At 41.5% G+C, this 72,089-nt stretch overlaps 1 pseudogene; it reads left to right on the top strand.

Annotated features, from left to right (window-relative positions):
* The first annotated feature begins 38,155 nt into the window (after nucleotides 1-38,155).
* Nucleotides 38,156-51,065, top strand: LOC147725198 (uncharacterized; annotated as a pseudogene).
* Nucleotides 51,066-72,089: the final 21,024 nt, after the last annotated feature.

Raw genomic sequence — 72,089 nt, 5'->3', positions numbered from 1 at the left:
AATCAAATTGATTGAGTTTTCATCATAGTAGATAAAGATATTTGTTTGAAGTACACCCCCAGATATGAAGCAGCCTCTTAGGCCCGTATTTTCACCTTTCAGCACATCTAATGAAGAGAACATACGCTGCAAGTGAGTCTTGGGTTTGAGAATACTCCTCCAAACAATCGGCAAAGCCACCTAATTTAAAATGAAAAGTTGGTAAATATCACTATATAGAGTCCTTACTGAGATGACCTACATGGTGCTAATAGAATAGAACATCTCTCTATAATCGTGCTTTCATTTTACTTTTCCATAAAAAGGTAACTTTGGGGCAGATCAGCAAGGAACGGTGATGAATAACACAAAGCGCGCTTGGTGCTTTGTTATTTATCGCCGTCTATCTCTGGAATTTATCGCCCTGGTAGCGCGATATCAACAACACGTTGCTCCAGGCCAATAAAAATTCCAGAGATAGTTGGGAAAATTGCCGTTTTGCAGGGAACATCGCTGTTTTTCCAGCGATGTTCCCTGCAAAAGGGCGATAACCTTGCTGATACAACCCTGTCGTCGCAGCAGCATAATCCACCCACTATGTTAGGGATGGTCAAGTCAGGATTTTAGCAGACGTTAGTTTTTGGAGAAAACAGCAGTTTTCTCCAAAATCTAACATCTGCTAAAATGCTGGGGCAGCCTTGTAAATATTGTGATGTTCATAACCCTAAACTTACATCGCAACCTTAGTCTGTACACTGCGTGCTGAAGCCTTCAAGGTCATCATAGCAATGTATGCTGTTGCTCAGGTTGATCGGCCCAAGCTCTAGACACAACATGCAAACAGCTGCAACCAACTGAAATTCTAGTGCCTTTAATATTGCACTGCATGCATGATTCTGGCACTTGGAAGACTATCCTTTCCAGAGACAGAGAGCTTTGCTGATCCTGAGATGTATTTCACCTCTACTGATCTTGGAGGTATGGGTGTCTCCAATTAATCCGAAGAGACCTATTATTATAAAACCTAGTTACTGGCAAGGGGAGGGAGGTTCACAAGGCGCTATAGGACATGTTTCCACTATCATTGTAAGATGATTTCCCCATTTGTGATTTTTGGAATTATAATAATGCTGATTGTTTTATTTCAAATCATATGCCTGCTTATGTTAGCCAAAATACTGCATCAGAACCGGTCGCTCCACCCGCTCCAACCCGTTCTGGTATTGACCCTGCCTGCATCCTGCGCTGGTACCGGACTGACACTGCCTGAATCCTGTGCTGGTATCGTATTAACACTGCCTGCACCATGTGGTAGCTCACCTGTATCGTGACCCTGCTTTAATTTAAGTATTTGTGCCAGACTGTAGCGCCTGCATCGTGACCCTGGTTTAATTAGGTAACTGTGCCAGACTGTATCACCAGCATCATGACCCTGCTTTAATTAAGTAACAATGCCCCCGATCTTGCCTTGTTGTTTTTTGGTGCCATTTTGTTGTCCCAGCCCGTCTCTCCACCCTGCTCCCAGGTCCCTGCCGCTGCTCCCCCGCATCCCCACCCCCGTTCCCTACAGCATCGCCAACTGATCCCCTCCCCACTTGCCATCCCGCTCCTTCCTCCCAGCTGCTCCTCCCTCCCACTGGAACTTAAGGATTGACCCGAGGGGTGTAGAGCTGTGACCGTCCTGACCTGGTCAGAACCGGTCGCTCCACCTGCTCCAAGCCGTCCTGGTATTGACCCTGCCTGCATACTGCGCTGGTACCGGACTGACACTGCCTGAATCCTGTGCTGGTATCGAATTGTCACTGCCTGCACTGTGTGATAGCTCGCCTGCATTGTGACCCTGCTTTAATTTAAGTATTTGTGCCAGACTGTAGCGCCTGCATCGTGACCCTGGTTTGATTAAGTAACTGTCCCAGACTGTATCGCCTGCATTGTGACCCTGCTTTAATTAAGTAACTGTGCCCCCGATCTCGCCTTGTTGTTGTTTGGTGCCATTTTGTTGTCCCAGCCATCTCTCCACCCCGCTCCCTGCCGCTGCTCCCCCGCGGCCCCACCCCCGTTCCCTACAGCATCGCCGACCGATCCCCTCCCCATTTGCCAACCCGCTCCCATCTCCCAGCTGCTCCTCCCTCCCACTGGAACTTAAGGACTGACCCGAGGGGTGCAGAGGTGTGACGGTCCTGAGCTGGTCAGAACCGGTCGCTCCACCCGCTCCAAGCCGTCCTGGTATTGACCCTGCCTGCATCCTGCGCTGGTACTGGACTGACACTGCCTGAATCCCGTGCTGGTATCGTATTGACACTGCCTGCACCATGTGGTAGCTCGCCTGCATCGTGACTCTGCTTTAATTTAAGTATTTGTGCCAGACTGTAGTGCCTGTATCGTGACCCTGGTTTGATTAAGTAACTGTGCCAGACTGTATCGTCCGAGGGGTGCAGAGCTGTGACCGTCCTGACCTGGTCAGAACCGGTCGCTCCACCCGCTCCAAGCCTTCCTGGTATTTACCCTGCCTGCATCCTGCTCAGGTTCCGGACTGACACTGCCTGAATCCTGTGCTGGTATTGTATTGACACTGCCTGCACCGTGTGTAGCTCGCCTGCATCGTGACCCTGCTTTAATTTAAGTATTTGCGCCAGACTGTAGCGCCTGCATCGTGACCCTGGTTTAATTAAGTAACTGTCCCAGACTGTATCGCCTGCATCGTGACCCTGCTTTAATTAAGTAACTGTGCCCCCGATCTCGCCTTGTTGTTGTTTGGTGCCATTTTGTTGTTCCAGCCCGTCTCTCCACCCGCTCCCCGCTCCCAGCTCCCTGCCGCTGCTCCCCCGCGGCCCCACCCCCGTTCCCTACAGGATCGCCGACCGATCCCTTCCCCACTCGCCACCCCGCTCCCGCCTCCCAGCTGCTCCTCCCTCGCTCCGCCCCCTCCACTATCCACTTATGACAGAGACTCTTACGCGCAGCATAAACGCGCAACGAACGTGCCCCAAGGGCGCCGAAGGCGCACCAAAGGTAAGCCTGTCTATGCCTGTCCGCGCCTGGACCGTGCCCAGCGCCAGACCCCCCGGATCCCGCAAAGGCCATCCCTCTCGCCGAACTTACGACTTCGCAACCCTCACTGCTCTTAACACCGGCCGCCACCACGATTGCCATCGAGCCGCCCCAGGACGTACCCATGGACCCTTCACCTGCCAATCCTGAAAGTTCTGCTGCATCAAGACCCACTCTACAACCACAAAGGCCAAACTGAGCTCCAATAACAACCACCTGAAGTGCTTCCTGTTCAACACCCGCTCGGTCCACAGACACGCCATTGAACTATGGAACCTACTCGTCACCACTTCGCCGGACGTCACCTTTCTCACGGAAACCTGGATGAATGCCTCATCAGCGCCCAACATCGCTATAGACATCCCAGACAGATACAAGATCATTTGAAGGGACCATATCAACCAGACTGGAGGAGGCATCGCCATCGTCCACAAGAACTCCATCCGCATCACGACCAGCTCCAACGACACCCTCAAATCCGCTGAACACCTTCACTTCCAGATACACACAGACCCCAAGACTACACTCAGAGGCACCCTCATTTACAGACCCCCAGCTTCGAACCACCACCGCAACAAGTTCCCTGCAGAAGCTGGAACAAAATTACCACCGATCAGATCACCAAATCCCTGAACCAAAACCCTCCCACCACATCAAAGGACCCAAATCTAGCAGCCATCAATCTCGCACAGTGGATTACCCACTGCGTTAACAAACTAGCACCCTTGAAAAACCAGCACAACAAGCCAGGAAGATAGAAAGCCTCCTGGTTCAACAACGACCTCAAGAACTCCAAAAAGAACTGCTGCACACTCGAGAAAGCATGGCGAAGAAACCCAACCACAGACAACATGACCGCCCTCAAGAACGCCACCCGCAAACACCACCAGCTGATCCGCACCACCAAGAAATCAGCATTCAAGGATCGACTAAACAACAACGCCCCCAACAGCAAGGAACTCTTCAGCATTGTCAAAGAACTCACCAATCCCAGTGCCGGCAACATCTACATCACTCCCTCTCAAGACCTCTGTGACTCTCTAGCCTCGTTCTTCCACAGCAAGATCGCAGACATACACAACATCTTCGGCGACCATCCCACTCCCCTCTCCATGGAACCGAACCCCCCCCACCACCACCCTACGTGCTTGGACCCCGATCAGCACCGATGACACCATCTGCTTGATGAACTCCATCCTTCAACACCGCTACCTTCCCGGAAAGCTGGAAACATGCCGAGCTCAGCGCCCTCCTGAAGAAACCCACAGCTGACCCCACCGAACTTAGGAACTACCGCCCCATCTCGCTCCTCTCGTTCCCCGCCAAAGTCATAGAGAAAACGGTCAACAGTCAGCTCGCTGCCTTCCTCGAGTCCAATGGTTCCCGCGACCCCTCACAATCTGGCTTCCGAGCCAATCACAGCACCGAGACCGCCCTCATCGCAGCCACAGACGACATCCGGTCACAGCTCGACAATGGGGAAACAGTGGCCCTCATCCTCCTGGACCTCTCCGCAGCGTTCGACACGGTCTGCCACTGCACACTTGTACAACGCCTCAGGAACATCGGGATACAAGACAAAGCACTAGATTGGATCATCTCGTTCCTCGCCGGAAGAACCCAGAGAGTCCGTCTCCCCCCTTTCAGATCAGAGGCCACCGAAGTCATATGCGGCGTCCCACAAGGATCATCGCTCAGCCCCACCATCTTCAACGTCTACATGAGTCCCCTCGCATCCATAGCACGCCAACACAACCTCAACATCATCTTCTATGCAGACGACACCCAGCTCATCCTCTCCCTCACCAAAGACGCCAGCACCGCCAAAACCAATCTACACGAAGGGATGAAGGACGCAGCCGAGTGGATGAAGAACAGCCGCCTGAAACTGAACTCTGACAAGATATAAGTCCTCATCCTAGGATCATCCCCCTCTGCCTGGGACAACTCATGGTGGCCCCTGGCCCTAGGCAACGCACCCAAACCAATAGACCATGCTCGCAACTTGGGATTCATCCTTGACTCCTCCCTCTCAATGACCAGACAAATCAACACCGTCTCATCATCATGTTTTAAGATCCTACGCATGCTCCAAAGGATCTTCCGTTGGATCCCCACCGAAACAAGGAAGACGGTCACCCAAGCACTCGTCACCAGCCGTCTAGACTACGGAAACACCCTCTATGCCGGAACAACTACTAAACTGCAGAAAAGACTTCAACGTATTCAAAACGTCGCCGCTCGACTCATCCCAGACTTACCTCGCCACAACCACATACCTGGTCACCTAAGAGACCTGTACTGGCTCCCCATCAACAAGAGAATCACGTTCCGCCTCTCACCCATGCACACAAAGCCCTCTACAACCTAGGACCCAAATACCTCAACACTCGCCTGACCTTTTACACTCCCTCCCGCCAATTGCGATCGTCCGACCAAGCCCTCGCCGCGATTCCACGCATCCGAAGAGCCACCATGGGAGGAAGATCCTTCTCCTATTTAGCGGCCAAACATGGAACTCCCTCCCCACCTACCTCCGCCTTACACAGAACCACCTCTCCTTCAGAAAACAACTCAAAACCTGGCTGTTCGATCAGTATCTCCCTTAAGCGCCTTGAGACCCTCTGGGTGAGTAGCGCGCTATATAAATTCCTAACTTGACTATAGTTAAAATAAACATGTTACACTTTTCCGTGTCTCTGGTTACACACGTTGTGGAAAAACAAAAGAGTGTTCTTGAGTCCCACCATTACTGAAAGTACCCTAAGTTGCATGTTCTGGGATGTCTAATTACAGGCAGCTTCACTCTAGGATGGAGAGCTAATGAGACACTGATTCTAGTTGGATAAAGTTTCTGGGTCCAGAGGTGAGTTTTTTGGTACACCACAATTTACTGAGGTCCTGGCTTCCTGTGCATAGTTGTGTGCATTATCAGAAGGGCCGCAACAAAAGCTGATAGCTTCTTACAGTGCCCGTATGGGGTGCTTGAAACAGTTGTGCTGATTACAACCGTTAAATGCGATACATTTGAACATGGCTGCCAATTTCTAGGCAGCAAACAATGGGAGACATTTTTGTTTCCTGTTCCTTAGGTGAATTGCCCTCTTTCTATTTCTGAGTCTCTGACATTTGGAACTCTGGGCAGCTCAAGAGGAATGGGAGGAGAAAAATGGCCATTACAACGGTAGGATTCCACTTTCCCCATATTTAACAAAGATAACAAAACACCCATCCAGTCAGTAGACCCCAAGGGGCAGCACCCACCTCAGTAGCCAGTGAAATGCTTCTACCCTTCAGCGGGCATGGGGTAATCATCCTTGTGGAAAACCACATAAATTCTTGTGTCATGGATCTCTCACCACCAAAGAAGGAGGAAGGAGAGCAGCTTCACTGTAATCCTCTGATGGAGGCTCACCACTTCGGAGTTGCAGGCACATCCAGCTGGGTACACCATAGGGGTTCATACCAGCTGTTGGGTCCTCCAGCCGTAGGCCCACAATGGCCATTCCATAGCAGCTCCACCACTGTGCTGTCAGAAATCCTCACACAAGTCCCACCAGCCAGGCTTCGTTGATTCCTTGGGTTTTTGGGCTTAATTACTTAGCGCACTACCGTATGTTCTTCTAAAATAGAGACTGCTGGTGAAACCACAGAATTGATGGATGGATGGTGTTGTGATATGTTTCGGGAGAAGAGGGTCAGTGGGGTTATGGGGCCTCAGCTCTTCAAGCACTGGAACAACCGGACTCGAGGACCAAGCCCAGTTGGTCAGCTCCAGATGGCAAGGCTCTCACCGATCGGCAGTGTTACACATGCTAAAGGTCCCACCCTCACCTTTAATTGCATTCTTTGACACTGATGCGAGCGAAGTAAGTGAGCTGGAGACTAGAGGATCACCTCCGGATCTCTCTCAAGGAGTCCAGATCCTAGGTGGTAAATCTTTGGTTAAAATATATTCCCTTGTAGGGGCCAATGGTCCGAGAATGGCTCGGTGATCAACTATTTGGGATGCAAGGCTAAACAGGGATTTCTGCTTGTTTGAGTAGTCCCCAGCCTCTGGAATTCCTTTCTAGAGCTCCTCACTGTCAGTGGCCATCTTTCCTTCTTACATACCTTTCCTTCTTACTTTCGTAAGCCACGTTATGCCTTCAGGCATTTGGCTGTACACTGTGCTGTGCATGTATGATGCCAAACCTGACAATGCCACCATCAACTACAACCTCTGTATGTAGTTTGGGGTAAATGAAGGCCATTTGGTAGAAAAATAGCAAGTCTTCCTGTAAAAGATGCAACATTGGATTTCAGGAGTATTGAGTTTGTCACTCATAGAGATTTTTGACAGGAGCTCAAGGCTATCAGTGGACTACTGAAAACATGTAACGGGCCACAATGGTAATTTAGTGTATGTTATTGATCATTTTTAAAGTGGTATTATGACCTAATGATCTCATTACTTCAGCCAGATCAGATGTATACTAAACTGAAATCTATGACATTTTCTTCATCATATGGTTTGTTCTGATATTAGGAAAAGCTTTAGAAGACCCCTATATAGCAGGTGGGTTTAGATCAGTGCACTCTCTTGTAATACGTATCTCAGGACATATGGAATTGACTCAAACTAGTACTTCTAAGCTAAACACAAGGACTTAACCCAAATAATTTTTTGAACTGGAAACCAGTGAAATGTGCAGTTTGGCTGATATAGGTCAATTGATTTTAGCAGCTACATGTGAAACTTAGTTTGGAAAGTGTTAAATCAGAGCAATTAGTTGTCAGAGAAGTGTGCAAATGAGAGTGTTTGCTCACATTTGTGTGTGCTAGTGCATGTCTGTGCATGTGATAGTGTGTGCATGCTGGATTTGTTATTCTCTGGTGGCCGCTGTCGTGGATATTGACTTTAACTGCCAGATGCCTGACCTTAGGATTGCCACCTGTGTACCAGTGTACAGCACAGTACCCTGCCTGACCCCAAGATGGCTTCACATAATGTGGGTTGCACATAATGGCCCCCTACACGTTGTTTAACTTCCCCGAGACAACAATTGGACATTGACCAGACCTTAAACCTATCCCCTAACCTGTCTATACATGTGCCAAGGGAGCTACTCACAGGTGAGGTATGGTATGGCACCCCTTGCCACAGAACTCTCTCTCCCCTTTTTGGGGAAGGATCCAGAATGTAGGCCTTGGAGTCTCAGAGACCCCTCTGAGAGAGTCTACTGCGTAAAGGGAGCCTCCCGCAACTGAGATAGGGAAGTGATACCACTACCCCTGGGATCACAGCTTACTGGACTTCGGACATTGCTTTGACTTTTATACCGGTTTGTGTTCCCCTTCGCCCTTCTCCTCCTCTTCCCATGCATGTTTTTTACCATCCCCTCCTGTTTCCCACCTTCATTACCTGTCTACTTCCCCAGCTCCTTCCCCCTCCCCTGAATCTTTCCCCCTGACTGCTTTTCCCCTTACATATTTGTGCTTATTGTTTATCTCAACCATATAAGTAACTATGTTGCCATGTTCTAATAACTGTGTAACCTTTGTAACGATGTAACCTGTAACTATGATCTGATGCTCATGTATAGCGTTTTGATACCTCCCGGTCTAGCCAGCGCTACATAAAACCTTTAAAATAAAATAAATAAAACTAATGGTACAGCACTATTCAACTTCAAATGTGATGTTACTTTTGCGGAGGACCGAACATTAATCGAACATTTTCTATGGGTGCAACACATAGAAAAGGTTAGAAAACCCTGATCTAAACAGTTGGAGCAGACAATGCTAAATCAATTTCACAGAGCGGATGTCATGCTACTCAGTGGTTAATTTATTTTAACACGTCCAAAGGCCTTGTCTGGTGGCTGATGTAACTTGCACCACTCATTGCCCCACCAGCAACTGCTAACCATGCAGTCCTACTAATTTGATAATTTAGGCTATTCCAGGCCCCAAATTAACAAAACAACTCTTGTGCTAATCTCTAAATTAGATGAAGAACTCCAATGATAGAAAGTAGGTTTCTGGTTGGCAGAGGTTTGTACCCTGTCCTAGCAGGAACCAGAATCCTAGTCAGCGTAGTTGTGAGGCAAACCCTAAATTAAACCTTTGCTCACCATCGAGTAGCTTGGCACAGAGCAGTCAGGATCAACCTAGAGGCAATGTGTAGAGTATTTCTGCAACACATCAAACAGTTAAACTGTGAAAACTCCACTCAAAATGGATCTATACCAGATTAGAGCAATTTAACATAATTTAATGAATTAAATAGGACCAAACCAACACAAATACGATAACTAGAACTAGAGAGATTACATTATATAGATTAGACTGTAAAATAGTACTTAGAAACAAGATGGTCTGAAATGGGATAACTGGTCATGCTGGACCAGGACAAAGTCAAAGGTTCAGGCCAACTGCAATGGAACGCAGGCCTGATACAGGGACCTACTTGGGCCCTCTGAGCAAAAGTACCTTTTTTGTAGCAACGTCGAGGATGATGCGGCAATGCACTTGTTCTGAAGGCGATGCATCGGTTCCACTCCATGCAACAAGAGAATTCCCCAGGTGCAAGATACACTGTTTCCAATAAAGATGGGTGGGTTCACTGGAGAAGAAACATAGGCCTTACTTCCAAGTGTCCAGGACTGGTTTGGCACCACTTGGCAAGACAAACTTACATATGGCAGAGTCCTGGTACAGATGCAGGTAAGTTCAGCTCTTTGTGAGGGGACAGAACAAAGCCAATTTAGGTGTAAGCATCAGCTATTCCCTCCTATTCTGCCTAGGATGGTCCATCACGTCACACCCAAGTTCCCTTTGTGTGTGGTTGTCTAGAGGGAAAGTCCCAAGATTAGCTGACACTCACTAAATGAATCCCAATGTTTTCCGATGGGAGAGATAGGGCCTAGCAGTAGAGAAAAATGAATTTGAGAGTTTTTCACTGCCAACACACATACAACTTAAATAGGCATGAGCTGCTTTTTCACAAAATTGCTCCCTGCTTTATGTGTTACCTATCTTAGGCAGTTTGAAGTTAAACACACAGGCGTTGCAGTGGCATTCCTGAGCCATAATTAAAGACTACTTTGTGGGTGGCACAATCAGTGAGACAGGCCCACTTGTAGCATTTAATGTACAGGCTCCAGGGGGTTACGAGTACATTTAATCTCCCAATTGGAGATGAGCCAAAATTACCATTTTCAGGGGAGGGAGTACATGCACTTCAGCAAATGGCTAACATTGGGAAGGGGACAGAGTCATCAAGGCACCAACAACGAGATCAGAATACTGAAGAAGATAGGGGGAGACCAGGTCTAACTGCCACCATGTGTAGTGTGTAGTGCAAGAGTTTACAATTAAGTGTCAAGTACTAGAAACCAGACACTACAATTAAGTACTGCTGGTGCTTCAGCAGACATGCTGCCTTGACCTTCCAATCACCAGTAGAAACACTATCACTCATACGAGTTGTACCTCTATATAAATGTCCTTTTTATTTGACAATACTGCATGAGTAAAAATGCATCAAACACGGACTCTCAGCACATTCACCATATCACACTTCACTACCAAGCACAGGCACTCTACAACTCTACTGACACCCAACTTGTGCAGACAACATCACAAAGGTACTGCACTGCATCATCAAGCACAGGCAAACTAAACCGACACCCAGCTTGTACAAAGTAGCTCAAAGGTCCCCCACTGCATCGCCAATCAAAGACATTTCACCCCGACACATCCACCCAGCTCATGCAAGCAACACATACAAGGACCACAGTATACCATCAAGGATAGACAAATCATACTGACACCCAGCGGGTGCACCCTATCACACTAAGAACCCAATCCAAAGCAGCTCTCAGAGGCACATAACAACACCCTTGGCCATGCAACCTTCTGCAAAAAGCAAATACCTTCTAATTGATGAAAAGTTTATTAAACTTTTACACTTTTCCCTATATTTTCCCATAGAGAGATCCATGGGTGTGAATCCATAGTGAATACTCATTCATAGTTTATTGTACATGATTACTTAAAATCTTTACAAATTCCCCCCCCCCCACAAAATATGTCTTTACATACACAAGTAAAACCAGGTAACATTGATGGGATCCCTTTGATTATTAGCTAAAGTGCAAGTGCTAAACCATCAGCATATAATAATATGAATGCTTTACAGAGATATTTACTGAATACATCTTTTTCATTGCTAATACAGTAATATAGTGTTTTGACCTCACGAATAGTGTTTTAAAAAAACCAAGCTGGATAATTAGAAAGCCCTGATTAACAGTAGTGGGTTCCTAGAAAAAAGTGCAAATATACAGTAAAGTGTAAGGTGTGTTTTAAAAGCAAACTTCTGAGGTCCTGCTAATTAACTCCTCCCATTCTGGTGATGGAACCACTCCGTCACCAGCCACGGATGCGCTGTCCTGATGACGGAGCGGTACCGTCATGGCTCGGTCGGCGCGCTTGTGCGGCACAATTCCGCACCTGCGCTGGACGTTCTGTTGAGCGGGTGGGCTGTGACGGAATCGCTCCGTCATCAGCACAGCGCACCCGAGGCTTGTGACGGAGCAGTTCTGTCACGAGCATGGTAGCGCCCCGTGGCCCCTCTACTCCACTAGTGCTGCAGCAGAATTGCTGCTGCAGCAAACGGGTTAACTTGTCTCTAAATGAACTTTAAATTCAGTCCGTTTGTCACATGAATGAATCTGCTAGGTCCCTGCCGGCAATGATCATCATTCTTTTTTTCCCTCCAGATTAGCTTGCTGTAAAACTTTCCTTACTTCTGCCAGGTATTTTATTCCCCAGCAGGCCAATATTATAGAGGAATCTTCCAACCAACGTATCACGGCTTGACTGCATGTGCGAATATTTAATTAATTGAAAATAGGTTTTAAATGCTATCTCCTCAGATCAATAACTATTACTGGACATGCACATAGCAGATGAGTTAAATATTCCTTTTAAAAATCACATAATCGACAATGTGCTGCTTGGTGGGTGTTTTTCCAAGATGGCTGTAGGTTTTTGAAGCGTGCAAGCCCATCTGATAGTCTGCAAAGCTCTTTTTTAACTGCAAGCTAAAATGAGCTGTTGAATAAGCTTGCGGATTTAGAGATTTGTAAGAATTAAACACAGTCTATCCATACCAACATTTGGAAATTGCTTTTTTATCTTCCAAAAAAGATTTAATTTTTGCCGCGTCATTGACAGCTTTACTAATGCTAGCTCTATCTGCCATGTTACACCATACTGTTCGTATTTCCAGCTCAGCCAGTGATGTTTTCAAGTTACTTCCCCATGAGTTTGGTGTTTCTTGATCCATCTGATTTTTTATTTATTCCCAGCATAGACTGTTCATTGTGTCTTAAACAGAGGAGTGGAAATTATGGCATAGTTTAACAAAGCCAGGTATACCCCAGAATTTCTGATTCTGGAGGCCAAATTCCATCCGGACCTGAGCTGCAGAAACAGACTTTGGCAGATTGAAAGAGCCTTAAAAACCTTTGTCTGCTGTTTGTTTAACAGATCAGCCTCCTTGCCGCACCAGGTGACCAGACTGTATGACATTGTAGGCAGGATTTGTACTGCCATCACTTTTAAGAGGTGGTTATGGTTCAGGCAGTCTCTTCTTTTATACAGTAATATTTATGCAAAAATTAACGATTGCGCTTTGGCTGTTTTGGACAATTTTTGTTCCATGTATTTTGCCTAGCCCTGTTATTATGCCAAGATATCTGTAGGACGATTGCTCTCCCACCACCCCTTTGACAAGCCATTTAACCCCATGCGTGCATCAGATGGCCACCGGCAGTCCGACATCACGGTGTGCGTGTGCGAAGGATGGCCGGGGGCCGTCCGAACCACGCCCACGCCATAAATCACACGCACTGTTGCGAAATTTCTGCCACGGTTAAAGGGTTAAACTACATTTTTTTAGTGTCCACTAGGCAGACAACTTTGGTTTTCTCTTTGTTTAGTTCCAAGTTCTGCTGGTCCAAATAAGTTACTAGGTTGTTTATCGCTCTTTGTAATCTGTAAAAAGTCAATTGGCTCGTTTGACAGATTCAGCGGGTGACAACGGCTGCTTGCTTGTGTTTACTGATCTCTATGAGAAACAGGTTAAATACGCTTGGTGCTAAGAAGCAGCCTTGTTTGAGACCTTGCTGCATATGGATAATCAAGGTCGCACTGAATCCGTCACCAAATTTCACTCTTGCCCAGCTATCACTATATAAGGCAATTATTACATTCAGTAATTTACTCAGCAATCCCCATGCATTTAGTTTTTCCCAGTGATGGTTTTTACTCAATCGTTTGAAAACTAATTTTAAATTAACAAAACATGCTTAAAGACATGTTTTCTTTTTTACTGCTTTTTCCGTTAAAAGCACCAAAATGGTCACATTTGTTATTGTGCCCATCCCTTGCCTAAAACCTGTTTGAAACTTGGGAATTATGTTATATTCATCCATCCAAATTTGAAGCTGGGCTAGGAGATATGAAGCATAAAGCTCGGCTTCTACATCAATCTGGGATATCAATCTGTAGTTTCCAGGCTTACAGTGATCTCCATGTTTGAATATTGGCTGGATTATGTTCCCTATGCAGGAATTGCGGACGTTGTTCTGAATAAAAATCTGATTGAAGAGCAGCGTAATGTAGTCCAACCAGAAATCTGGGTCATTTTTAAAAGCGCATTGGGAAGCCAGTTTGGACCTGCCATCCCCTATGTTTATATTTGCTGTATTATGCCTCTTAATTGTTTAATGTTGGTCAAGTTGTTTAGTTCATAACTACATGTCTTAATTCCTGGTTCTTTACGTTCTGCCCGATCCTGAATTGATATTGTTTGTGTTGTTTCCGGTTCGAGGTAGGGCTCTCGGGACCCTTCTACGGCCTCTGAGGCCGTGCTGCTGTATATGCTTCACACACGTTGAGTCCACATTTCCTCTCCAATTCCTGCTTCTTGTTGCAGTTTTGAGCCTTTAGTTAACTTATTTATAATGCCCCAAAAGTCCCTACTGTTTGGCAATATGATAGCACACAGTAGTTTTGTCCAGATGGTTTCTTTATACGATGCTTTCGCATCCTAAACATCTTCCTATAGTTGTTCCGTATTTCCTTCAATTTACTTTTATCAATTTTTCTGCCCATTCTTGCCACTTGCTTTTTTGGTCTTGTATTTAATATTAAACCATGGTTTTCTCCTGGTAACTGGTCTTTTTTGGATTCCATGAATGGCTGTAAATTTTCGGATGAGGACAAGGGCCAACTGTTGCCAGTTTTGTATGTGCTACTCCTCTATCGGCGTCCCCAGTTTGCTCAAGTGTTCCTTGATTGTGTACTGAGTAATTTTTAAGTCTGCTCCCCACCATTTTAATTTTTTCAGATTAAACTTTTCTGCTTCTCGTGTAAAGGAATTTGTTTTTTGGGCCTGCGCGAGAGTAATGTTAATTCTCATCATATGAGGAAGTTGATCACTTTGTATGCACGCGTTGATTTGGAATGTGTCGATACATTGGACTAAATTACTGCTGGTAATGGTGAAGTCTATTTTTGAAAGAATTTTTCCAGTGTGTTATTGCCGCTGGTTTATCTCCTTTTGTATTGCGGTTCAAAATTGTCTGACCCAGGCTTTCTGATTAATTCATTAATTTTCTCACCAGTACTCCAGCCTCCAACCTCTTTCTTTCATTCCGATTATTGGTTATAAGATTACAGTTGAAATATCCTGAGATTATCATAGGGCATCCTCGTGAGAACTTTGCATCGCTTTTATCAGATTCATTAAAGTTGTGATTTTTTCTTTCTGATTCATTCTCTCTGGGTAAATGTAAACATTAACTAATAGTAATTGCCAATTTGCATTATTAGGTGGGAGCTTACGAGTAATTTTCATCACTTGAACCCAGTTAACCCCAGCATCCAGTTCTTCAGGTAGCCAGTCATGTTTTTGGGAAGCATATATCGATAAACCACCTTGCGGATGACCTAAGTTTCAAAAACGTTCTGCAAGAATGTGGTGTGCTATACATCAAGGAATTGAAACTGGGATCATATTCCAAGTTTCCTGTAGCAGGATTATGTCTTGTTGGGAAAAGAATAGATTTTCATGGTCCTGACCCATGTCTTTAAAGCCATGGACATTCCATGAGCAGAACATAATTGTGCCCGGCCGTGCCTTCTCCCAGTTATGGTACTGCCTCTTGTCTTACGTGATTGACTTAAGCGCTTTGGTCAGTATGTTTGTTACCTAACACCTTTGGCACCCAAGACCAGTCCATGATATCAAATGTACAGCCTTCCGTGTTTAGTGGCCTTGCTGTTGTGTTGGCCCCAATTGCGATGGAAGGCATTACAGGAGTGGTGGATCAGGCGACGCGTACACATGTTTTTTGGCTTTTTCCAGATGTATCTTCCTCTTTTAAGTTTTTGGAATTTTTCAGGAGGGGGTAGGTGTACCTTGGGCATTTGTGTAGCCTCACCGTGATTCCTGAGGTTCCAAACCTTGATCTTGTTGCATGTAATCATGTCCACTAATTCCTTTGTGGAGCACGTTGTCAATGATTCTTCAATGTCTGGAGTTGATGTTGTTTGCTGAAATTCAATGTGGATTAGGTCTTGTGAGGCTATTCCATTTAATTCTGAAATTTCTTTAAACAGCCTTAGCAAGTTCCCTCGATTCAAAATGTCATGCCTTTCATTGGTTGAATAATCAGGTGCAAATGTCAGTTTTGATTCAAATGCCTCCGTCTGGTTTCGGTTGCTACTGGAAGATTAGAAAGGTTCATTTTTCCCTACTGCAGGGTTTCTAGTTGGTGATATGTCATGACCAGGATGGGATTAATTGCTCCATTAGTTCTGAGTTCACCACATCCTTTTTTCCCCCTACTTTTACAGGGATTTTAGATGTCGGTGTCCCTGTTGGACAAACAATGGTTTGGCTTGCGCACTCAAAATAAGTTTCAATTTCTAATGTTTTTTGTGTTTAACCAATCAGTTTGCTGTGTTAGAAATATGCCTGCCCAGCATACTAAACAATATATATAAGGTGGCTAGGTCCCAAAGGCAACCTGGACATAACACACACAACTCTATGTGACATACAATATTATAAACAAAATATGCAAAACTTTAAACCTTTTCAGTATTTGCTTATTTCCTTCAATAATCATGGTTTTCAAGAAACTTTACATTTAATACAATTCAGAAAATAGAATATACATGTTCGATCAAATGATAAACATAAAGAACTATGCCTAATGCATTTCAAGACACTCGGGTCTCTGTCATTGGTCAACCGATAGATAAATTGGAAAATTAATCAATTGATGTGTCTGTTCTAAGAAAGTATTTTCTATGATGTGTGTGTGGTGAAAATAAAGTATTTAGTGTTGATCTAAACACACCCATGGTGCTCCCCTATGCTAACATGCTATCTCATTGCACTTACTTCAGATGAATTGATTTCTCATAACTTTCATCGACCTGATAATAAATAAACGATATCCATATTGTCAATCTATTATTCAATACTCCAAGCCAAATCAGAATCTATTGTTTAACACATGGTCTCTACCTGTAAATCAACCTTACAAATCCTCTGGTGGTATTATATGTTGCGCATGTTGGAACCAGCGTGTCCATGCTGAAAATTAAATGAGAGCCACTGTCACTGAAACCGCTTCTACCATTGTTATTAGATATTTAAGTTCCTTGTATCAGTGCTGGGCATATCTTATCAATCTCAGTGTTACTTTCCAACACCAGGTGCAAAGAAATTTATCTATGTTCCACTGTCGCAACCTTGGATTATTTAGAATTTTGGATTCAGCGTTCTTCAGCCTATGATCATTGATAAACCCTGGTTACTCGACTGCCTACTATCCTGCACAATCATTAGCGAGCAATTCAAACAGACGTTTCACAAGCCACTTACCTCTTTGTGAGACAGCATCACCCATACTCCACGATGCTGCTACCCTGAGTCCTGTCCGTCAGCTGAATATAACAGTAAACAAATGTGCGATGGCTAGCACGGAAGTTCCTCAATGGAAGTGAACTGCTTGTTACAGTGACGTAGCACCTGCCGATGCCAAACCTTACAGCAAACAAATAGACGCTCCTTGTTAAACAATGTGTGACAATAGTGTTCTCCTATTGAACATTCATCGCTGGTGACCTAGAGACCCTTGGTTTTCAAAACACATTAATCTGTGATAAATACACAACTACGATGCCCTACTCTACTTCACCTAATACTGTTGCCTAGACAGTTGTATTGGAGAGGTGTAATCAGTGCTATGTGCAATCCTATGTGCACTTGTTCACATATTAAATCAAATGTAGCTTAGGTCAGAGTGAAATGGCTGTATTACTGGGCCACATCAGACAAATAATTGACCAATCCTTGATATTACAAGTTAGATACAAACATTTGATGTAGCATCATAGAAACAAGCAATAGCATCAGTCATATTTACAATGTGCCATTGTCATACATATTGAAATATTGCTGTGATTACCAACCTAACTTTTTCAATTATGCTGTATTATGTATGTGTATGTCCTGTGTGTTTACTACTAAATGTAAGGAACTCTCCCAAAGAATGTTTGGAAAATCTCCACAAATGAATAACTGAGGGTAGGTATGCTTAAAGAACCATTCCATCTCATATCTATTGTTGAGTCCATAAGGAATTACTGTGTCAAGCCTTTTGATCCAGTACGTCTCTCTCTGAAAAAGTTTCTTTGAGTTATCAATGTCGACGTGTATGGGCACTTGTTCGATGATTTGGAACTTCAACTGGGCTATAGTGTGTTGATGTTGTTCCAAGTGTACCGCAAAACTAGAATTTCGGTTTTTGTGTCTGATCTTGCTCTTATGCTCTGTCAGTTGCACTTTCATTTTCTTTTCTGTCTTTCCGATATAGTTTAACCCACTGGGGAATTTAATGGAATTCACCACATTTTGAGAATTACAATTTGTGATGCCAGTAAGCTTGATTTGTTCCCCTGTTCTAGGGTGTATTAGTACGTCTCCTGATATTACGCTATTGCAGTGTATGTGGTAGACCTGGCACCTAGGTGTGAGTCTCCCTTCCACTTTTTGCTGATGTGCCTTAGATGTTTTTGCTGGTGTTCGCTGCTCAGGGCACTGAGCCACGGCCATTCCATGCCGCAGTGCAAGCGCTCCCAATGTAAAATGTATATGTGATTGATTTCCATGATTAGCTCATTGGATTTATGTCAGTCCCCAGTAAAGTGCACCAGGAGTGCCAGGGCTTGTAAATGCCAATACTGCTAGTGGTCCTGTAGCGCAGTTGCGCCACCCACAGAAGCAGCCTTTTAAAATGTGTCTAGGGTCTGCCATTGTAGAACCTGTGTGCAGTCTGGTACTGACATGCTGGCTGGGCAAGTGCACCCACTTGCCAGCCTCAAAATCTTCCCTTTGCTTCATATTAGTCACCCATATGGTAGGCCCTAGGGCAGGGTGCATTGTAAGTGTAAGGTAGGACAAACCCTCATGTCTGTGGCATGTCCTAATAGTGAATTACAGCCAATTTTGTGTTTCACTATTGTAAGGGTACCTGTTCTCTAGGCCAAGAAGGGCTGCTGGAATTATTACACCCTATAATCCCAGCAGGCTCAGGGAACATGGTAGAAGGTCAAGTTTAGTATCCCTGAACTCAGAATAATAAAATACTTATTTTAGTAAAGTTTATTTTAATATCCTGTGTTTGCAAATGCTACTTTTAGAAAGCTAGCATTTGCTTGCCTAACCATTTCAGCCCGCCTCTGCTAGGATGTGTATCTGCTGTCTGGGTTGTGTGAGTGACAGGGCTGGGGGATGACAGGTGGTGAATGCAAGGATTACACCTTAGTGGGAGGTAGGAGTGTCCCTGGACTCTGAATAGGGCTGTGCTCTGCCACCACAATGCTGGCTCCACCTCCTGGGGAGCAGCTGATGACTCAGCCCAACACCTGGCCCACGAAAAGGGGGGTACTCCTGGCTGCCCCTGTCATCACAATTCTGGCTCCACCTCCTGCGGAGCATCTGATGTGCATGCCCCTCACACTGAAAAGAAAAGCCAGGAACAGCACAACAGAGTGTTTCAAAACTGAAATAGGCTATGCAAAGGCCCCCCCCTGGCTGAAAGAACAAAAGAAACTGAGTATAAGTATAGGAGCCTTGCTCCCAAGGAACTAGATCCTGTTTGCGCTAAGAAGAAACTCTGAAACAAAGAGAAGGACCTGGGAAAGCTACACGGAGGACTATTGTATTTAATCCTGGGAGACTGGCCTGTAGTGGGTGCATTTCTGCAGAAGGAGAGAAGGACAAAGACTACAGAGACTTTGCTTTTATTTCAACTTGTGCCAAACATCTACAAAGATCTCCAAGGGCTTTCTGGTGAACTTGCCCCCTGAACTGCACCCCTGGAACAGTGGGCGCTACCCCCCCTGGAAAGAGAAGCTGCTGTGAGCCTTGCATCTTCCCTGTAACCCTACTGAGGATAAGCTGGGTGTGCCGTGAGGAAATCACTGTGCCCTCTGAGAGGCCCTGGACCCCCCTGTCCCGCCGAACAACGCAACTGCTATCTGGCAGGCCCCAGCTGCCATCGCAAAGACCAGCCTCGCTTGCCCAAGCACCGTGACTGCTGCCTGCCTAACTGCTGTCTCCAGCGCAAGAATGGACCCAGCCTTGTGCCCGCCTGCTCCAAAGGAGAAGTTGCCCTAAAGCCACAGCCGCCGCAGTTCGTGAGCAGCAGTGGCACGGGGAGAGAAGGAGTACACCATGTACTCAGAGAGGCCTTTGTTCGCGCCTCACACTGCTGCCCGGGGCCCCGCCCCCTCTTTCCACGACCTGAGGCACCTTGCATGAAAGACCCGACCCACCCCACAACGTCGACCTCCTGACCTGCCTTGAGCGGTAGCTCACAACCTCGGAGGAAGACACCGCAATGCGGGACCTTGAGTCGACCCCTGCATCGTCCGCCCCGGACCCCCTCAAGAGACTCCAAGAAAGGTACTGATTGCCGCCACGGTGCGAGTCGCCTCTAAGCATACGGCTTGCACCACCCTTTGTGCCCCCTGAAGCCCTGAAGTTTGCGCTGTGCGAGTCTCACCCCATCACGACTCGCACAGCCTCTCTGCCTCGCCTGCACCCTGGGTCACTGAGCATACGCCAGGCGGCGCGGGCACCATAAGCGCCCCCGCCCTACGAGTCGCACCTGCCTGGTACGACTCGTACACTCATCCCCAGTACGCTCCCGAGTAAGCGTCTCACGCAGGATGCGTGAGACTCAGTAGGTTCGTCCCCCGATCGGCGTACGAGGCGCACAAGGATGTTCATCCCTCACGGACAGCACGTCCCAGCCATAGGTCTTGCCTGCAAGCTAGGGAGGGCGTGTTTGAAGCCTCTTGTTACCCCCTAAAAGAAGAAACAGTGCCTGAGGCCCAGTAAAGTGGTTTGAGGGGCATTTAACACTGTTTGAAGATTGAGCATTGCTAATAAGAACTGTGACATCCCAAAAAGTAACTGGAATCGTTTTAAAGTGACTGAAAGCATGCAAAAGTGACTGAAAGCATTCAAACTGTGGCCTATTTGAAACCTAACTGGAACCACCTATAAATCATGCAAAGACTGCAATTGAAGCCTACTTAAGAATTTATATATAAAGATATATTTTTTACAGAAATACAGTCTTGTGTCATTGTTTGGTGGGGTGATGATTCATTGTATGTATTGCTCAAGTTCTTAACCGTGTGTGCTCCGGTGTTTAGCCTTGTCTGCTCGCGCCACGCCGCCTAGAGGGTGAGTAGGGGTTGATTGTAAGACTAATTCCTTCGCCCTGACTTAGAGGAGAGGGTCCATGCTGTGCGCCAAACAGAGACCCCCAATTCTAAGAGTATGCAATTCCAGCATTTTGTTGTGCCTGCTTTACCTGATGGTAGCTTGACTCTCCTCTTTCTGGCCAAAAATTGTTTGAGATTGCATTCTCTTGAGTAAGCAAAAAAAGGTTTCTCCTGAAATAAATCTAAAAAATCTGGTTCTGATTCCAATAATTCCCAGCGTGTCCATATGCTTTTTTGATCTCCTTCGATGCTGTAGAAACATTTTACACAAACATCATCCAACTAGATTTTTTTTGCAACAGTTCTCCTCTTGAAAATTTTAATGCATTTTATATGTGTATTCAACAATTCTTATGGATGTCATCTGGCCATCTAATTAATTTTTTGAGAGGTAAGGGTTTTCATACATGATGTAGTCTCAGAAGATATCCGGCTGGTTCTTATAAATTGGGATTCTGGTAAATTTCTTATGAGCTCAGGCGGATGAAAGCTCTTAAAGAGCAATGACTTGTTTTTGTCTGTTCGCTTTTAAAATACCCTTGTGGTGATCTTGTTCAACTTAAGTTCAATCAAAACGTCTAGAAATGATATTGATTTCTTCTGAATAATGTATGTAAATTATATCCTTGAATCCTTTGTATTCAATGCTTCTATACATTCTTACAGCGATTCCTCTGAGTTTTTCCAGATTAGAAAAATGTCATCTATAAACCCTTTGAAAAATATCAACCCTTCTTGCAATACATGGTTGGTCAAGATGTAATCATGTTCGAATTTGGCCATAAACGTATTCGCGTACTCTGGCGCGCCTGAAAATCCCATTGATGTTCCGCTGAGATGAATGTAATTTCTTTGTGGAGCATGTTGTCAATGATTATTCAATGTCTGGAGTTGATGTTGTTTGTTGAAATTCACGGCTATTAGGTCTTGTGAGGCTATTCCATTTAATTCTGGAATTTCTTTAAACATACTTAGCAAGTTCCCTCGATTCAAGATGTCTTGCCTTCCTTCCGTTGAATATTCAGGTGCAAATGTCAGTTTTGCTTCAAACACCTCTGACCGCTTTTGGTTGCTACTGGTAGATTTGAATGTTTCATGTTTTCCTACTGCAGGGTTTCTAGTTGCTGATATGTCATGATCAGTGTGGGATTCCTGCTCTATTAGTTCTGCCTTCACCTCATCCTTTTTTCCTCTACTTTTCCATGGTTTTAGATGTTGATGTCACTGTTGACTCGGATTCTGGTTCAATGAGACAAAGCCTGCATCTTCGGCCCATTCCAATTATTGTGACTTTTATCAGTTTATTATTTCTTTGAGCTTTGATGTTTGTTATCTCATGCAACCTCTTGCCTGTAGAATCTTCCAAACTTCCTAGTTTGCTCCTTTTTTGCTCTCCTCATTCCGATTAGATGTTTTATCTCCTATAACTGGCCTTGGACATCTATAACTGATGAGATGCATTTTCCGCTTGGTCTTGAGCTATTTTTTCTCGCCCAGCACCTTTCTCAATTAATTGGTTTCGATCTGGAGGCCAATTTTCACATCTATATTTTTGGTATGCTTCTTTTGCCGGTGGGTATCCTGCAGCTATATGGAGATCCTGATTTGTCTTTTTTTGGATGGTGAGGACACTGGACATCGAAGTTTCTTGCATTGGGTTGGGTTCTAAAATACATTTTGATTGATCTGCGGCTGTTAGCTGTGCCTCAGTCATTTGTTTTGTTCTCCTTGGGATTTTTTGATTGTAAAATTGAAAAGTTTTACTCCAGAACTAAGCTTTGTTGTTTTTTTATATTTAAGCCTGGCCTTCCTTGCACGTTTTCTTTGCCTTTTTGTTGGTTTTACATTAGGCGAAGTCTTGAGGAGGCTCTGTGTGACTTCCATTTGATGATCGGTTATGTTAGGTTGATTATTAGATTCCTCTAGCTCTATTTCTCCTTTTTTCTTTGCTATTTGACTTTGTTGTTGATCTATTGGCTATTGATATTTCCTTTATTTCAACCTTATTTTGAGTTTCCACGTGCTGCTTGGTGTTGCATGTTAGTTTTATGCCCCCTCAAATGTCCTTTAATATTTTGGTCAGAATTGCCAATTTCTCAATTATAATTCCACAGCCACAATTTGGCAGTTTTTTGTCATTTTCCGCCGCTAACCATTCCAGTACACAGCACACTGCCCTGTGAGCTACCGATGGTCTATCATAGGAGTTATTTATATGAAATAAAAGGCACGGTTATGGCTTGACAAAGGAGCTTTAATGCCAACTCAACATGGCAGTTTAAAACTGCATTCATGCTGGCATGGCAGGCCTGGAACATGTTTTAAGGTGGAACTTAAGTATGTGGCCCAATACGCACTGCAGTCCCATTGGTAGCATTTAATTTATAGGTTATGCCTATATAGTATAACACACAAGTCGCATACAAGTTTATTAAATATTTCAAATGGGTATAAGCCAACTTACCCATGTTTAACGTGTGAAGAGTATCCAGCCCAACAGAAGCAAAATCAGCAAAAAGTGGAAGGAAAGATGCAAAATGGTTGAGGATTACCCTACAGAGAGGGCCAGGTCCAACAATGTTTTTTTTTCCATTCACTTTCATTTGCAATGCCTTACTTTATTTGGCACGTACCCAGATAACTCGTAAAATACAGATGAAAAAAAAAGTTCACCTAGTGTATGAGCTTTGCAAAATACATTTCATGGAGTGTGAAAGGATTTAGAAGAATGAGAGGATGGAGTAGCCCATGTAGACTCAAGGAATGGCTTAAGAGGAGAGCGGTGAACATATCAGTTTGATGGTAAATCCCAAGGCATAGAGGTTCATGGATTCTGTCTGTGGATAATCAACAGATGATATTGAAACAGGGAGGCCAAGACCACACTTTACATGCCTCCAGTCTATTTCAGTTTCCTGCCCCCTTATCGAATTCTGTGTTACCTGCATTTTTGACTGGCCCATTTCTATGATGTTTGTTGATGAGGCACAACCCACGCTGCTTGCCAGATGCAATAAAGCCTCACTACAAAAGTGAGCTTAGTACTAAACTGATAATGTATGTGCTGTAATCTTCCCTTCTTTTTCCCTCTCCCATTTTTGGTACATTCCCGTCTCCTCCCTCCCCCCTTCCCTTGGAACGTTCCTTGGGGGCTCGACTTAGATTGTTGGCATGCCCATGGCAGTTACGGAGAGTGGATGATAGAATTAAGACATTTGTTCTCACCTCTGCCTCAGAGTACTTCACGTAAAGTATGGAAAGAGTTTCTTGTTTAAATTGGATTTGGTTAGTTTGTATGTTTGTACTCTTCCCTATGCTGCTACACTATATGCTACTCTGTTTTGCCCTACTTTACTGTACGCCACTCAACTGTGTGCTATCCCACTCTATGCCACTCGTCTCTACTCCACTCTAGTGTAAACTATTTAGCTGTATGCCACTCCAACGTTTGCCACTCCACTCTAAGCCAATCCATTCTATGCTATCCCTTTGTATGCCATTCACTGTATCTCACTTCCCTCTAAGCCAATCAATTCTACAACACTTCACTCTACTCCACTATACCCTGTGCCAGAGCACTGTACACCATTTCAGTATAAGTAGCTTCTGTGTATGCCAATCAGCTATTCCCCACTCCACTGCAAGCCACTCTACTCTGTCTCATGCAACTCTACTCTATGCCACTCCACTTCACTCCAGTCGTATCACTAGCACACCAGTCTAAGCCACTGCACTATACACAAGTAAACTCTAAGCTATTACACAATAATAAACTCCACTATCACCACTACACTCTATATTATTCCACTCTATGCCACTCCACTCTATGGCGCCCCACTCTACAATGCTCCACTGTACGTTATACCACTATATGCTGCTCCACTCTACCACACTCCACTCAACACTAGTATACTCTATGACACTACACTCTACAATATTCCACTCAATGCCACTCCACTATAACACTATGCCATTCAACTCTAAGCCTCTCCACCCAGTCTACACTACTCCACTGTACGCTATTCTGTTGTATGGTAATCCACTATCCATCATTTCACTGTACTTCTCTCTACCCCACTTTATAACACTGTACTTTATATGAGTACATAATATGGCACTCTTACCTACTGTATTGTACCACACTTCACTCTGCATTTTTATCCTCAATGCCACTCCACTCTGTGCTATTCCACTCATAGTCACCCCACTATACAGCTCCCTACTGTACAGTACTACACTGTACAACACTCAACTCTAAGCAACTCTACCCACTCTAGACTACTCCACTGTATGCTATTCTGTTGTATGGTAATCCACTGTATGACATTCCACTCTACTCCACTCCACACCTCTTTAGGACGCTATGCTCTAAAAGATTACACAATATGACACTCTTCCCTACTATATAATACCACACTCCAATTAATAACACTCCACACTGTATCATTAGAAAATAATAATATATTGAAAATTAAAACTAACTGTTGAATTTCAACAAAAAAACTAAATGTAAACCTATGTTACATTTAAAAAAACGTTATTTATTCTTTCTATATAAACCATACTCTGAATACACACACATTAGAAATTATTCAGTTATAATTACACCTTAAATGTACACTCTAATAGAGCCAAACCCCGCCATTGTTGCCTCTGACTGGGCTCGAAGCTGCTCAGGAAATGCTGCCAATGAAGTGGAGGTTCCCTGGCCTTTGTTCCTGATGCCTCTGTGCCACTACACGTCAGTCACCTTATAACCTGCTCATTTCCCTTCCCTAAGGGATCAAAAGAACCAAAGCTATGAGCTGCACCCGAAGGGGCTATAGAGGCCCCGTAGAGAGAGTAACTGCCTGTACGGCTGGTGTGCTGCTTCAGAGACCAAACTTAAATGTATATAACTTTATTTATTCTTTAGCTACAAATAAAAAATAAAGATCAGAAAAAAGTTATGTTTCTAAACTTATAGCTTGAAATTATAATTCATTCAACACATTTAATTTATAACAACATGTGCATATCCACACGCAGTATATTCACCACGGTAGCTATACTGCATTAGCTATGAATTTGGTATTCTCATGTACTGCTTTTATAACATATAAGTTATACCATCTCTAATAATATATAATAATAATTATGATTTAACAAATCATATCTTTTGTGGGAACACATTGCATGGGATGGTGGCAATTTATAGTTAGGTATTGTTTTTACTGGGAACTGAATGTCCCAATTATGTTTTCAACTGATTGTAGCATAAGGGGTTGGCTGTCAATGTGAACAATATACTGTTTCTTTATCAAATGCAATTGTATTTTTCCAAGTCAGTTAGGCGTATGGGCTGGCCTCAATAAAGAGGAGAGACTATATAGCCACGCAAGAGGTAACAAGTAATTCCAATGGAAAATGTGTTGTTATTGAAAGAATACATGAGACAATACTAAGATCAAAGACTGCGTGAATAGCCCAAGTTACCAGTATGGTAACTAATCGAGATAAGTATAGATAATAACAATTAGCCAGCAATACATTATATCCCATAGATTATTACCTATGACACTAAGCTGAAATAAAAAACTGCAATGGAATAGAACTGTGTTGCGCTGACACACATGAAGAATACTAAAGGGTTAAATAAACACAGATGCTTTGAAATCAGGATTCATCATCAAACCACTCCAGAGAAACAAAAAAATGAAAACACCACATTAAAAAATAAATACATACAGAACATTACAGTAACTTGCACAGTGTGCCCACCTAAGGCATCATACAATTTGATAAGCATCAACTAATTTGAAAGTACCACTGGTATATGATTAAGAAACAGTAATGCGTTAACATTGACATTTAGCCACTTTGGACAATATATACTTATGGCAAAACATGGTCTGATACAACCTGCATAAGTGGAAAAAACTGAAATCTTCCATTCATGGTGTGCATGTTCGGTGGATTTCCTCTAGTGCTAGAGGATGCAGCACTTTTCCATGACAAGAGAGATTCCTGTCCATCGGTGATTCAGATTCATCAACATAGTATATCCTATTGTTTGTCCATGCCACCTAGGGTATGTAGGTGAAAAAGGACGAGAATTCAGAGTACGACACTCTGAACACAAATCAGCCAGAAGAACCAGGAAGACAAGATCACCTATGGTTCAACATTGCATAGAATCCAAACATAAAGAAAGTGATTTGACTTGGCTCATATTTGAGAAGGTGAGAGTATACCCTGGACAAGATGCAATACAGGGATAGAAACGTAAAGAAACCTCTTGGATTTTTAAACTTGACTCTGTCTAGGAAGGATTAAATTAGGAAATTGTATGGCAGGTCACATGATTTGTCAGTACCTATAACACACACAAAATACATCTTACCATCGGGCTAACAATTTGAACCATCTAGCTCTTTTTTTCTGTAATAGGTGAGAACGCTCTTACATTACAATATGGGTTGAGATCAATATTAACCTATGTAGCACTCCTCATCCTTCCTTCTCCCCTTGGACAGGCTTGGCATACCCCTACACAAATGTAGTAATCTGCTATCATCATTCATTATAGGTATGGATCCCCTTATTTGTATATAAATACAAACAACTATTTTTTCAAATAAGAAGCTGGCTTTTGTGTGATTGTAAGCAATTTAACTATATCCCTATTATTAGAGAGCATTTTTTTGAGAACATAAGAATGGGGACACCACTAAAATATAAACAAATGGAATAACATCTCATTTTTTTGTGTGAAATCTACAATGTAATCAATTCAAGATGTGTGACATTGATGAAAATAGCATAGAAAATCAAACAAACAGATGTTTAAACATGGCACCCATGTTAGTAAGTAAACACTTGTGCATGCATTTTCACATGAAAGCTTCTATTTTATTCAGGCTTACTATACAGACACAAAAGATCTCACTTGAGCTGCGTCTTATCGTAATAATACGAGAACTATCACATAAGGATGTCCTGCGATCAAAACAGCGCTGCCCGCATAAACTGATTACATCTAAGGGAAGGGAGGTCAAAGCAAAAAATACTGGGGCTGCAGAGAACACCATTCTGCACGAGCACTGTTCTAGGTAAGTGAATAGAGGGGACCGCTGCACTAGGAGGAGGTCCTCTTTCCGTAATGATTGATACACAATGTGGTCAACAAACCACAAAGAATGCGTTCATTTTGTATGAAACAAGAGTTTCTTCACTCACTCATTCATATGTTATTTGTAGTATCTTTCCATTCCATGAAATCATGAAACTATGACCAATATATTCGTTAGTTGCACATATCCTTTTAATAATTCATTTCATCTTGTTGAAAGTTCAATAGTATTGCCAAAAACTTCATTGCATTCATGAATATTCAGAAGTTTATGTTATGCCCAATGCATTTCGGGTTAAGGAGGACTAACCCTTCATCAGGGACCTGTCAAAAATAATAAGAAAACATACAGGACCTTAGCATCCAGTCGAGAACGAAGTACATACATATTACATGATAAATGAAAAACATAGGTGTTTTTACGTGGTGGTATGTTTATATTTATGAGGACATTTTATGAAGCAGGAAAGGCTAATTATACACTTAGTACTAGAATAGCATCTCATTCGGTCCAGCCAGTGGATAAGAAATAGCAGTATTAAATCAAAATAACATGAAGTTAAAGACGAGTCATACGTGCTGCGATACAGCGTGACAAACGGGTATTGTTAACTATCTGATTTACGGGGAAAAATTAAATGAAATGAACATTGCGGTAGTTTAAGAACCAAATATGCGAATAGGGAAACAAACTTACATGCAACTGAAGGATCTGTTTGTTCGAATCCAGGTTCGGGATCACGTGGGTGAGCTCGAAGCCAATAGTGAGGCTTTTAATATCGGAGAGCGGTCACGTGGTGCCGCATCGGAGGTTCGTGAAAAGAGACAGCACGATTAAACACAAAATATGGTTGTGAATGAGTCCCTAAATAGGAACAACCATAATATGAATAAAGTAAACAAATGCTAAAAAACGAAGGTATAAACATGATGGGATTAACGTGTTGAATCGGGCGGTAGACCTGGTAACTAAAACCATGCTCAGTGATTGGACCAAGTCCCGATCACATGTCTGGTGACGTGAAACTCACGTGAAAGGAGAATAATAAAGTTATTGAGAAATATTGAAAAATGATAGAAACAAAGTTCCAAATTACGTAGGAAGGAATCCAGATTGTGCAAATTACGTGCTACAGCTGGAGATATCGATAATGATGAAATATGGAGACATTTGATTAGGTAACAAACAACATACCTCATGTGTTCAAATTTGCATAGTAATAAAACATCATCAAATCAATAATAAAATGCGAAATAATGCATAATATGAATCAATATTCCATAGTACCATCAGGTAAAGATGAATGTATACTGCCATCAAACCAAAATACACATGAATAGTGAGATTTGCAACAAAGTCTATATACACTGGCTGGGTTGCTTGTGGGATTGTTCAGTATAAGATGCAGGGGGAAGGAAGGGCCCCTGCCCCTTGGCAGTGTAGCAATCAATATTATTATAGAAAACATGTTAGTTCAATTCTGTCATTCATTCCAATAGGCTGAAGAGAATGTAGTTTATTGATCCAGAAAAATTCAGCCTGTAATCATTGTTTTACTGGATCCATGTTGCAGCTTTGTGGGAGTATCTCAAGTAGGGTGGATCTTATTTGTGAGATTTGGTGATTAGCTTCCAGCCAATGCATGGCTATAGTGGATTTGTTGTTCATATTGCGTATATTGCTCTTGTGTTCAGTCATTCTGACTTTGACTTTTCGTTCAGTTTGACCTCCGTATGTCTTGCCACACGGGCATTTAATCTTATAGATGACATTTTTGGAGTCACATGTACCTGTGTATTGTAAGTCAATCTTATAGCCTTTAGTAGGATGCATAAAAATGTTTCCTGTTATGACATTGTTGCAGTGGATGCAGTTATGACATTTCATGGACATGGTCTTGCTTCATTTTTAGCAGGAAGGATTTCTTTCATGTTTTTACATCTTTTAAAAGCAATGGTCACTTGTTCACTATATAAATTCTGTAAATCAGGTTCTGCTTTGATTAGAGACCAATGACGGTTAATGGCTTTCTTAATCTTATGTGATTCAGTGGAAAATGTAAGCACACACACTGTTTTTTGCTCTGTGGTTTGTTTTGCAGGGTTTAGTAGGCTTTCTCTTGGTAATTTAGCTACTTTTTTTAGGAATTCTTCCAAAATCTCTTTAGGATATCCTCTTGCTGAATGCTCAAAAAGTGAATCTTTCAAAATATTTTCATCAGAAGTAATTCTTTTTAGGCGAATGAATTGTGAAGTTGGTGAATGCTTTTTGAGAGTTTCAGGATGAAAACTCTGAAAGAGTAGACTTGAATTCCGATCTGTAGCTTCTTTATGCACTTTGGTTTGAATCTGCTGATTTACCAAGATAATTTGCACATCCAGAAAGGATGTGGTTTTGTCATGTATAGTGTAGGTGAATTTGATTCGAGGATTCACTAGCTTTAATGAAGCTTAATTACGGATGAGTTGATCTTTTTGGCCTCTCCAAATTAAAAATATATTGTCAATAAACCTTTTAAAAATGACCAGATTTGGGGTCCAGTCATTGTTATTTAGGATGTGGTCACTCTCAAATTTGGACATGAATAGATTGGTGTATGAGGGAGCCCCTCCGAAACCCATAGAGGTACCGTTGCATTGGTTGAAGAATTTGCTTTTCCATATAAAGTAACTATGTAAAAGTGAAAAATGCATCAGCTCAATGAGAAATATTTTATTAGCTTCACAATCATCATCTTTTAGTAGGTTCCATTCAAGGGCGTCTTGGTCTTCATTTTGCGGAATTGAGGTGTAGAGTGATACTACGTCCACTGTACATAGCCAATATTCTGTGTTGTCTTCAAGTTGAATGGATCTGAGTAAATTGAGAAATACTGGGTGTCTTTTATGTAGGTTAGACTATTTTGGACAATGGGCCGTAAGTAACAGTCAACATATTTACTGATACCTTCAGATATTGACCAACAAGCTGACATAATGGGTTCGAAAGGTGGTTTCAATGATTTTTTTATGTACCTTTGGTAACATATACAATTTTGGTCGCCGTGGATATTTTGTTTCCAGAAATTTGTAAGTTTTTTCGTCTATCCATTTCATGGTCAAGGCGTGTTCAAGAATTAATGTCAGAATTTTTTTGTATTCCTCTGTGGGATCTGAATCTAATGACATATAAATGTTCTGATCTTTGACATGTTCATCAACACTGTTTTCATAAAAGGTGGTATCCATTATTATAAGAGCTCCTCCTTTGTCAGCTCTTTGGAAGGTGAGATCTCGATCATTGGATACATTTTTCAAAGTACTCCATTCTGTTTTAGTTAAATTTATTTTGTTGGATTTTTTTTAATTGATTTTTTGTATGTCCGCAATGACTGATCTTTCAAATGCTTCAATAGTCTTGTGAGAGTAAGGTGCACAAAATGAACTATTAGGTTTAAATGATCTGGTACTAGATGTGGTAGTGGTCAGTGTGTCTTTGAAAAAAAGTTTTAGTTTAGTATTCTGAAGAATTTGAATAAAGCAATTTCTGTCTCTGCCAGATTAGTATGGTATGTAGAAATAAAAAAAGTTCCTTTATTTAGTACAGCAGTTTGTGCTTTTGTCATAATTTTCGAAGAGATGTTGATCACTAATTCTTTCCGTAAAGAGCATATAGGGCTGGGAGATTCGATTTTGCTAGACATGAGGTTTATGAGTCAACAGAGGATAGTGAACTAGTAAATTTGTTTACCGACCAGAAAAGTGGCATATGTATAGGCATAGTAGGAAATCAAATTGATTGAGTTTTCATCATAGTAGATAAAGATATTTGTTTGAAGTACACCCCCAGATATGAAGCAGCCTCTTAGGCCCGTATTTTCACCTTTCAGCACATCTAATGAAGAGAACATACGCTGCAAGTGAGTCTTGGGTTTGAGAATACTCCTCCAAACAATCGGCAAAGCCACCTAATTTAAAATGAAAAGTTGGTAAATATCACTATATAGAGTCCTTACTGAGATGACCTACATGGTGCTAATAGAATAGAACATCTCTCTATAATCGTGCTTTCATTTTACTTTTCCATAAAAAGGTAACTTTGGGGCAGATCAGCAAGGAACGGTGATGAATAACACAAAGCGCGCTTGGTGCTTTGTTATTTATCGCCGTCTATCTCTGGAATTTATCGCCCTGGTAGCGCGATATCAACAACACGTTGCTCCAGGCCAATAAAAATTCCAGAGATAGTCGGGAAAATTGCCGTTTTGCAGGGAACATCGCTGTTTTTCCAGCGATGTTCCCTGCAAAAGGGCGATAACCTTGCTGATACAACCCTGTCGTCGCAGCAGCATAATCCACCCACTATGTTAGGGATGGTCAAGTCAGGATTTTAGCAGACGTTAGTTTTTGGAGAAAACAGCAGTTTTCTCCAAAATCTAACATCTGCTAAAATGCTGGGGCAGCCTTGTAAATATTGTGATGTTCATAACCCTAAACTTACATCGCAACCTTAGTCTGTACACTGCGTGCTGAAGCCTTCAAGGTCATCATAGCAATGTATGCTGTTGCTCAGGTTGATCGGCCCAAGCTCTAGACACAACATGCAAACAGCTGCAACCAACTGAAATTCTAGTGCCTTTAATATTGCACTGCATGCATGATTCTGGCACTTGGAAGACTATCCTTTCCAGAGACAGAGAGCTTTGCTGATCCTGAGATGTATTTCACCTCTACTGATCTTGGAGGTATGGGTGTCTCCAATTAATCCGAAGAGACCTATTATTATAAAACCTAGTTACTGGCAAGGGGAGGGAGGTTCACAAGGCGCTATAGGACATGTTTCCACTATCATTGTAAGATGATTTCCCCATTTGTGATTTTTGGAATTATAATAATGCTGATTGTTTTATTTCAAATCATATGCCTGCTTATGTTAGCCAAAATACTGCATCAGAACCGGTCGCTCCACCCGCTCCAACCCGTTCTGGTATTGACCCTGCCTGCATCCTGCGCTGGTACCGGACTGACACTGCCTGAATCCTGTGCTGGTATCGTATTAACACTGCCTGCACCATGTGGTAGCTCACCTGTATCGTGACCCTGCTTTAATTTAAGTATTTGTGCCAGACTGTAGCGCCTGCATCGTGACCCTGGTTTAATTAGGTAACTGTGCCAGACTGTATCACCAGCATCATGACCCTGCTTTAATTAAGTAACAATGCCCCCGATCTTGCCTTGTTGTTTTTTGGTGCCATTTTGTTGTCCCAGCCCGTCTCTCCACCCTGCTCCCAGGTCCCTGCCGCTGCTCCCCCGCATCCCCACCCCCGTTCCCTATAGCATCGCCAACTGATCCCCTCCCCACTTGCCATCCCGCTCCTTCCTCCCAGCTGCTCCTCCCTCCCACTGGAACTTAAGGATTGACCCGAGGGGTGTAGAGCTGTGACCGTCCTGACCTGGTCAGAACCGGTCGCTCCACCTGCTCCAAGCCGTCCTGGTATTGACCCTGCCTGCATACTGCGCTGGTACCGGACTGACACTGCCTGAATCCTGTGCTGGTATCGAATTGTCACTGCCTGCACTGTGTGATAGCTCGCCTGCATTGTGACCCTGCTTTAATTTAAGTATTTGTGCCAGACTGTAGCGCCTGCATCGTGACCCTGGTTTGATTAAGTAACTGTCCCAGACTGTATCGCCTGCATTGTGACCCTGCTTTAATTAAGTAACTGTGCCCCCGATCTCGCCTTGTTGTTGTTTGGTGCCATTTTGTTGTCCCAGCCATCTCTCCACCCCGCTCCCTGCCGCTGCTCCCCCGCGGCCCCACCCCCGTTCCCTACAGCATCGCCGACCGATCCCCTCCCCATTTGCCAACCCGCTCCCATCTCCCAGCTGCTCCTCCCTCCCACTGGAACTTAAGGACTGACCCGAGGGGTGCAGAGGTGTGACGGTCCTGAGCTGGTCAGAACCGGTCGCTCCACCCGCTCCAAGCCGTCCTGGTATTGACCCTGCCTGCATCCTGCGCTGGTACTGGACTGACACTGCCTGAATCCCGTGCTGGTATCGTATTGACACTGCCTGCACCATGTGGTAGCTCGCCTGCATCGTGACTCTGCTTTAATTTAAGTATTTGTGCCAGACTGTAGTGCCTGTATCGTGACCCTGGTTTGATTAAGTAACTGTGCCAGACTGTATCGTCCGAGGGGTGCAGAGCTGTGACCGTCCTGACCTGGTCAGAACCGGTCGCTCCACCCGCTCCAAGCCTTCCTGGTATTTACCCTGCCTGCATCCTGCTCAGGTACCGGACTGACACTGCCTGAATCCTGTGCTGGTATTGTATTGACACTGCCTGCACCGTGTGTAGCTCGCCTGCATCGTGACCCTGCTTTAATTTAAGTATTTGCGCCAGACTGTAGCGCCTGCATCGTGACCCTGGTTTAATTAAGTAACTGTCCCAGACTGTATCGCCTGCATCGTGACCCTGCTTTAATTAAGTAACTGTGCCCCCGATCTCGCCTTGTTGTTGTTTGGTGCCATTTTGTTGTTCCAGCCCGTCTCTCCACCCGCTCCCCGCTCCCAGCTCCCTGCCGCTGCTCCCCCGCGGCCCCACCCCCGTTCCCTACAGGATCGCCGACCGATCCCTTCCCCACTCGCCACCCCGCTCCCGCCTCCCAGCTGCTCCTCCCTCGCTCCGCCCCCTCCACTATCCACTTATGACAGAGACTCTTACGCGCAGCATAAACGCGCAACGAACGTGCCCCAAGGGCGCCGAAGGCGCACCAAAGGTAAGCCTGTCTATGCCTGTCCGCGCCTGGACCGTGCCCAGCGCCAGACCCCCCGGATCCCGCAAAGGCCATCCCTCTCGCCGAACTTACGACTTCGCAACCCTCACTGCTCTTAACACCGGCCGCCACCACGATTGCCATCGAGCCGCCCCAGGACGTACCCATGGACCCTTCACCTGCCAATCCTGAAAGTTCTGCTGCATCAAGACCCACTCTACAACCACAAAGGCCAAACTGAGCTCCAATAACAACCACCTGAAGTGCTTCCTGTTCAACACCCGCTCGGTCCACAGACACGCCATTGAACTATGGAACCTACTCGTCACCACTTCGCCGGACGTCACCTTTCTCACGGAAACCTGGATGAATGCCTCATCAGCGCCCAACATCGCTATAGACATCCCAGACAGATACAAGATCATTTGAAGGGACCATATCAACCAGACTGGAGGAGGCATCGCCATCGTCCACAAGAACTCCATCCGCATCACGACCAGCTCCAACGACACCCTCAAATCCGCTGAACACCTTCACTTCCAGATACACACAGACCCCAAGACTACACTCAGAGGCACCCTCATTTACAGACCCCCAGCTTCGAACCACCACCGCAACAAGTTCCCTGCAGAAGCTGGAACAAAATTACCACCGATCAGATCACCACATCCCTGAACCAAAACCCTCCCACCACATCAAAGGACCCAAATCTAGCAGCCATCAATCTCGCACAGTGGATTACCCACTGCGTTAACAAACTAGCACCCTTGAAAAACCAGCACAACAAGCCAGGAAGATAGAAAGCCTCCTGGTTCAACAACGACCTCAAGAACTCCAAAAAGAACTGCTGCACACTCGAGAAAGCATGGCGAAGAAACCCAACCACAGACAACATGACCGCCCTCAAGAACGCCACCCGCAAACACCACCAGCTGATCCGCACCACCAAGAAATCAGCATTCAAGGATCGATTAAACAACAACGCCCCCAACAGCAAGGAACTCTTCAGCATTGTCAAAGAACTCACCAATCCCAGTGCCGGCAACATCTACATCACTCCCTCTCAAGACCTCTGTGACTCTCTAGCCTCGTTCTTCCACAGCAAGATCGCAGACATACACAACATCTTCGGCGACCATCCCACTCCCCTCTCCATGGAACCGAACCCCCCCCACCACCACCCTACGTGCCTGGACCCCGATCAGCACCGATGACACCATCTGCTTGATGAACTCCATCCTTCAACACCGCTACCTTCCCGGAAAGCTGGAAACATGCCGAGCTCAGCGCCCTCCTGAAGAAACCCACAGCTGACCCCACCGAACTTAGGAACTACCGCCCCATCTCGCTCCTCTCGTTCCCCGCCAAAGTCATAGAGAAAACGGTCAACAGTCAGCTCGCTGCCTTCCTCGAGTCCAATGGTTCCCGCGACCCCTCACAATCTGGCTTCCGAGCCAATCACAGCACCGAGACCGCCCTCATCGCAGCCACAGACGACATCCGGTCACAGCTCGACAATGGGGAAACAGTGGCCCTCATCCTCCTGGACCTCTCCGCAGCGTTCGACACGGTCTGCCACTGCACACTTGTACAACGCCTCAGGAACATCGGGATACAAGACAAAGCACTAGATTGGATCATCTCGTTCCTCGCCGGAAGAACCCAGAGAGTCCGTCTCCCCCCTTTCAGATCAGAGGCCACCGAAGTCATATGCGGCGTCCCACAAGGATCATCGCTCAGCCCCACCATCTTCAACGTCTACATGAGTCCCCTCGCATCCATAGCACGCCAACACAACCTCAACATCATCTTCTATGCAGACGACACCCAGCTCATCCTCTCCCTCACCAAAGACGCCAGCACCGCCAAAACCAATCTACACGAAGGGATGAAGGACGCAGCCGAGTGGATGAAGAACAGCCGCCTGAAACTGAACTCTGACAAGATATAAGTCCTCATCCTAGGATCATCCCCCTCTGCCTGGGACAACTCATGGTGGCCCCTGGCCCTAGGCAACGCACCCAAACCAATAGACCATGCTCGCAACTTGGGATTCATCCTTGACTCCTCCCTCTCAATGACCAGACAAATCAACACCGTCTCATCATCATGTTTTAAGATCCTACGCATGCTCCAAAGGATCTTCCGTTGGATCCCCACCGAAACAAGGAAGACGGTCACCCAAGCACTCGTCACCAGCCGTCTAGACTACGGAAACACCCTCTATGCCGGAACAACTACTAAACTGCAGAAAAGACTTCAACGTATTCAAAACGTCGCCGCTCGACTCATCCCAGACTTACCTCGCCACAACCACATACCTGGTCACCTAAGAGACCTGTACTGGCTCCCCATCAACAAGAGAATCACGTTCCGCCTCTCACCCATGCACACAAAGCCCTCTACAACCTAGGACCCAAATACCTCAACACTCGCCTGACCTTTTACACTCCCTCCCGCCAATTGCGATCGTCCGACCAAGCCCTCGCCGCGATTCCACGCATCCGAAGAGCCACCATGGGAGGAAGATCCTTCTCCTATTTAGCGGCCAAACATGGAACTCCCTCCCCACCTACCTCCGCCTTACACAGAACCACCTCTCCTTCAGAAAACAACTCAAAACCTGGCTGTTCGATCAGTATCTCCCTTAAGCGCCTTGAGACCCTCTGGGTGAGTAGCGCGCTATATAAATTCCTAACTTGACTATAGTTAAAATAAACATGTTACACTTTTCCGTGTCTCTGGTTACACACGTTGTGGAAAAACAAAAGAGTGTTCTTGAGTCCCACCATTACTGAAAGTACCCTAAGTTGCATGTTCTGGGATGTCTAATTACAGGCAGCTTCACTCTAGGATGGAGAGCTAATGAGACACTGATTCTAGTTGGATAAAGTTTCTGGGTCCAGAGGTGAGTTTTTTGGTACACCACAATTTACTGAGGTCCTGGCTTCCTGTGCATAGTTGTGTGCATTATCAGAAGGGCCGCAACAAAAGCTGATAGCTTCTTACAGTGCCCGTATGGGGTGCTTGAAACAGTTGTGCTGATTACAACCGTTAAATGCGATACATTTGAACATGGCTGCCAATTTCTAGGCAGCAAACAATGGGAGACATTTTTGTTTCCTGTTCCTTAGGTGAATTGCCCTCTTTCTATTTCTGAGTCTCTGACATTTGGAACTCTGGGCAGCTCAAGAGGAATGGGAGGAGAAAAATGGCCATTACAACGGTAGGATTCCACTTTCCCCATATTTAACAAAGATAACAAAACACCCATCCAGTCAGTAGACCCCAAGGGGCAGCACCCACCTCAGTAGCCAGTGAAATGCTTCTACCCTTCAGCGGGCATGGGGTAATCATCCTTGTGGAAAACCACATAAATTCTTGTGTCATGGATCTCTCACCACCAAAGAAGGAGGAAGGAGAGCAGCTTCACTGTAATCCTCTGATGGAGGCTCACCACTTCGGAGTTGCAGGCACATCCAGCTGGGTACACCATAGGGGTTCATACCAGCTGTTGGGTCCTCCAGCTGTAGGCCCACAATGGCCATTCCATAGCAGCTCCACCACTGTGCTGTCAGAAATCCTCACACAAGTCCCACCAGCCAGGCTTCGTTGATTCCTTGGGTTTTTGGGCTTAATTACTTAGCGCACTACCGTATGTTCTTCTAAAATAGAGACTGCTGGTGAAACCACAGAATTGATGGATGGATGGTGTTGTGATATGTTTCGGGAGAAGAGGGTCAGTGGGGTTATGGGGCCTCAGCTCTTCAAGCACTGGAACAACCGGACTCGAGGACCAAGCCCAGTTGGTCAGCTCCAGATGGCAAGGCTCTCACCGATCGGCAGTGTTACACATGCTAAAGGTCCCACCCTCACCTTTAATTGCATTCTTTGACACTGATGCGAGCGAAGTAAGTGAGCTGGAGACTAGAGGATCACCTCCGGATCTCTCTCAAGGAGTCCAGATCCTAGGTGGTAAATCTTTGGTTAAAATATATTCCCTTGTAGGGGCCAATGGTCCGAGAATGGCTCGGTGATCAACTATTTGGGATGCAAGGCTAAACAGGGATTTCTGCTTGTTTGAGTAGTCCCCAGCCTCTGGAATTCCTTTCTAGAGCTCCTCACTGTCAGTGGCCATCTTTCCTTCTTACATACCTTTCCTTCTTACTTTCGTAAGCCACGTTATGCCTTCAGGCATTTGGCTGTACACTGTGCTGTGCATGTATGATGCCAAACCTGACAATGCCACCATCAACTACAACCTCTGTATGTAGTTTGGGGTAAATGAAGGCCATTTGGTAGAAAAATAGCAAGTCTTCCTGTAAAAGATGCAACATTGGATTTCAGGAGTATTGAGTTTGTCACTCATAGAGATTTTTGACAGGAGCTCAAGGCTATCAGTGGACTACTGAAAACATGTAACGGGCCACAATGGTAATTTAGTGTATGTTATTGATCATTTTTAAAGTGGTATTATGACCTAATGATCTCATTACTTCAGCCAGATCAGATGTATACTAAACTGAAATCTATGACATTTTCTTCATCATATGGTTTGTTCTGATATTAGGAAAAGCTTTAGAAGACCCCTATATAGCAGGTGGGTTTAGATCAGTGCACTCTCTTGTAATACGTATCTCAGGACATATGGAATTGACTCAAACTAGTACTTCTAAGCTAAACACAAGGACTTAACCCAAATAATTTTTTGAACTGGAAACCAGTGAAATGTGCAGTTTGGCTGATATAGGTCAATTGATTTTAGCAGCTACATGTGAAACTTAGTTTGGAAAGTGTTAAATCAGAGCAATTAGTTGTCAGAGAAGTGTGCAAATGAGAGTGTTTGCTCACATTTGTGTGTGCTAGTGCATGTCTGTGCATGTGATAGTGTGTGCATGCTGGATTTGTTATTCTCTGGTGGCCGCTGTCGTGGATATTGACTTTAACTGCCAGATGCCTGACCTTAGGATTGCCACCTGTGTACCAGTGTACAGCACAGTACCCTGCCTGACCCCAAGATGGCTTCACATAATGTGGGTTGCACATAATGGCCCCCTACACGTTGTTTAACTTCCCCGAGACAACAATTGGACATTGACCAGACCTTGAACCTATCCCCTAACCTGTCTATACATGTGCCAAGGGAGCTACTCACAGGTGAGGTATGGTATGGCACCCCTTGCCACAGAACTCTCTCTCCCCTTTTTGGGGAAGGATCCAGAATGTAGGCCTTGGAGTCTCAGAGACCCCTCTGAGAGAGTCTACTGCGTAAAGGGAGCCTCCCGCAACTGAGATAGGGAAGTGATACCACTACCCCTGGGATCACAGCTTACTGGACTTCGGACATTGCTTTGACTTTTATACCGGTTTGTGTTCCCCTTCGCCCTTCTCCTCCTCTTCCCATGCATGTTTTTTACCATCCCCTCCTGTTTCCCACCTTCATTACCTGTCTACTTCCCCAGCTCCTTCCCCCTCCCCTGAATCTTTCCCCCTGACTGCTTTTCCCCTTACATATTTGTGCTTATTGTTTATCTCAACCATATAAGTAACTATGTTGCCATGTTCTAATAACTGTGTAACCTTTGTAACGATGTAACCTGTAACTATGATCTGATGCTCATGTATAGCGTTTTGATACCTCCCGGTCTAGCCAGCGCTACATAAAACCTTTAAAATAAAATAAATAAAACTAATGGTACAGCACTATTCAACTTCAAATGTGATGTTACTTTTGCGGAGGACCGAACATTAATCGAACATTTTCTATGGGTGCAACACATAGAAAAGGTTAGAAAACCCTGATCTAAACAGTTGGAGCAGACAATGCTAAATCAATTTCACAGAGCGGATGTCATGCTACTCAGTGGTTAATTTATTTTAACACGTCCAAAGGCCTTGTCTGGTGGCTGATGTAACTTGCACCACTCATTGCCCCACCAGCAACTGCTAACCATGCAGTCCTACTAATTTGATAATTTAGGCTATTCCAGGCCCCAAATTAACAAAACAACTCTTGTGCTAATCTCTAAATTAGATGAAGAACTCCAATGATAGAAAGTAGGTTTCTGGTTGGCAGAGGTTTGTACCCTGTCCTAGCAGGAACCAGAATCCTAGTCAGCGTAGTTGTGAGGCAAACCCTAAATTAAACCTTTGCTCACCATCGAGTAGCTTGGCACAGAGCAGTCAGGATCAACCTAGAGGCAATGTGTAGAGTATTTCTGCAACACATCAAACAGTTAAACTGTGAAAACTCCACTCAAAATGGATCTATACCAGATTAGAGCAATTTAACATAATTTAATGAATTAAATAGGACCAAACCAACACAAATACGATAACTAGAACTAGAGAGATTACATTATATAGATTAGACTGTAAAATAGTACTTAGAAACAAGATGGTCTGAAATGGGATAACTGGTCATGCTGGACCAGGACAAAGTCAAAGATTCAGGCCAACTGCAATGGAACGCAGGCCAGATACAGGGACCCACTTGAGCCCTCTGAGAAAAAGTACCTTGATCCTTTTTTGTGGCAACTTTGAAGATGATGTGGCAATGCACGTGTTCTGAAGGGGATACACCAGTTCCACTCCATGCAACAAGAGGATGACCCAGGTGCAAGATACACTGTTTCCAATAAAGATGGGTGGGTTGGCTGAAGAAGCACTTTAGGCCTCACTTCCAAGGGTCCCAGACTGCGTTGGCACCACTTTGCAGGGCAGACTCACAGATGGCAGAGTCCTGGTGCAGATGCATTTGGATATTGGATATTGGATAGGTATTTATAGAGCGCAAACGTTCGCTCCGGAAGGAGCATCATGGCGCATTTAAGTTCAGCTCTTCGTAAGGGGACGGAACAAAGCCAACTTAGGTGTAAGCATCTGCTCCTCCCTCCTATCCTGCCTAGGATGGTCCATCACGTCACACCTAAGTCTCCTTCGTGTGTGGTTGTCTAGAGGGAAAGCCGAAAGCATAGCTGACACCCTTTCCAGGTGTGTATTCAGAGACAGGCAGCAGGTACAGAAGGACTAAAGTAAGAAAATACTTTCTAAGAGTAGCATTTTTACAGACTTACAACTTAAAATCCAACTTCACCATCAGTTGTGATTTTAAGTTTTGAGTCCAGAGACCCGAAACTTAATAGATACATTTCTTCACAATTGGGAATTCCACATACAATATGTAAAAATGAATACCAATCTTATCCGATGGGAGAGACGGGGTTTTGCAGTAGTGAAAAATGAATTTGAGAGTTTTTCACTGCCAGCACACATACAACTTAAATAGACATGCCCTGCTTTTTCACAAAATTGTACCCAGGTTTATGTGTTACCTACAGCCTACTCTAGGTGTGACATATATACAAAATGAAGGTTTGGCCTGGCAAGAAGCTGATCTTGCCAGGTCCAAATTGCAGTTTAAAATTACACACACAGGCGCTGCAGTGGCATTCCTGAGCCATAATTAAAGACTACTTTGTGGGTGGCACAATCAGTGATCCATGCCCACTTGTACCATTTAATGTACAGGCTCCAGGGGCTTACTAGTACATTTAATGTCCCAATTGGAGATGAGCCACAATTACCATGTTAAGGGGAGGAAGTACATGCACTTTAGGAGTTGGCTAGCATAGGTAAAGTGCACAGAGTCCTCAAGGCACCAAAATCGAGATCAGAAAAATGAAGAAGAGAGGGGGGAGACCAGGTCTAACAGGCACCATGTGGCATACTGTCATACGTGCAAGCGTTTACCATTAAGTGTCAAGGACTAGAATCCTGAAACTTAAAATAAGTACTGCTAGTGCTTCGCCAGACATACTGCCTTGTCCTTCCAATCACCAGCAGAAACAGTATCACTCATACGAGTTGTACGTCTATATAAATGTCCTTTTTAATTGACAATACTGCATAGATAACCTTTGTTGTAAAAAGAAATTTATATACTAATGGTCATTTAATACTCATGGGTGAAATATATTGAGAGGGTCACTCCATGGGATTATCAGGTCAATGTCTCAGGACCACATCCTCACCAACAGGAAAGCTCAGCCCATGATGATGCTGAGAAAATATCAGGATTGCTGGAAGGGTGGCAAAGGCTAGAAGGATTGTGATCTCTGGCAGAGCTACGACTTAAAGCCTTCTCAGAAAGACGGCTCACTTTAGACCCACATGCAATAACCTGCTCAAAATCTTTCTTAGAACAATCACCATGGTGTGCAAATCAAACTTTACCACACTTACAATAGTGTTACTAGTTTGTTTATTGCTTTTTGTAATCTGTAAAAAGGCAATTGGCTTGTGACAATCAGCTGCTTGCATGTGGTTACAGATGTCTGAGAGAAACATGTTAAATAGGCTTGGTGCTAAGACTCAGCCTTGTTTTAGACCTTGATGTATACGGATTATCTCGTTTGCACTGCATCGGTTGCCAAATTTCACTCTATATTCCTGTACAAGGCAATTATTGCATTCAGTAATTTACTCAGCAATTCCCATGCATTTAGTTTTTCCCAGAGACGTTTTCTATTCACTCGGTCGAAAGTTGTTTTCATTTTTACTGCTTTTTCCGTTAAAAGCGCCAAGATGGCCAAATTTGTTATTGTGCCCATCCCTTGCCTAAAACCCATTTGAAACTTGGAAATTCTTTTCTTTTCATCCATCCAGCCTTGAAGCTGGGCTAGGAGACAAGAAGCATAAAGCTCGGCCTCTACATCAATCGGGGATATCAATTTGTAGTTTCTAGGCTTACAGTGATCTCCATGTTTGAATATTGGCTGGAATGTTTTCCCTTTCCAGGAATTGGGGACGTTGTTCTGAGTATAACTCTGATTGAAGAGTGGTGAAAGATAGTCTGACCAGAAATCTGGGTCATTTTTAAAAAGCGCAATGAAAAGCCCATTTGGACCTGCACCCCCTTGGTTTTTAGTTGTTGTATTATGCCTCTTAATAGTTCAATGTTGGTCAAGTTGCTTAGTTCATTACCACATGTCTCTAGTCTTGTTTTTTTACATTCTGCCTGAAACTGAATTTGTATTGTTTGTGTTTTTTCCAGTTCGATGTAATGAACTCGGGACCCTTCTACGGCCTCTGATACCTTGCTGCTGTACATGTTTCGCAAATGTTGAGTACACATTTCCTCTCTGATTCCTGCTTCTTGTTGCAGTCTTGAGCTTTTAGTCACATTTTTTATAATGCCCCAAAAGTCCCTATTGTTTTGCAATATGCTGGCACACAGTGTTTTTTTCCAGACGGTTTCTTTTTACACTGCTTTTGCATCCCTCAACATCTTCCTATAGTTGTTCTGTATTTACTTCAATTTGCTTTTTATCAATTTTTCTGCCCATTCTTGCCACCTATGTTTGTAATCGTACCTCTCTTGCGATCCTTCTCTTTTGGTCTTATAACTCAATTTTAAACCATGGTTCCCTCCTGGTATCTGGTCTTTTTTGGCTTCCATGAATAACTGGGAATTTTTGGATGAAGACAAGGGCCAACTGTTCCCAGTTTTCTACGAGCTCCTCCTCAATCAACGACCCATGTTTGCTCAAGTGTTCCTTGATTGTGTCCTAAGTAATTTTTCAGTCCGCTCCCCACAATTTTCATTTTTGCAGATTAAACTTTTCTGCTTGTCGTATAAGGAATTGTTTTTTCTGGGCCTACACGAGAGTAATGTTAATTCTTGTCATATGAGGAAGGTGATCACTTTCTATGTGCGGGTAAAGTCTATTGTTGAACAAACTTTTCCAGTGTGTTATTGCCGCTGGTATATCTCCTTTTGTATTGCCGTTCAAAATTGTCAGACCAAGGCTTTCTGATTCATTCATTTTTATTCATGCTCCCCAGTTCTCCAGCCTCTTTCTTTCATCCTGAATATTGGTTATAAGATTAGAGTTGAAATCTCCTGAGATGAATCTTTAACAACAAGCGCCTAATGCAAGACAGAAATGTTCAACACATTAAACTTTATAAGCCCAGTTTATTTACATAGCAATTACAGGTTCTTGAGATGCACTGGTAACTTTTGTCACGTTTTTCTAAATCGATTCTGATAATTACTCCATTGCTTCTAAACTTTGATATCGCAATATATCTATAAGTGCATATGCCAAGAGATGGACTGTTTATATATGTCAATTACAGGTTCAGATGCATGACATGCACTGGTAACATTTGTCAAGTTTTTCGAAATCGATTCTGATAATTTGATAGACAATTACTCCATTCAAATGTGTGATGCAGACACTTTTACTACCACTAATGTGCTCTTAAACTTTGATTGATATTGCAATAAATCTATAAGTGCAGATGCCAAGAGATGGACTGTTTATATGTGTCAATTACACATTTGATGGACTGTTTATATGTGTCACGTTTTTTAAAGTCTGTTCTGATAATTTGATAGACTAGAACTCACTCAAACATCTGATGAAATTTTTACTAATGTGGTTTACAATTGTTACATTGTAAGTTCAAACAATCTGCAAGTTTCTTCTATCAATAAAATGTCATCTCACAGTCCACTTGCAACTCGTTATTAACTTTTTACAAGTTAATGCCATAAAAGCCTTGTACAATGTGTTTAGCAAATTGTTTTTCTAAATTATAAAATTAATATAGACTGGTGCAAAAACAACACACGAGGAATTAGAACAGTTAAGCTTTTATCTGTCAACTAATTCAGTTTTGCACAATTGTTCCCTCTGGGTAGTCGGAAAACAAACACATGTTCCAGGTACACATCATCAAATGTTTGCTGAATGAATGACTAATGAGTTTGTAACAAGCAGATTATAATCATTCACTCCAAAAACATGTAACAAATACATTTTAGTCTGAATGGCCCATAAGGCATCATTATGAGAAGCTCTGTGCAAGCAATCCAATCAACACTACTATAAATTAATCATTAGTATTCAGATATTGCTCACAAAGAATATCACTAGTCTTCAAGTTTTGGTCCGTTAGTATTCAGATATTGCTCACAAAGAATACCACTAGTCTTCGAATAGTGGTCTGTTAGTATTCATGTATTGCTCGCAAAGAATACCACTAGTCTTTAAATAATTGTCTTTTAGTATTCAGATATTGCTTGCAAAGAATACCACTAGTCTTCAAATAATGGTCACAATCAATGAGATTAGCCTTATTTTTGCTCTTGAATTAGCACAAGAGCTGCAAATAAACCCTAACAGAATACTACTAAGTTTCAAATAATATTCTTCTTGAATACTTCTAGTCTTCTTTTAGCAATCAATTGAAGTGTTCATCATGTATTTGAAGGGTAGTTGAGTAGAACTAGTATTCCCTCATTAGCATATTTCGGCTCGTGGGCATAATACGTAGTCTTCATGCATACTAAATGAATACTATGTTTTAATGGTAAATGAATACCACTGTAAACACTGAAATCACACTAAATGAAGAGCTTCCATTTTGGTGAGGGGAGCTAGCTTAAAATTGCTACTGCTTTGGGTACACTTGGTTGTGCGCTAGCGTCTCTCTAATTGTTTGCAGGAAGATTTTTCCTGTCTTAATTACGAGGAGTAATATTGTGCCTAGGGATGATCTAGGTTTTTTGCTTATCGGAATGATTTTATCAAAGGACATTTTTGAAGCTTTGTTGAAGGCTGTTAACATGTCAGATACATCATGACCCTGACCTTGGAATTGCTGTTCCTCCAGAAAAATTCTGTTAAAAGCTGAGGTCGTCAGTTTGTGCCAGGGTCTACAAGGTGAAGAAGTCCTTGCTCCTAGCTGTGCTGGGGATTTCCCGACGACATTAGGCATAGAAAACTTAATCATATGATGATCAGCCCATGTGAGGGGCCACAGTGGATCGCATTTGAGTTGGTCTATATTTGAAAGAATTAGATCCAGAGTATGGCCAGCCTGGTGGGTGGGGCCGATAACACTTTGCGTGAGACCTGGCTGTTTTAGATCACCAAGGAAGTTCCTAACCGCTACAGTTGATTCGGCCTCACAATGGAGATTAAACTCCCCTAACATCAGGAATGTGTTTGATGCAAGAACGTGAATGGCTATGTTGTCTATTAAGGTACCCACTAGGTCTGTCTTTGTACCCGGGGGTCGATAGACTAACGCTCCCAGCCAGCTTTCCGTGGGTGATTTGACAACGTTAAAAATGCCTATTTCTAGTTTCTCGTTAGTCATGGTAGACACCCAGGAGATTTTCAGATGGTTTTTGAAAGCAATGGCTATGCCCCCGCCTCCTTTCCTGATCCAGATGAATACATTTATAGTTTTCCGGAATGGTGATATTTATGATAGGGTGGTTTGAGGGGTTAAGCCACATTTCCGTGAGGAAGCAAATCTCTGGTGAATGAGACGTAATCATGTCCCAGATCTCAAATGGGTGTTTGGCTAGTGAGCGAATATTGCACAAAATAAAAATCGACCCCTCAAGTGCGAAGTATTTTTGAAGTCTTGGCAATATACAAATCTCTTTGGAATGAACAGTGTCAACATGTTACTGGGCCTTCCAAACAAACAGGAAAAAAGTTTTTACAGCACTGGGATTGTTGGTAGAAACAAGAGTAGTTCTAATAGAATGCAAAGAATCCGTGGAGTATGGAATCCGGGGCGAGGTAATGGATGTTACCTGAATTTGGGCAGGGGTCATAGCCTCTGGACTCGTGCGCGTTCAGACGGGCACAGACGGGCTCTCCTTTGGCGCTCTTTGGGGGAGTTGGAGGCGCGCCTGCTGTGCCCGTCTGCTACACAGAGGCATGCCCGTCTGTATTTATACAGTCGCAGAACGCTTCTGAAAGACAACTATAGCGCCACCCAGCGTACCTGCCCAAGATGTTCGCTGTGTGTATCCGGCAGCCTCCGGGTGCGTATGCCAAACCTCAGCAACTACTGGGCCAAGGGGTGTTTGCTGGAATGATTTTAAAAAGGTAAGCAAATTGCCAAAATATAATTCAATTTAAAAAGTACACCGTACAAGTTACAAGCAAAAAGGCTCCTGGCTTCCGCCTCAGGAGTCGATCTAAGGTTGGCGCCTGCGCGTTTGAGCCTATTTTTATGCAGTCGCAGAGCGCGTCTGAAAGACAACTATAGCGCCACCCAGCATACCTGCCCAAGATGGCCGCTGTGTGTATCTGGCAGCCTCCGGGTGCGTATGCCAAAACTCAGCGCCTACTCAGCTGAGGGGTGTTTGCGGGAATGATTTTAAAAACGTGAGCAAATTGCCAAAATATAATTCAACTTAAAAAGTACAACGTAAAAGTTAAAAGAACAAAGGCTCCTGGCTTCCGCCTCAGGAATCGATCATAGTGAGTCACCACTCCTAGATACACCTGATCCACCACTTCCATACACTATTGATAATACACAGCAATATGATCTCATTGCACAACTGCACCTCCAAGAGATACAGGAGAGTGCCCCCCCTGAAGAAAAAGAGTTGTGGAAGAAGAGGGGAGTAGAGCAGGATGTTTCAGATTTGATTTACAGACAGACACTGACAGGGAAGCCTGTCATGCCACAGGCTCTTTTGCAAATAGCACTCACTCAGTTGCACCTTCTTACACATGTCCCTCATGACATCATGTCCACAACTCTGCAGACAGAGTGGTTAATCCCCAATGCATATGAGCATATATAACTCTTTGTTCACCAATGCCTCATTTGGCAACAGTATTCCCATAATCCAGCTATGAAAACTGCTGCCTCAAAAATACCAAGGCCCAAGGGCCCTTCTAGAGAACTCCACATTGACTATGTAGACATGATTGGCAGGTGCCAGAACTACCGATCCCTCATTGTAGTGGTATGTCCTTTTTCACGGTGGATTGAAGCATGACCATGTGTCCGTTGTGACGCAAAGCCACAGCTACCTTCCTGCTTTGTGAGGCCATATCTCGCTGGGGGTTACTGGATGCCATTCGCAGTGACTCGCAGTGACAGTGGCAGCCATTTTTCAAACACCATTCTTGACATCATTGCCAAAATGTTAGGAGTAAATCATAGGGTGATTTCAGCCTATCACCCCCAAAGGAATGGTATTTGTGAGTGCCTCAACAGCCTGTTCAATGCCAAGATCAGTAAGATAAGTGCCCAATTGGAAAGAAATGGCTATATTACCTTTCCATTGCTCTGTTTACACTTAAAAATACTCCCAGTTCTGATCATCACCTCACACCTCACCAGCTTGTCACTGACAGATCGATGAATGTGGTTGTTCCCTCCACCAGACCTAAACCAGAAGCTAAACTTTCTTCTGAGACTGTAAAAGCTGAATTGTTTTTTCATTTATGTGCCCTAATGCAGGCTTCAAAGTTCCTTTCCATTCAGATATAAAAGTCAAAGAATAAGGATCCTATTTCGAATGAACTTCCGCCTATCTTCCTTAGGACACACATCTTTGTAAAGGAAGCAGTCCGGAAGAGGAGAGACCTCAAATTCAACGAACACTTGCAAATTAACTTTTCACCCACAGCCGTCCGAATAGCCAAAAAGGAATGTTTTCATCAAAGCCACGTGAAGATCCACCCGGCACCAGCCGAGATCTGAACATTGACCGAAAAGAAGGCATCATGTACCCACTGACTATCCAAGAACAAAAAAGTATGGAGATTGTATGGTGTTCTATGGACTGGGACGCAGCAACAGACCCACCTCGCATGTCAAGATTTCACTGAAAAAGCTATGTACAATTGCTATTATTTTCTTTGTTATGTTTATTGTTTCAATAGCTGTATTCCACTGGTTTGCAGTACGATCAGAGAGAGAGAGAGGAGCTACTAGCAATGTTATATCTGCCGCCACAACAGGGCACCCCATGACCAAGACACTTCTTGGTAACAAGCAAACTGGGATAAGCACCAGAAGTACCTATGACACACCTGTGCCCATCTTGACACCTTCCTCACCCTAAGCCAACCCCACAGAATGGGACATGGTACCTGATCTCACCATGAATCCGTCTGTGCCAGGTACTCCTAAACGTACCCGCCAAAATAAACAAAGTGTCAGATTTAAAGTGATTTCCACTCCCAGCGCCCTAGTAAGACAGCAGAGGATAATGGGTTTCACAACACTACATTAGACAACATGTGGTACAGAGCCTTGGAAGGAAGGTCACAAATGAGTCCTGCTTTGTATGTTCACACATTCCTCAAGCTGTAGGCGCAGATAAATTGCTCTTTCCCAAAGAAGTCCCACCGCCCACCGCCAAATGTCTCCTACACCTGTTTCTTTGCCACATACATGGTCAGATACAGCTCCACTCAGCCAAAATAGATAATGCATTTGTAAACGCCACAGAGTGGGATGACAAGTATGTTGCATTTGCGGTCGTCACTAATCCATTGGGATTTGAAAGAAGAATGGAAGTTTACTGTGATATGAATGTGCCTGCCGACATAAAGCAGGTTTGGGAATATCACAATAATATACTAGGGTACTTCACTTTCCCAACGCCCCCATCAAAATGCCACTCACCCGAATATCAACGAGCTAATCATACCCATGACACATGCCCTTGTCAGTGGAGACCAATTCTGCACCTGAAGGCCAATATTTATTTCAACAGCAAGTGGAATGGCCCACATGATTTAATATGTAAGGCAGCCTGCTTAGGTAGCGCAATTGTAGGACAAGAGCACAAACATTATTTCAATGGAGATATTGAAAGGGAGTGTGCTGAGATATGGGCACAGGAAACTAGTAGATACACTTTCAATGAGGGTACACCATACAAACCGAAAAGAGCATACAAGCTAAAGTCTCCTCTCCTTTGCTTCCTAGGTAATGGAACAGTTCCGGTGGGTCGAAATACTAATTGCAGGAACACACATTTCAATTCGGACCTTCAGTACGGCACATCCAGCCTCATGGACATCTATAGGGCTTGCAGAGAGCACATCTACCTGCAGTTGCCTCCCTAGTGGCAAGGACTCTGTTCCATCGTCACAATGCATGAGCTTCATCTGCTTGTTCCAGAAGGGAACATTTCCCACATTCATACCCACCCAATGACAGGTGATGTCACCCTCCTCCACCACCGAAAAAGGGAAGTCAAGAAGTATTTTTCTGATGACCCATTTCACGAGATTTAACAAGATTTCCGCCTTTTCAACAATGCTGAACTTTTCTTCGGGGGCGTTATCCACCTGTTCCAGACCAAAGCCAATGCCCGCTGGTTGCAAGTCACACAATATGAACTGATGCAGCTTGTCAACAATAACCGTGATGAGTTCAACGCTGTGAAAGAAGACTACAACCTCTGCGGCTTATGGTTCTGGAACACCACTATGTTTTGGACCAGCTAACTGCAATGAATGGTGGTGGATGCACCAAAGTGGGAAAGTCGTCCTGCTCCACTTTCATATTGGCCAATGATGCATATAACGGAACACTTACAAAGGCCATTAAAGACTTGGACAATTTGGGGAGACAGATGCCTGAGGAGGGAGGTGCAAAAAAAGATGTTTTACCTAATTGGTCCAACTTGGACTGGATGCCTTCATGGCTGTCTGCAGTACCACAATTTGTAATGCCTATTTTTTGCTTGTTGTTGCTGTTATATTTTGAAACACATATTATGCTGTATTGTGTTAAGAGATTGAGGTCTAAGGTAGTTGGGATGAACTATTAGACTCAGAAGAATACACAGGAATATGCACGGGACAAGGGGACAGGGAAGAGTTAGCAATGTTAAACTTAGTAGAGCTTACCATCCCTAACTCTCCCACATTACAGGTTCCTCTGGATAGTAACTACCAGGCCCAGGTGCATAGTGGCCCACCACTTCCCACAGGGAGAGACTTGGTACATCCTTATGAGACAATGTGTGACATATCAGGGGGACCGCCTGGGGTATTAGGAACTGCCCTGAATGGAAACGCCGATGAGCCGCTTCTTCATGACTCACAATGGCTACTCCCCCCGGCGACAGCTAAATATTTGGTTCGCATGGTGTTCAATGGTGTTCAATAATATGAAGAAAAAGAGGGAATAAGAGAGGGAACGATTTTACTGTATGAATATTCTGGGACATTCTTATCACTCAGCTAGCATAAACCCCTGTATGGAGGCCTTACTGTTCAAAAGTATAGGCCTTGGTTAGCTTGGCCAGATTCCTGCCATTTTCTGTTAAGAAAGCAAAGGGCATTGTCTGATCAAGATTTTATTCAGCTCCACCGACTGCGAGGCTTCTTACTTCAATTTAAGCCCCCACCCTACTTGTGTGCTTAGTTCAAGAACGTTATGGTTCAACATCCCCCCCGGTATTTCGACAAAAAGGACCACATCCTGGGTCAGTGCATGAGAAAAAGGGAACTTCCCACCAGCCACTTGAAACTGAAGTGATGGAGGTGGCAACAGGATGTACAGATTGGTACATACACATATAAATAAAATCCCTTTGCGCAATACAACATGTTTCTGCTGCCCAAGGCAAATTTATGACAAACTTCCAGTCTATGAGGCCTGACCTTTAGTCCAGTATATGTGCTGCAGTTACGAGAAGGGCTACATTTTGAATGTATGGATGGGAAAAGTACAAAGTAGGCTGTAAGTGATGCAAATAGGGTACGTGACATGGGGTGGCATGAGATGACATTACCATAGACTTCTCACTGTCTTGAAGCATATAAAAAGGAGGTTCACAGAGACATCTTTGAATTACTCCTCGTAAGTGAGGTTATCCCAAAGGTTACTCGCGAACCCTTGTACTTGTACATGTACTTTAATTGTGCTGCTCTACTTTATATTCTGTCTTATGAAATGTTGCTTTCTCCCTTCATTACATTTAAAGTCTTTAAATTGTAATTGCAGGATTTCTCACTTATAGGCAGATGTGAGTACTCCCAGATAAAATGTACTTTGCATTTTTTAATGCATTTTGCCACAAACGATGAATGTGTCTTTAAGATTTACACTTTCTCTAACTGTTTAAAAGCAACTATTCAGTAAATACAATGTTCAGTAATGAAATCTGGTCCATGTGACTATCTGAGAATGCGGAACACTGGATTCAGAACTAATATGATTTTTATGCCTTTATATTGAAGTTTCTTGAAGTTGCATCTTCTTAATAAAACTGTTAAACTTTCAGCCTCAGTTTTCACGGCTCACATATCTGTTATTTCTATTTTTAAAGCAAGCATTCCAGTACACCCCGGTGCAAATTAAGCTGCCCCTTTGTCCCTAGCTCACTCTCACGATCATCCCAGCGCAGGCTTTCTGAGCCGTTGCGCCCAGCCCCATGACCTTCTGCCCCGTAATAAATCTCCCTCTTTCAAGGTTTAAGTGCTGAAAGTGATTTAGTGAATATTGGAAGTACTGTGTTTAAAGAAGATAAGGCATATGTTGCTTTGTCTCAAGTGAGGACTTTATCTGCATTGTACTTGATTGATTTTGATCAGACAAAAATTAGTGCAGATGCGGATTGTATGAAAGAGTATAATAGGTTAAGAAGATAATATGCACCCAAATTAGGTCAATATCCAGTATTTGAAAGCGTGTGGTAGGTACAAAAAGAAGATTGGAGAATATCTGTAGTGAAGTTGTAGAGAAAGAAAAAAAAACAAGAAGAAGTTGTGATTGCAAGCAAAAAGAGAAACAACAGTGTTGAAGAGAATGTTGGTTATCAGTTTGAAAATAGTTCTGGTGCCAACTGCTATGCTAATGTAGTTGTTAATTTTGTTTTCTTCTTGAAAGTTTGCAACAGCAAATAGTTAAAAATTGGGAAGAAAGATTCTGTTCATTAGTGTATTCTGTTTATGAGAAATGTAGTAGTGATAAAAGTAAAATACAAAGTGTTTCTGATATTGGAAATGTTTTGGACATATGTTCTGGTTGTAGTCAATTTATGCAGCATATTCAGCACAATTATCAGAAATTTCTAATGTATATGCTTGTTGTATTAGAAGATGAAGGTATAGATATTGAAAATATTGTTGGCCTTTCTTATAAATGGCAACATGACTGTGAAAATTGTTTACATGTAGCACTAACACAGACACTGAAAGATGTATGTATATATTTGACTTTACCAGACTGTGAATCAGTGTCTTTTAATAATCTAGTTAGAGGAGCAAGTCAAAACATGGAGTGTAGCCAATGTAAATCAGAAATGTCATCAACATTATTTATTCAAAGATATGGGCATTATGTGATTTTAATGCTGCAATGTTGTAGAGCTGATGGAAGGAAATTGGAAATGTTAATTAAAAATGTTGTAGCTGCTCAAGTATCAATATCAGGCAGAACTTTAGTAATTGTAGCAATTATTTTTCATGATGGACATTACACTGTTTATTTAAAATATCTGAAAGGTTGGATACATTGTAATTATAGGCAATTGGTTTTTAAACAACGTTTGCCTAAGGAGTTACCACATTTTTACCTAATGTTTTTAAAGCCAAAGTTTTAGGAACAAAATTTGGCAATTAAGGATTACTGTTGTTAAGGTAGGTTGGTCTGGTGTTGTACAGTACCTTGTAAGTGAGGGCGAGGAGCTTGAAGGTGACCCTCTTGTCAACATGAAGCAAGTGTAGATCTCTCATGTGGTGGGTGATGTGGCTGCGGCAAGGGACATTGATGATCAGTTGTGCAGAAGTGTTTTGAAATTGTTGTAGCCATTGTAGATGTTTTTCTGAGTTTGAATTTAGAGAGTTGATCCTTATGCAGTTAGTGACTTCTTTCGGTTGAAGGTGGCTCCTTGGTGAGTTAGAAGATGAGTTGGGTGTCCTTCTCTTAGCAGATAATGATCAGGTTGTGATGGTGAGCCATTTGTGTGAGGGTGCCATGTAGATGTTGAATAGCGTCAAGTTGAGGGATGAGCCCTGGGGGACATTGCAAATGATGACGGTGGTTTTGGATCAGAAAGGTGGGACACGGATCCTGAGGACTACTATTGTGGAACTTCTGAACTAAGAATTTAAGATATACTATGTGGCCATGAGGAAAAGTATGTAAAACCATTAAGGACTATTTGTTGATTACTTTGTTAGCATATATTTGTAAGTAACTTTATTTTCAGTGTATGAAAATTAATGATAGTATTTTGCTATTTTAAGATTGTTTGAGATATCTCATAGTTACGTAAGAAATTGCTGTTAGAAAAAAACGTTTAACATATGTTTTATTTTTATTTTTTAGATTGTTATTGAGAATGTTGAATGGTTTCTTTTAAGGTAATCATATTGATTGTCTTTCTTTTGCTGCTGTTATGTGAAGAGTAATATTGAACCCACTCTTTCTAGTGAAATTCAATATATTCTGAGAACAGCAAAAAAGGCAAATGAAAACGTTTACAAATTCTTTTGTGTTGTAAAAGATTTATTGTAACTGTTTTTGTCTTCCACATATGCAAATGTTATAATATATATTTTTTTATTATTTATTATGTTTAAGGTAAGTATAAGTAACTTTTAAAAATAGTCGATGGGATGTGCTTCTACAGAGTTGAAGTAACAAAACATGGATGAGGTACATAAGTGTGCAAAGATGGTTTGTATCTTTTAAAGGCATTTGAAAAACGTAATATATATATATATATATATATATATATATATATATATATATATATATATATATATATATATATATATATATATATATATTACCTACTGGCGGTCTCCAGTAGGTAGTTATTGTTAGGATTTTTTTAAATGTTAAATCTCAAAATTCTATTTGGAATAACTTTGGCGCCGGTTTATGAATCTGCCTGAAAATTTCCTGAAAATGGCCTCGCGGCGCCCCGGTCCTTCCCTGGAAGTTTGGGGGGGATATGTCAAGCGGGGGCCGAGATAAAAGGGGGGTCCCAAAACATGTTTTCCCCATGTTGATTTCCATAGGGCGGTCGATTTCACTTTTAGCCCGAACAGCTGAATGGATTTACACCAAACTTGGCAAAATTGTAGGAACTGGTAGCGTTCCAAGCGCGCCACGCGACTTGCGCACGGAAAGCTGATTGGCTGTCGGTTGTCTGTAAACATTCTAAACCATCCGGAGCGGCCGCCATCTTGTGTCTCGGTAGGATCGAGACATGAGAGGTGGCCAAAACAAAGGGGTTAAAGACCATATGGGGGCAGAGTAGACACCCCCTGTCCCCCTAGGTTTGAGGTGGGGGCCATTAAGCGGGAAGCATACTTTGGTGAAAAATAGTGAAAAAAGTTAGAAAAAGATAAACGTTTTGAATGATCAGAGGTAGGGTAGCTCTGAAAAGAGCTTTTGGGTTCTGTGGCTGATTTAGGTACCTACAAGTAGGTTCCAATGCACAGTCTTAAATTCAGGAGGAATATTCTATTTCCCTCATCTGAGAAGTGCACACCATCTCCTCTGTTGATGTCTTGCATGTTGTAACGCAAGTTATTATTGTATATTGAACCAATTCCACAGTCTCTCATGTAAGCAGAAACGGATTTATTAACATGTTTCCGTGCTTTCTCAAATTGTGGACAAAATTGGTTGGACCAGTTCCATTTCTGTCTTTGGCATATATTTGAATATACCAAGGCAGTTTGTGGAAAAAGTGTCATCAATTGATGAAAGGTGTCCTTTAAGAGCATTTCCAGACCAACCCCAGTCATAGTGCCCGAATCATTTCCACCACAGTGCACTATTAAGAGGTCAGGGCTTGGCAGATGCAAAAAGGTTTTCACCAATGGTATCAATTGATGACATTTTAATCCTCTCTGGCCAATCCACTTAATTTCCACATTTGATAAATCAAGGTTGTGATAATTTCTGCTTGCTGCATACCTTTGAGCCCAGTGGATGTAGCTATGTCCTATAATCCATACAGAATACATGATGTGAGCAGGTTCTGGTGCAGTCAGATGAAGTGTAGGAATGAAATGGCAGTTGGAATAGTAGGAGTTTACAAAAAAATAAGTGTGGAGTTTCACTGCTCTTGAATCACAAGCAATGATTGGTGGATTCAGATAGTTGAAAACTGAAAGTTAGGGTGCATGGTTGTGTTGTGTGAAAGAAGCAATTTGAATGGTTAAAAAAAAGTCACTAAAAGCTAAAATACCCTGGATAAGCTGGTGTATTGAGAGGACAAATATCCTTGCTGAGTTAATTTGCAACATTATACAATAAACTTTTGAACCTGAGAGTTCAGTTAGGAGGGTGTTGCTATGGTAACAGATAGAAAGATCTGAGAGGGGGAAGGGTGTTGGTTTGAAAATAGTGAGGGAAGACTTTTGATTGGTTGAATTAAGGCATATGTGTACAAAGTTAGAGATGTTCTATGCCAGTCTTGGCACACTTTTTGCTCTGCTAAAGAGAAATTGGTGTGTGTGTCTGACACTGTTTTCAATCTCCCAAAGCATTTGTAAAGGTAAGTAATGATTTATTTAATTTAGATAGAGACTTGTTTGCTCTGTGGAGAATATTTGGAAGCAGATAGTTATGTTTCAGAAGTCAAATTGTATGCTAGTATATAAGTCCTGTGTTGTGTTTCTAAAATGTTATACAAAAAACGATTTTGGGTGCAAATGAATGGTATTTTCATTTGGCCCTTTTTTATGATTGCCTTGTGCAACTGGTGCATCACTTTGTACATGGGAAATAAGTGACGCTCTTGTGGCGCAAGGCCTTCATAAATAAGGCCCTGAGTTTGTTGGCTGTTGATTTGTTATTTGCTTTTTGATAATACTTTTTATGAACATATGCAAGATAGTGGATTTGTATTTTGGGACACAGTGATCTTTCAAAGCTGATATTGAGTGGTTGAACATAGGTTCTGCGCAGTGTTTCTTAATTGTTATTCAAAAAACGATTTTTGGGTGCAATTGATTGGTATTTGCATTTGGCCCTTTTTTATGATTGCCTTGTGCAGCTGATGCATCACTTTAAACATGGGAAATAAGTGATGCACTGGTGGCGCAAGGCCTTCATAAATAAAGCCCTGACTTTGTTTGCTGATATTGAGTGGTTGTACATAGGTTCTGTGCAGTGTTTCTTAAATATTATTCAAAAATAGATTTTTGGGTGCAATTGATTGGTATTTGCATTTGGCCCTTTTTTATGATTGCCTTGTGCAGCTGATGCATCACTTTAAACATGGGAAATAAGTGACGCACTGGTGGCACAAGGCCTTCATAAATAAGGCCCTGACTTTGTTTGCTGTTGATTTGTTTTTGAATTTTTGATAATGCATGATATCAACATTTGAAAGATAGAGGATTTGTATTTGGGGAAACAGTGATGTTTCAAAAGTGATATTCTGTGCTTGTACATAGGTTCTGCGCAGTGTTTTTTAAATGTTAATCAAAAAACAATTTTGGGTGCAAATGAATGGTATTTTCATTTGGCCCTTATTTATGATTGCCTTATGCAACTGGTGCATCACTTTATACATGGGAAATAAGTGACACTCTTGTGGCGCAAGACCTTCATAAATAAGGCCCTGACTTTGTTTGCTGATATTGAGTGGTTGTACATAGGTTTTGCGCAGTGAAACTTACATGTTATTCAAAAAGCGATTTTTGGGTGCAATTGATTGGTATTTGCATTTGGCCTTTTTTATGATTGCCTTGTGCAGCTGATGCATCACTTTAAACATGGGTAATAAGTGACGCACTGGTGGCGCAAGGCCTTTATAAATAAGGCCCTGACTTTGTTTGCTGTGGATTTGTTTTTGGATTTTTGATAATGCTTGATATCAACATTTGAAAGATAGAGGCTTTGTATTTGGGAAACAGTGACGTTTCAAAAGTGATATTCTGTGCTTGTACATAGGTTCTGCACAGTGTTTTTTAAATGTTATTCAAAAAACGATTTTGGGTGCAAATGAATGGTATTTTCAATTGGCCCTTATTTATGATTGCCTTATGCAACTGGTGCATCACTTTATACATGGGAAATAAGTGACACTCTTGTGGCGCAAGGACTTCATAAATAAGGCCCTGACTTTGTTTGCTGATATTGAGCGGTTGTACATAGGTTCTGCGCAGTGTTTCTTAAATGTTATTCAAAAAACGATTTTTGGGTGCAATTGATTGGTATTTGCATTCGGCCCTTTTTTATGATTGACTTGTGCAGCTGATGCATCACTTCAAACATGGATAATAAGTGACGCACTGGTGGCGCAAGGCCTTCATAAATAAGGCCCTGACTGTGTTTGCTGTTGATTTGTTTTTGGATTTTTGATAATGCTTGATATCAACATTTGAAAGATAGAGAATTTGTATTTGGTGAAACAGTGACGTTTCAAAAGTGATATTCTGTGCTTGTACATAGGTTCTGCGCAGTGTTTTTTAAATGTTATTCAAAAAACGATTTTGGGTGCAAATGAATGGTATTTTCATTTGGCCCTTATTTATGATTGTCTTATGCAACTGGTGAATCACTTTATACATGGGAAATAAGTGACGCTCTTGTGGCGCAAGGCCTTCATAAATAAGGCCATGAGTTTGTTGGCTGTTGATTTGTTATTTGCTTTTTGATAATACTTTTTATGAACATATGCAAGATAGTGGATTTGTATTTTGGGACACAGTGATCTTTCAAAGCTGATATTGAGTGGTTGTACATAGGTTCTGCACAGTGTTTCTTAAATGTTATTCAAAAAACGATTTTTGGGTGCAATTGATTGGTATTTGCATTTGGCCCTTTTTTATGATTGCCTTGTGCAGCTGATGCATCACTTTAAACATGGGTAATAAGTGACGCACTGGTGGCGCAAGGCCTTTATAAATAAGGCCCTGACTTTGTTTGCTGTTGATTTGTTTTTGGATTTTTGATAATGCTTGATATCAACATTTGAAAGATAGAGGATTTGTATTTGGGGAAACAGTGACGTTTCAAAAGTGATATTCTGTGCTTGTACATAGGTTCTGTGCAGTGTTTTTTAAATGTTATTCAAAAAACGATTTTGGGTGCAAATGAATGGTATTTTCATTTGGCCCTTATTTATGATTGCCTTATGCAACTGGTGCATCACTTTATACATGGGAAATAAGTGACACTCTTGTGGCGCAAGACCTTCATAAATAAGGCCCTGACTTTGTTTGCTGATATTGAGTGGTTGTACATAGGTTCTGCGCAGTGTTTTTTAAATGTTATTCAAAAACGATGTCTGGGTGCAATTGATTGGTATTCGCATTTGGCCCTTTTTTATGATTGCCTTGTGCATCTGATGCATCACTTCAAACATGGATAATAAGTGACGCACTGGTGGCGCAAGGCCTTCATAAATAAGGCCCTGACTTTGTTTGCTGTTGATTTGTTTTTGGATTTTTGATAATGCTTGATATCAACATTTGAAAGATAGAGGATTTGTATTTGGGGAAACAGTGACGTTTCAAAAGTGATATTCTGTGCTTGTACATAGGTTCTGCGCAGTGTTTTTTAAATGTTATTCTACAAACGATTTTGGGTGCAAATGAATGGTATTTTCATTTGGCCCTTATTTATGATTGCCTTATGGAACCGGTGCATCACTTTATACATGGGAAATAAGTGACACTCTTGTGGCGCAAGACCTTCATAAATAAGGCTCTGACTTTGTTTGCTGATATTGAGTGGTTGTACATAGGTTCTGCGCAGTGTTTCTTAAATGTTATTCAAAAATCGATTTTTGGGTGCAATTGATTGGTATTTGCATTTGGCCCTTATTTATGATTGCCATGTGCAGCTGGTGCATTACTTTAAACATGGGTAATAAGTGACGCACTGGTGGCGCAAGGCCTTCATAAATAAGGCCTTGAGTTGCTGTTGTATAAACTTAAATATGTTGCAATTTATTGTTTATATTGTTTGCTTTTTGACATTACTTTGTTGTTTGCTAATAGTGGTCATTCATGTGTTTTTTTTCAGAACAACAGATCAAATCAACTTCTGAAAAGCAAGCAAAAATGCCTTCAAGGCAAAGAATTATCAAAAATACCATACGGAAAAGGAGAACATCAACAACAGAATTTATGGAATCCTCTACAACAACTACTTTAAAAAACACTAGAAAAGCTTCTGGTAAGCCAATTAAGTCTTTTCTTCGCAACATATGTCGTAGAAAAAGAAATGATATTGCTAATGTGAATACTCAGAAAAAGTCAACAAATCTAAAAAGGAAGGAGAGGCCCACAAAAAATGTCTCGATTGGAGCAGGAGAGAAGAGTAGAGAGAAGGGTAAATCAATTTAGGGACATTCGTAGGCGAATGTTTCGCAATAGGGTAGTTTTAAATTTGCTAAAAAATGATAAGAAAGGTCTGAGAGCAGCTTTTGACAAGAAAAAGAAAAGTGTAGAAAAGATTGTTGATCAGGCTTTTGAAGTTAAGAAAAAATGATTTATTTTAATAATCAATAGAATTAGGATACTTAATAAGGCAATTGATGTTTTCAAATCGAATAGTAGATGGAAAAGAATTATTAATCGGAGTCATTTTTGTGAAGTATTTTCTGGTGAATGGATGCATAGTTCAAGTTCTGAGCCGTTTTTCAATGAGGAGAGTTACTTTCAGGAAAATGATTTGGTGCATGCAGTTGACACCAGTGGTCGAGCATATGAGGTGAAAGATGGTTGTGTGATGGAAAAAGAGAAACTTGTATCTAGAGATGCAGAAGAGGTGTTAGCTGATGAAGTTTTAGGGAGACGTACTAAGGGTCCAGTGTACACATGGAAGTGCAGTAGTATTTGTAGTGTGCGACAGGATTCAATCGATTTGCTTTGAAATTTCTTACGTACATATAGTAAGAAAAGTCTCAAACAAAAAATGAAGATCTTGCAAGAGTTAGTTTCTTGCAGAGTGAGAGAAAGCACAGGTTTGCATGGGCTTTCTAGAAAAGTATGTCAGAGTGTTTTTCATCATTTTAGGATGTTAGCAGTGCATCATAATAAGGTGAGGAAATTAGTGAGAAAGTTGTATTATGCAAAAAGTCCAGCACTTAAGCTTAAACAGTTAAACAGTGCTCTTTTGCATGGATCTGAAGTGGATGTGAAGACTATTTGTGAAGAAATTGAGTTTTGTTATTTTGGGAACAAAGAGGACAGTGTAGAAATAGATATAGTAATGGATGGTAATGTTGAAGATAATGGACAGATTTCAAGTATAGAAAAGTTTGACGAGGAAATTACCAAGTTTAAGGTGAAATCAAGTGAAAGGCCTAATTTAACTTGTGTGTGTTTTCGACGGACTCATCATAAGATTCAGACTAGGTTAGTTGATTTATATGCAAAAAGTGAATTGGAAAATAATAGTGAATGGAAGGATTTTGTAAGTTATTTGTTGGTGGAGAATTCTTTTGATTTGAGTTTTGATCAGCGTATTTGTAATTATTGTTTAAAAAAATTAAATAAAAATAGAATGCCTGCTAGAGCAGTTCATAATAATCTTCAGTTGATAGATATTCCTTCTGAATTGATGGCTCTAAATACTTATGAATCTATTTTGATTCAATGTGTCCATCCTTTTCAGGCTATTGTACGCATGGAGCCTAAGAAAGGGAAATTGCCTCCATCAGATTTACAGAGAGGATTAAAGGGAAGAGTTGTTTATTTGCCTCTAGATGTAAAGAAAAATATTGATACAATTGGTGTAGAAAGAGTAGAAGAGGATCCTCTAGTTATTCTAGTTAATGGGGTTCCGACAAAGAGTAAGAAAATCTGGCAAGATTTAGTGGATGTTAGAAAAGTCAAAAAGGCAACGTTGAATTTGGTCAAAAACAATGAGTACTACAAAGATGTAAGTGTTGGAGCAGAGGAAACAGCTACAGAAGAAGACAATGATTATTCAGTTGGTCTAATTGAAAAAGTTGATGTGTCTAAAAGTGAAGAAATATATGAACATTATACTGTTCATCCTTTGCATTCCAAAGAAGTAATGGGAAATGCAATTGACTTGTTTCAAATGAAAGCAGCAAAAGGAAGTCCCATTAGTGTATGGGAAGAAAGTTTGGAAGCTCGTTGTTTTCCACAATTATTTCCAACAGGTCGTGGTGGACGATATTATGATCGACCAGTTCAAATTCCTGCAGCTGAATACAGGACTCTAAGATTATATGCTGAAGATCCAAGGTTTCGTCAATGCATTCCATATTTGTTTCATCTACTGTTTGAAAGTGATTTGTCTGGGCTTTCTTATGCAGTTAATCATATACTAAAAAAGTGGAGCTCATTTGCAAAATGTTTCTGCAAGGGACTTTATGGAGAAAGTTAATCTGCAAGATAGTATTTTGGAATCTCAGCTAATCAATCTCATGGCATGTCAACGTGGAACCAATGAGTATTGGTTCCGTCGTCATGGAGAATTGAAATGTATGCTAAGAAACTTAGGAACTCCTACATGGTTCCTCACTCTTAGCTGTGCTGAGTATGCATGGGATGACTTACTTGAATTTCTACGAGAGGCAAATGGAAACATACCAAATATAGAATTAAAAACACCTGGAGAACTGTGTTCTTTGGATCCAGTGAATGTTTGCAGATATTTTAATCATAGATTTGAAGCCATGATGTCTTTTATTACCAACAAAAAATATCCTCCCCTTGGAGAGGTTTTGGATTTCTTTTGGAGGAAGGGATATCAAGCGAGAGGTGCTCCTCATATACATATGTTGTTGTGGATTAAAGATGCACCCAAATTTGGATCAGATTCAGATGAAACAGTGATGAGTTTCATTGAAGAGTATTCAACATGTGCTGTTCCAAAATCTACTGTAGAAAACAGTTTAAGCCAACAAGTTTTACGTTTTCAATCTCATCGTTGTGGAAAGTACTGTCGTCGAAAATTTTAAAACAAGGAAAAGTACTACACAAAATGTCGTTTTGCATTTCCACGACCAGTGATTTCTAATGGAAGAGTAAATAATTTGATGTCATCTCTACGACATACTGTGACGAGAAAATCTCCCAAAAATACATACAATTTGAAAAGAAATGAAGAATCTAAGTACATCAACAATTACAACCCAGTGATTTTGCCCATGTGGAATGCTAACATGGATATTCAGTTCGTTGCTGACAACTCTATTGCTGTGGGTCGATATGTGACATCTTACATCACTAAAAAAGAAAAGACAGAACTGAAGGAAATGTGGGAGGACATTTCACATTAAAAGGGTCTAAGCAAGAAATTATACAGTTTCAGTCTGAAGATGTAGTTGCATCGAGAAATTGGAGCATATGAATGTTCTGATCGGTTATCATCAGTAAGTCTCTATGCCAAATCAAGAACAATCATTTGGGTGAGTCTAGGTCTTGCTGCAACATGAAACCGAGTTTTGAAATCTGTACAAGAAATTGAATATTTGGCAGAGAAAGAACCAAACAGTATAGATATTTTGAAGACAAATATGTTGGATACATACTATCCAAATAGAAGTACTCACCTTGAGAACACTTGTTTGTATGAAGTTCTGCAAAACTACAGTTATAAGAGGAACATCACAGAAGATATCAATAATGGAAAATATGCAGTCATTGGCTATGAAGGATGTCTAGTGAAGCAGAAAAAAGGCCATTTGATTAATCATCAAAAATTGAGTTGTGAAGCTCCAGACAAAAGAGAATTTTACTATTTAGCTCTTTTGCAACTCTTTAAGCCATGGCGTACAGAAGAGGAACTACTTGGAGATTTTCTCTGTTATGAAGACTATTTTAATGCAACTAAGGATACCATAGAATGTCCTATTTTTCTAAATTATCTGCAAATGTTGAATGAAGAAATGGAGCAAGAAACCACAATTGCTGAAGAGACAGCTAGAGACAGTTCTCAAGATAGTCAGAGTTCTACTTCATTGTGTCAGGATCCACTAGGAGGACCTATTATCCAAAATGAAGCTGCCACTGCCATGGATGAGGTGGAAAGAGCTATGGAACAAGCTCAAGAGGATGGAGTTTACTTAGAAGATTTGGTAAAGCAACTAAACGTTGAGCAGAAAAAGATATTTGATGAAGTCACAGAGCAGATTGAACATGGATTCAGACATGAGAAAAAAGAGTGCTCATGTACATCATTTGACCCTGTCCGACTGTACGTAAGTGGAGAAGCGGGGACAGGAAAAAGTTTTCTAATTAAAGCCATTGCAAGTTATCTGCAGAAAAGGACTGATTCACCGCTGTCTTGTGTTGTAACTGCTCCAACTGGTCTGGCTGCACATAATATTAAAGGGATTACTCTACATCGTTTACTGATGCTGCCAGTTGAGCATGATAATAAATTGCATTACAACAAGTTATCTGGAGATGCTTGTTCTGAAGTTTCAAGAGTCTTGAAGAAAATGAAACTTCTTATCATTGATGAAGTAAGCATGGTCTCAAATCTAATGCTTGCTTTGTGCATTTGAGAATGCAAGAAATTCTTAGAACAGAGTATGATGTGTTATTTGGAGGAAAACACATTATTGTTTTGGAGATCTATTGCAGTTGACTCCAGTAAAAGGACAACCAGTGTTTAAAATGCTCACACATGAAGATACCAGGAAATCCCTTGGAAGCATTGGAAACGTTAATATATGGTTAAATTTTAAATATGCTGAACTGCTTCAAAATATGCGACAGGCAAAGAATGAAGATTATAAAAATATTCTACAAGATGTAAGAATTGGAAAAGTAAGCGAGCTTGGGAAAAAAGCTTTACATGGTCGATTAATTTCAAATTTGTATCCAAATGAAAACATTCTTCCAAAGAATATTTTTAAAAAAATGACTGAGAAGAAATCTGGGATATGTTTGATGCCAACTCTGCAAGAATGTTCCATCTTCAACAACAAAATGTTAGAGTTAGAAAATGAAGAGATTGTGAAACTGGAAGCAATAGATAAAATAGAGCATATGGGTGCAACAATTGTTTTGTCTGAAAATTTGAAAACTAAATTGGATTAATTAGAGAAAAGTATTTCTAAAACAGCTTGTTTTGAAAAGACTCTGAATGTGTGTTTAAATTGTCGTATCATTTTGAGAAGGAATTTAAATGTTGAAAGAGGTCTGGTAAATGGAGCAATGGGTTATGTTGTTGATTTTGTGAATTACAGAAATAGAGATGGAATTGAATTTTTAAAAATAAAATTTGATGGCATTGAACAAGTACAACAAATAAGTTGTGGTTCTGCTAGATTTTTACTTGTAAAAGACTTATATGTTCGCCGAAAACAGTTTCCTGTTTGTTTGGCATATGCAGTAACAATTCATAAATCTCAAGGTTTAAGTGTAGATAATGCTTTGGTGAACATTGGAAGATCTGTGTTTAAAGAGGGTATGGCATATGTGGCATTATCCCGAGTCAGAACTTTATCAGGATTGTACTTGATTGAGTGTGATGAGACAAAAATTTGTGCAGATCTAGATTGTGTTAAAGAATACAATAGGTTAAGAAGAGAATATGCTCCACATTTGCCTCAATATCCTCTGTTTGAAAAACGTGTGGTAGGCCGAAAAAGAAAAAATGAGGATAATTGCAGTGAGGTAGTTGCAAAAAGACAAAAAATAGAGAAAACTGTAATTGAAAACAGGAAGAAAAATAATTGTGAAGAAAATGTTGTTGGATTTCAGTTTGAAAATAGTTCTGGTGTCAACTGCTATGCTAATGTAGTGGTTAATGTTGTTTTTTTTCTTAAAAGTTTACAAGAACAGATTGTTGAAAATCGGGTTCAAAGATTGTGTGGTTTATTGAATTCTGTGTTTGAGAAATGTAGCAGTGATACAGCAGAAATAGAAAGTGTAACAGAAATTCGAAATATTTTAGATATGTGCTCTGGTCAAGATAAATTTTCACAGAACATTCAGCAGGATTGTCAGGAATTTTTATTGTACATGTTTGGTGTTTTGGAAGATGAAGGTGTAGATGTAGATAATCTTTTCAGCCTTTCTTATCAATGGCAGCATGACTGCCACAATTGTAGTTTATCAAGTACTAATAGAATAGACACTGAAAGAATTATATATTTGACTTTACCTGACTGTAAATCAGTGTCATTTAAAAATCTAGTTAAAGCAGCAGATCATAATATGGTGTGTACCCAATGTAACTGTACAATGCTGTCCACATTATTTATACAAAGTTATGGGCAGTATATCATTTTAGTTTTCCAATGATGTAGACCTGATGGAACTAAATTGACAACTTCTATCAAAAATGTTGTGGCTTCTCAGTTATCAATTTCAGGAAGAACCTTTACAACTGAAGCTATTATTTATCATGACGGTTCTTCGACAACCTCAGGACATTATACATGCTACTTAAAATCTGAAAAAGGATGGAGTTTCTGCAATGATTCTCATTTAACTTATAAACAACGTTTGCCTTATGACTCTACAAATTCTTATCTAGTGTTTTTAAAACCAAAGTTTTAGTAAAGGGAATTGGTCTTTGAAGTCGGGAATAGATACTAAAAGTTAGTTAGTTAGTTAGTGAATCTAATATTTTAAATTATTTATCTCATGTAGATACTTTAAGTGGATCTCAAAGTAAAAAATACTGATATATCTGACACAAATTGGCCGTGAGGAAAGTGTAAGGTATGATGTTCTTAGATCTTTTTTCATAGGAAGTCGATGAAATGGAAGTTATAGAGCACAGCAGACTTTTTTTCCACCAAAAGGACCTTCACTATCTTCTATTTGGCCTCACGGAAAAGTAAGTGAATCAAAGATTAGTGTACATATATGAGATGTATGTTTGAATGGATTTTTTTAAAGACAATCTTTTAGATTGTGTTTTTTTTTTCCCGCTGTTATATGATGAAGACTTTGAACTCACTAATTTAAGTGAAATTCAATATATTCTGAGAACAGCAAAAATAAATAATGTAACATATTGTAGAAGTTATTGTGTAGTTTGCATTGTGTAATTTATTTTGTGTTCACATTGTCTCACACTCATTTTCCTTTTTCACCCTTATTTACCTCTCTTTACTAATTTACACTCTTTTTTCATCGCTGTTTCTTTACTGCACTTCATTCACAACTTCTCAATCTAATTGGAACTGTCTGCATTTCTCTCTTCCTTCCACCACTTTTTATCTTTTTCATATTCTCTCAGTACCACTCCTTTAGTTTTCTTACCCTCTCTTTCTTTTTCTCCTTTTTTTTCTTTCGCACTCATTGTACTGTAGTTCACTCAGTCCGTCCTTTTGTTTTTCTGTGTACTTACTCTCTCACTCCTGTTTTATCCATTGTTCTATAATAACCTCATTCCTTTCATCCCTTCACTCTGTGACTTCACTTCACTCTTTCTCAGTCATCTTCTATTCATCTTTTTTATTATTAGTTTCTCATTCAGACTCCTCTCCTTTTCACTCATTTTCCTTTTACTTTCTTATCTTTACTGATTTTGTTTTGATATCTTACATTCTTTTAGTATCTTACTTACCTTTAGGAATTTGTTCTCTTTCTATTTCTTTTTCCTTCTTTTTTCTCTTTCTACATTACTTTCTTTCTGTTTTTGTATCCTTCACTATTGCTTCATTTCTTAGTAAACTTTTGTAGATTTTTAAACCTCATGAACTGTTTCTTCTATTTTATTATATATTTTTAAGTAATTATAACGTGTTTTTTCTTTTATCTTTCACAGATACAAGTTTTCATTAATTATATGGTAAGTGTGTTTACAAAATGTTTTTTGTTATCAACTTTTGTTTTATTTTCACTATTTTTCTCTCACCCTACCTCACCCCTGTTTCTTTACTTTGCTTCCCTCACTTATTCTTATCCTCCATGTTTACTTCCTACCACATTCAACTTCTTTCAGTACCTCTGCTTATCCACACTCCTTCACTTACTTTTTTTACTGGTTCACTTAGTCCCTTTGTGATACTCCTTCTTTTACTCTCTCTCTTCTTTCTCTCTGTTAATCCCCATGTCTTACCCTTATTCACTTATATGTACCCTCTTTCCTTACACTCACTGCTATTTTCTTTCCCTCCGTCACCGCTGTTCCTTTTCTCTGGTTCCGTCACTTTCTGTCATTCCCCATACTTAACTGTCCTTCCTTTTACTATCATCATCCATTCACATTCTCCCAGAACTTCTGCTTTAGTCTTTTTCTCAGTTACTTCCTCTAACACTTTTTCTCTGTTTTACTATCTATTACACAGTCCCTCTGTGTTCCTCCCTCTAGCTCTCTTTCTCTTAACACCACTCTCTCTGTCCCCATTCCTCATAGTCACTCCTTCATACTTTTTTTTCCTTTTTTTTTGTTGGTGCGCTGACGGGACGCGCACCGGGAGCGCTCCAGAGACGAAAATTAAAAAAAAAACTATTTCAAAACAAAAACTAATATTATAATATACATTATAGTGTTCATTTTTATAAAAACATACCTTTCTCAGCTATAGAAATTTTTGAAAAAATAAGCTTAGAAATTTACTAAAAAGTACATAGGTATGAAGCCCTAAAAAAAGTTAAAAATTAGCATTAAAAAAACCTATGAAATTCACTGAAAAAAAACAGATGTTTCACACCAGTTATAGTTAGGAATTAGCATTTAAAAAACCTTTGAAATTCACTGAAAAAAACAGAGGTTTCACACCAGTTATAGTTAGGAATTAGCATTTAAAAAAACTATTAAATTCACTGAAAAAAACAGAGGTTTCACACCAGTTATAGTTAGCTGGAAATTTTACTGACATAAAACCATTGAAATTCCCACGTTATAGTTAGTCAGACTCACTATAACTTGCGCGTGCAATGCACTGCTGATGACATCACATATTACATCACTCATGACATGGTCAGTGACATCACTCATGACATCACTGATGACACCATCCTTGTGACACAGTGACAGACCTCCTCTCACTGTAAAGTAACCTTTGAAACACATATTCAAAAATAGAAACATTTTCAAAAAAGTGGATATACCCATACCAGTTACAACAACCAATTCAGTAATTTCACCATCTATATACAAATTCACACATTCACCAACAGTTTTATATATTCACTCATACATATACTCACTCATCATATGTAGTGATACCCCTATTCATCCTGTTACACAACGACAGTCATCAAAAAGTTACTCACACATATACTCACACATGCAAATAAACTAATAAACATCCATTTATTTGCATATACCGATTTACACACACTACCACCTTACTTCTAAGGAAACTTACACATATGTACTCTCATAAACAATCACTTATAGAAACACATACTTATTTAAACAGGAACTCTTACAATCTCTCACTTTCACATATACTGACTTATATAAATCAATACTCACATATACTAGAATAAAATATATCTTGTTACTGATAAACACACTAGTGAGACATGCATTCAATCACTAACACACACATATACACACTCATCCACTCATACAGTCCTGCACATATGCAGTTTTCAAAAAACATACAAACAGTGAGTCAGTCATTGATACATCTATGTGCTAAGTAACACCCCCACCAAACCATACAGACACTCATACTGAAACAAAAAAAATCTAATAACCCATATACACACACATGTAGCTACTCATCAACCCATACAGCCACTTATACACAAAGTGAAACACTGATACATATATTAAAATATTTAAATATTACTTGCCAATATATGTATTCACTAAGATACACTTAATAAGCCAGTTAACCAATCAATTTAAAAAAAAAAACATTAATTAAGACAATAATTTAAACATTTATTCTTCCATCGACCTTTACATATACATATATAAAACATATTTATTTTTCAGAAAGACACACATTCACTGGATGGTGTCATCAGTGATGTCATGAGTGATGTCACTGACCATGTCATGAGTGATGTAATATGTGATGTCATCGGCAGTGCATTGCACGCGCAAGTTATAGTGAGTCCGACTAACTATAACGTGGGAATTTCAATGGTTCTATGTCAGTAAAATTTTCAGCTAACTATAACTGGTGTGAAACCTCTGGTTTTTTCAGTGAATATATATATGACATCTCATTTGACATTACTGATCACATCACTGATGACATCATTCATGTGATTATACGATGAACCTCTTCAGACTCTGATATAACCTTAGATACACTCAGTGTAAACAGACACTCACAGACTGTCACTCATCCATGGAGTTACTCACACACCTAGTCAGTCATGCAAAGAATCAATCACACCTCCATTTCCTCAACTATACAGTTATACACATCTTACTTATTCAAACATATACTAACACATATTTACTCCCTTATACAATCCCTGATACAAGTTCACAATGATCCATACAGCCACTCACACATTCACTGGCTCTTATGCACAGTTATTTATATATGTCAACTCTCACATGTACTGTGTTTTACATATGTACTTACTTTGACATGTAGCACTGAGATATCCATTCACTCACCAATACACTCATGCACACAGTCAACCACCCATACAGCTGTTTCCACATGCAGTTTTGAACCCATACATCTAGTGAATCAGCTGTTCACACATCTATGCACAGAGTCACACACCTCCCAGCCACTCACACACATACTCAGTCTCCCATACAAATACTTGGGCAACCAATCAATAACCCATATAGTTACTCATATAGCTACTTAGCAACACATGCAACAGTTTACAGAACAACAGACATAATGATGCACAAATTAAGACAGTTTAGTCACTTACCCATGCACTCAGTGAGACACATTTAATCACTCACTCATACAGTCAGTCATGCACCTACTAAATCCTTCATCCAGACACTTATACATCCACTCATTCTTCAATATGTAAGACATATTTTAACTTTACAGAAACATACAGTCACTGGATGTTGTCATCAGTCATGTCATCAGTGATGTCATTTGAGATGTCATCAGTGATGTCATCAGTGATGTCACTGACCATGTCATGAAGGATGTAATATGTGACATCATCAGCAGTGTATTGCGGGTGCGCGATATATAGTTAGCGCATCTAACTATATATGGAATTTCAATGGTTTTCTGCGAGTAAAATAAGGTTTTGTAAATGCAAATCCCTAACTATATATGGCCTAAAACCAATGGTTTTTTCATTGAATTTTCAAGGTTTTGTAAATGCAAATTACTAACTATATATCGACTATAACCTATGGTTTTTTCAGTGAATATATATATATATATATATATATATATATATATATATATATATATATATATATATATATATATATATATATATATATATATATATATATATATATATATATATATATATTACCTACTGGCGGTCGCCAGTAGGTAGTTATAGTTAGGATTTTTTTCAATGTTAAATCTCAAAATTCTATTTGGAATAACTTTGGCGCCGGTTGACGAATCTGCCTCAAAATTTCCTCAAAATGGCCTCGCGGCGTTCCGGTCCTTCCCTGAAAGTTTCGGGGGGATTCGTCAAGGGGGGGCCGAGATAAAAGGGGGGTCCCAAAACGCGTTTTCC

Source organism: Lissotriton vulgaris, chromosome 4_1, assembly GCF_964263255.1.
Source record: "Lissotriton vulgaris chromosome 4_1, aLisVul1.2, whole genome shotgun sequence".
NCBI classification, from domain to species: Eukaryota; Metazoa; Chordata; class Amphibia; order Caudata; family Salamandridae; genus Lissotriton; species Lissotriton vulgaris.
The sequence above is the reverse complement of the archived record's forward strand: the minus strand, read 5'-3'. Positions and strand labels throughout refer to the sequence as shown.